The 72089-nt window shown below is 45.0% G+C and overlaps 1 long non-coding RNA gene and 4 other non-coding genes across 7 annotated transcripts; all 5 read left to right on the top strand.

Annotated features, from left to right (window-relative positions):
* Window positions 1–27725: 27725 nt before the first annotated feature.
* LOC138265418 (uncharacterized) lies at window positions 27726–33237 on the top strand. Of its 3 annotated transcripts, none has more exons than XR_011199361.1 (8): window positions 27726–27833; window positions 28937–29072; window positions 29583–29682; window positions 29893–29954; window positions 30543–30610; window positions 30939–31000; window positions 32231–32263; window positions 32729–33237. It is a non-coding gene; the product is annotated as an uncharacterized lncRNA (long non-coding RNA). The 3 variants fall into 3 exon arrangements; XR_011199360.1 differs by having other exon boundaries at window positions 27762–27841; XR_011199362.1 differs by lacking the exon at window positions 28937–29072 and having other exon boundaries at window positions 27780–27833.
* LOC138266784 (small nucleolar RNA SNORD2) lies at window positions 29746–29818 on the top strand. Its single transcript, XR_011199703.1, has one exon. It is a non-coding gene; the product is annotated as a small nucleolar RNA SNORD2 (small nucleolar RNA).
* LOC138266789 (small nucleolar RNA SNORD2) lies at window positions 30225–30296 on the top strand. The gene has a single exon (XR_011199707.1). It is a non-coding gene; the product is annotated as a small nucleolar RNA SNORD2 (small nucleolar RNA).
* Window positions 31530–31656, top strand: LOC138266763 (small nucleolar RNA SNORA63). The gene has a single exon (XR_011199689.1). It is a non-coding gene; the product is annotated as a small nucleolar RNA SNORA63 (small nucleolar RNA).
* LOC138266759 (small nucleolar RNA SNORA63) lies at window positions 32392–32518 on the top strand. The gene has a single exon (XR_011199685.1). It is a non-coding gene; the product is annotated as a small nucleolar RNA SNORA63 (small nucleolar RNA).
* Window positions 33238–72089: the final 38852 nt, after the last annotated feature.

Raw genomic sequence — 72089 nt, forward strand, 5'->3', positions numbered from 1 at the left:
ACAACAGATAATTGAAGTAGCCCATGAGGGACATTGTGGAATTTTGTGCCACAAAATGAGCTTTTCAAAACAGAGTCTGGGTTCCTTATCTGTTAAAGCAGAGTTGAAGCCCAGTCATCTATGCAACGTCCTGCCACCGAAAACCACTCAACACATGTTAGGCGTGTCAGAGTTGCCAACGCATGTATGGGAAAGAATTGCTGCTGACTTTTTCGGTCCTCTTGACAATGGACAATGGATTGTTGATGAATACTCCTGTTTTTGATTGATAGAAGATCTCTCATCTATCACTCAATAGAGAGCCATTGAGAGATTAGACGGCATCTTTGCGACATCGGGTATTCCTCAGATCTTGAAATCTGACAATGGCCCACCTTTCAACAGTCGAGAATTCAGAGACTTTCTCAATCATCTTATTGTGAAGCATCAGAAGAGCACAACTCTTTGTGCACAGGCCAGTTGCATGTTGAACATTTCATGAGTACATTGAAGAAGGCTGTCCAAAGTGCTGAAATGGACAAGCTTGACCTTAAAACTGTCTGGCATTCTACCCTACAATCATACTGTTTGACCCCTCACTTGACCACAAGTGAAAGCCCTGCAACCTTGATGTTCAGGAGAGCCATGATGAACAAGTTAACTCAATGGACCAACAGAAGATCAAGTACAGAGGAAAATTCTGTACCAAAGATTTGTACCGTAAAAGAAAGACAAGCAATGACATGTAGAGGACATTGTTCTCACTAGAAGAGATCGAGTGCTTGTCTGTCAGTTGAGAAAACGTGAGTCTGATGCTCCATTCGATGCTGAGCCAATCCATGTCGTAACCAGCAAAGGACAATTGGTTACTGCCCAACATCCTAGGAAGTCCATCACGCAAGATTCCTTCCATTTCAAACAAGTAGTTCACTACTCGTCAGTATTGATGTCAACATATAGACTAGTTCTGAAACAAATATTGAAAACCCCCTGACTGCTGTTCCTCTTACATCGCCAATGTAGATCACTGACACTTTTATTGCTGGTTCCCAGTTTCTGAAGACACAATCGGGATAAGTAATTAGAGCCCCACAAAGGCTCATCGAAGGCCAATGACGTAATGGTTCCGTCCTTTGCTGAGCCTCACCTCAGCGCCCCCACTGCAGGGATGGAAGGGGAATCGCTTCCCCTGCCGCCCCCACCCTCTGCCTCCGTGGCGTCTGATCACGTCAGCCTCCAGCGCAGATCGGAAGAGAAATGCTGATGGGTCCGAGAAAGTTATGAAAGGAGAGAAAAGGCTTTTCCTCTCCTATCATGCCTCTCTCAGCATTTCTGCTGCCCGATTACGATGCTATAATTAGGCCTATATGCCCCCAGGGGGGGGGGGGGCAGAAAGAACCTAGACACCAGGGATAAAATGTTTTTTCTTTATTTTAATTTTTATATGTGGGGACCGACCTCGGGGGTAAGGGTCGCGCCCTGTGGGGCAAAATACATTTTAGGCCATTTCTGCCCCCATTAGGGGCAGAGCGGCCTATTTTTATTAGGCCAATCTGTCCCCAAGGGGGGCAGAAACCACTAGACACCAGGGATTTTTTTTTTGCAGTTAACATGAGGGGAGCGGCCCCTTGGGCAAGGGCCACTCCTAGAGGGCCAAATTATTTTAGGCCATTTCTATAATTAGGCTGATCTGCCCAGTGGAGGGGGGGGGCAGAAACCCCCTAGACACCAGGGATAATTTGTTTTTTGTTTATTTATTTTGTAATATGTGGGGAGCGATTCCTTAGGCAGGGGTCGCTCCCGGGGGGCAAAAATACTTTTATGCCACTTCTGCCCCTCTTGGGGGCAGATCGGCCATTTTTTTATTAGGCCAGTCTGACCCCAAGGGGTGGCAGAAACCACTAGACACCAGGGATATATTTTTGTTTATGTTTACTTTTGTTTTTTATATATGGGGAGTGACCCCTTAGGCAAGGGTCGCTCCCCTGCGGGGCAAATTGTATTTAGGCCATTTTTGTTAGGCCGATCTGTCCCCAAGGGGGCAGAAACCACTAGACACCAGGGACTTTTTTTTGCATCAATTTCACCCAAGGGGAGAAACCCCTTGGGCAAGGGTAGTTCTCCTCGGGGCAAATGTATTTTAGGCCATTTCTGCCCCTCTTGGGGTCAAGTTGGCCTATTTTAATAGGCCGATCTGCCCCCAAGGGAGGAGGAAACCACTAGGCCCGGGGATTTTTTTTTGTGCCAATTTCACACAAGGGGAGCGACCCTCTAGGCAAGGCTCTCTCCCGTGGGGGGGGGGAATTTCTTTGAGGCCATTTCTGCTCCCCTTGGTGGCAGAAACTGCTTAGGCACCAGGGATTGGTGTGTGTGTATGTGTGTGTTTTGTTTGGGGGGGCAGCCCCTTGGGCAAGGGTCGCTCCCCATGGGGGCAAATTACTGTTGGCCATATGTGCCCCCCTTGAGGGCTGATCGGCCTATTTTTGGAAGGCCCATCTGCCCCCAAGGGGGGCAGAAAGCCCACCAGAGACCAGGGAAGATTTTTTTCTCCAAATAATAGGGTGGGGGTATGGCCATGCCCCCACCCCAATAAAATGGGGCCAAAGTTGTTCTGCCCCCCAGTGGGCAGATGGGGCAATTACCCCCGAGCCACACCCCAGGGGGGCAGAAAGTGTACTAGATGCCAGGGAATAAAATAAAAAGAAATAGTGGGATGGTGGCTAACAACCAGTATGGGCCAGGTCATGACCCCCACCCTAACTGAAGGGGGTAACAGTCTTTCAGCGCTCCCCCGCACACTGAAACATATTATCCCACGGCAAGCAAGAGGACATTTGATTATTTTGGGTTTTGGTTTTACATTTGGGCCATGAGAGCTTGGCTAACTCTCAAAATCGTCCCTCTTGGAATGGTGAGGACTTCACTTTTTGGACTTTGGAACGCTGCCATGTAGAAAAATCCACAAGACTGAAAACTAAACATCTGGTTGAGTCCAGGGTGGTGTGCTTCACATGCACCTGCACCATTTTCTTACCCACAATGCCCTGCAAACCTCTAACTTTGCTGGAAATCACATATTTTTCACACATTTTTGTGATGGAACCTTCCGGAATCTGCAGGAATCCACAAAATTCCTACCACCCAGCATTGTCTCATCTATACCAATCAAAAGTCTGCTGCACTTGTCAGTCTAAAAATTTTTTTTTTCAAACTGCCCTTTTGGACCCGCTTTGGTTCCCCCTCAATTTTGACATGTTTTTGGCTCTTCTCTGTCACAGGCACTTAGCCCACTTACACAAGTGAGGTATCATTTTTACCTGGAGACTGAGGGGAACGTTGGGTGGTAGGAAATTTGTCCCGGTGTGGTGATCCCACACAGGAATGTGGGAACATTTTTTTTTTTTTTTAGCTAAATTTGAGGTTTCCTGAGGATTCTGGGTAAGAAAAAATTGGGGATCCACGCAAGTCACACCTCCCTGGACTCCCTCAGGTGTCAAGATGTGTCCAGATAGTGTATTGGGGAATTTCCTGTCACGAGCACTAGGCCTACCCACACTAGTGAGGTACCATTTTTATCGGCAGACTTGAGGGAACGCTGGGTGCAAGGAAATTTGTAGCTCCTCTCAGATTCCAGAACTTTCTGTCACCGAAATGTGAGGAAAAAGTGTTTTTTTGGGCCAAATTTTGAGGTTTGCAGAGATGCTGGGTAACAGAACCTGATGAGAGCCCCACAAGTCACCCCATCTTAGATTCCCCTAGGCGTCTAGTTTTCCAAAATGCGCAGGTTTGGTAGGTTTCCCTAGGTGCCGGCTGAGGTGGAGGCCAAAATCCACTGCTAGTCACTTTGCAAAAAACAGCTCTGTTTTCTTTGGGAAAATGTGATGTGTCCACGTTGTGTTTTGGGGCATTTCCTGTCACGGGCATTAGGCCTACCCACACAAGTGAGGTACCATTTTTATCTGCAGACTTTGGGGAACGCTGGGTGCAAGGAAATTTGTGGCTCCTCTCAGATTCTAGAACTTTCTGTCATCGAAATGTGAGGAAAAAGTGTTTTTTGGCCAAATTTTGAGGTTTGCCGAGGATTCTGGGTAACAGAACCTGATGAGAGCCCAACAAGTCACCCCATCTTGGATTCCCCTAGGTGTCTAGTTTTCCAAAATGTGTAAGTTTGGTAGGTTTCCCTAGGTGCTTTCTGAGCCAGAGGCCAAAATCTACAGCTAAGCACTTTGCAAAAAAACACGTCAGATTTCAATGGAAAAATGTGATGTGTCCATGGTGCGTTTCCTGTCGCGAGCATTAGGCCTACCCACGCAAGTGAGGTACCATTTTTATCGGGACACAGAATAGCAAAACAAGTGTCTTTCTCTAAATGTAAGACAGTGTGTAAAAAAGAGAAATGCCCTGTAATTCACATGCAAGTATGGGCACCCCGCAATATCAGAGATGTGCAAATACCCACTGCTTCTCAACACCTTATCTTGTGCCTATTTTGGAAATACAAAGGTTTTCTTGATACCTATTTTTCAGTCTTTATATTTCAGCAAATGAATTGCTGTATACCCAGTATAGAATGAAAACCCATTGCAAGGTGCAGCTCATTTATTGGCTCTGGGTACCCCGCAACCAGAAGAGTCCAGCAGACGTAACAACATATTGCTTCCAAAAATCTGACATTGCGGGAAAAAGTTACAGAGTAAAAAAGAATGGATGTTTTTTTCACCTCAATTTCAATATTTTCTTATTGCAGCTGTTATTTTCTGTAGAAAACCCTTATAGGATCTACACAATTTACCTCTTGCTGAATTCAGAATGTTGTCTACTTTTCAGAAATGTTTAGCTTTCTGGGGTCCAGCATTGGTTTCACACCTATTTCTGTCACTAACTGGAAGGAGGCTGAAAGCACAAAAAATAGTAAAAATGGGGTACGTCCCAGTAAAATGCCAAAATTGTGTTGAAAAATGTAGTTTTCTGATTCAAGTCTATCTGTTCCTGAGAGCTGGGAAGATGGTGATTTCAGCACCGCAAACCCTTTGTTGATGCCATTTTCAGGGGAAAAAACACAAGTCTTCTTCTGCAGCCCTTTTTCCCATTTAAAAAAAAAATGACCGCTGTCTTTTGGCTAATTCCTTGTTCTCCTTCAGGGGAACCCACAAAGTCTGGGTACCTCTAGAATCCCTAGGATGTTGGAAAAAAGGACGCACATTTGGCATGGGTAGCTTATGTGGACAAAAATTTATGAGGGCCTAAGTGCAAACTGCCCCAAACAGCCAAAAAAAGGCTTGGCACCTGAGGGGGAAAAGGCCTGGAAGTGAAGGGATTAACAGAGGGGGAGATGTAGAGTCATGTGAGTTTTGAATGTTAGAAACCTTTTGGCTGCTGATGGACTCAGTGGATCTGTGACGTAAGTGTTAGAGTGTGGTGAAGTGAATGCAGGTTTAGAATGTTGGATTTGAGGTTACACGCAGACAAATAAAGACTTGTAATACCCAGTTCCATGTGTGGCGTAGTCATTGGTTGGTACCCAGGCTGGGGAAGGCGCCACACCAAGCACATTCTAACTGACTGGGACCATGATGGAGGTCATTTTCATTCTTGGTTTTAATCGTTCAGGAGTCCTCATCACATTCTAACTGTCTGTTCATTGGTAGTTCCCTCTACCCTTTAAAATCTTAATGTTGCATTTTCCTCTGAAAGTGTTTCCTCTGTTAGCTCACACAAGTGATATGATCCAACCGTGTTCAGGATTGCCTATGTAGAGTGGATTTCTGTGTAGCTTCTTCACTGAACTGAGCTTTGCTGGTTACCATTGTCGTCACATCACAGGTGAGCATGTACCTGAGCATCATACACTATGAATGCTGAGCAATTGTGCCACCCAGAGTGCCTCAGTGTCTCAGAGCTTGCGGTCAACTGGAGGGGTGTTCTGCATGTTCCTTGGGGCACCAGACATGAAAGGCTATGGAAGGATCATGGAATCTAGCATGGAACACAGGAACTCTGGCTTCTTTGCCAGATGGTATTGGAGTCTTTTCCTGTGATGTAATTTCCTATTTAATCATGTATAAGGAGTACAGTAACAAGAAAATGATGCACCACAACACATTTGTTCTCTGATTTTTGCGTTGTGAACTTCGTCCCCTTGCAACTATTTTTATCCCAGATTTTTGCTTCCAGTGAAGTGATTTTTCATTTAATTGCTTGAACTGGACCCTTGCTTGCCTCTTTTTTCTTCCTGTTATCACGAGGAGGTTAGTGCCTTGCTTCAGTGTTTTTCTTCAATGACGCGTAATAAGGTTGCAAAGGCATTTTTCCCCTTTAATGGGTTTTACCTCCACTGTTGGACCCTTCAGACAAGACAATGGACACCTTTCACCAGTGGGGTAGTGAACGCCTGTCTTTAGCAACTTAAGCAGTGGTGCCACTGGGTCACCGGGGCTGGTAAACTGATTCCCTCTGCAACATTAATTATTGATGGACCTCATTTGTCTGTAGGTTTGCAGACCGATGCTCATTAAACTCTTAAGGATTACTGTGAGAGGGTGATGTGTTATTGGGCTGCACAGTGAAGACAACAAAAAGAGAAATTATGAAATTAAGGAAACCTGAGAGAGAGAGTGGAAAATGGAGAGAGTAAGTGAGAGAGATGAAAAAGAATGTACAATTAGGGCTGAGGAGAAAAAAGTTGAGGAGATGCAAAGTGGAAATAAAGTAAAGGAGGATAGAGGAAGGGTAAAAAAAAAGTAAAAATGTCAAAGGAAAGAATGAAGAAATGTTGAAGGGTAGGATGGAAGGGTAGGATAAAAGTGTGAAAGGAAACAAATGTGAATGAATGGATGGCAGGGTGAAAGGATGGACAGAATGCAGGGGGGAAAGGATAGAAAAGTTAAAGGATGAATAAAGCAAAGGTGAATGGTTGGACTGACGTGTGAAAGGATTGATAAATGAATGTCTGAGTAGTTGGAAGAATTATCAGATAGGTGAAAAGATGGAGGAATGAAGAGATAAATGATTGGTGGGTGGAAAAGTGGATAGATACTTTGCTTTATTGGTAGGTAAAAGAACTGATGTTTATATGAGCCAGTGAAAGGATAGATGGATTGAAGAATGTATAGTTGGATGGGTGAGTGGAAGGAAAGGTGAAGGGAAAAACGGATGGATTGATAGATGGAAGAGTGAGAGCATGGATGAATAAATGGTTGGAAGGAGGAAGAAAGTGTGAAGGGGCCTCTTCTAAAGAGCGTTGGGCTTGCTGGCTTTGCATGCTTGGTGTAACCAGAGGTTTGGTTCAAGGCGGGAGTTATTTTAGTTTTCTGGCTACTCCCTTACCTTCCACAAATGAAAGGGGGCACTGCGGCTACTGGGGGAAGCCGCCCTTTCCTATGACAATGAAGCAGTGTCCGCTCCTCTGCTATTGCAGAGGAGCGTCGCCCCCGGGAGCAGCAGCTGCAATTCTTTAACAAAGAAACAATAATGAACTGTGTTTATTATTGTTTAGTTGTTAAAAGGGGCAGGGCCATGGGGGATGATGGGGACGAGGGGGAGTGCTCTGTGCACTCCCCTTAGTGTGCATGTGTGTTTGGCTGGCCGTCTCAGGCCGGCCAAACACACATGCGCACTGTGCTCTCTCCAACCTGGGACTGTGTTGCTGGGCTGGAGAGAGCAGACACAGGCCCCCAGTCTGCCTGGGAATGCCCTGGCTAAGTGCTCCGGCCAATCCTAATGCTGCTTTCATGCAACGTTAGGATTGGCCGCAGGGTAGGCTGGGAGCCTGTGCCTGCCTGCAGTGACCAGGAAAGAGGAGAGGCGGCGGCAGAGCAAGTACGTTTTAAATTAAAAAAAAAAATGTAAAAAAAAATTTGTTTCCCCCGCCCTGCCCCTTTACCGCACAGCGAGCCACGACTGTAGTCAGGAAGGTACCGCAACAGCCCTCATCGCCGAGGCTTTGACAACAAAATTAATTGATCAATCTATAGGCATGTTTACAGTATGCCTAACCACTTTCATTCACCATTTTTTTATTCCTTAATTTTGCTTAAACATGCAATGCCTTTCCCTGTTATCAACATATTAAATCAGTTTTTCCTACTCTTCTACTGAGACAAAATTCAGTCAGACTTTTATTGCATTCATTCTGGTTTGGGACAACTGAGACCTTCAGCGCATACGGGAACATCATGTTACATGTATGAATGCTCCATCATACTCGTACACAAGACTTTGGGGTTCTCTCAGACTTATGACGACTACATGATTTTTAAATGTTGGATTGCATTTCATTCAAGTTTGCACCAACTAGTCCTTAATTTGTCTAAATAAAAAACATAAGTGCCCAGCCCATTTTTTTTTCTTAGGAGCCGGTTTCTGACGTCGTGGAATTCTAGGTTTGACAAATACCTAGGCTGCCTATTATTGATTCTACCTCATGTTTTGACTATCCTACACTTCATGTCTCTTTATCTCATTCTTGCACATAGTTTCTCATGTCAGAGTCCTTCTTTTGTGACTGTTTTACCATTTTTCCCTACCGCCTTCTTTCTCCCGTTTAGGCCTGTTTCATGCTCTGGGTTAAAGTCTGATGATGAAAAATAAATCCTGGTCCCCAGAACTGAATGCTAGTGTCATCATCGGCAATAACCGCCACAAATTAAGCAACGGCAGCAACAAATGCTTTAAAATCAATGGGCCAGATGCATCAAGCTTTTTTGCATTCGCAAACGTTGCGAATTGCAAAAATCGCCTGTTTGCGAATGCAAAAATGGTCCCTGTGATGTATGGAAGGTATTCACAGTGTGAAAATACGGAATCGCAAAAATTGCGAATTTTTGCGATTATGACCTGGTTTTGCGTGTCGCCATCAGTGTATCGCAAATAGCGATATGAAATACCGAATCGCTATTTGCGAGACGCAAAATGCGATACAGTTTAGTGAATCTCAGATAACGTTCTGCAAAATCATGGTGCAATTTGCGATATGCTGAGTGCGACACGCAAAACCATGTCGCAATGGGAAGCATCAAAAATTCACAAATTGCGAAAATTTGCAGAATGGCCTTTGGCACATGCATTTTACCACAAATTGAAATGAGGTGGAAACCAGGTGCAACCTTTATAAAGAGGCCCAGAATGCCTCAGCCGCTCTTCCACAATGGCTGAACTCCACATGATAGCAAGGAGGATCTTGGCAGGTTTGAGGAGAGGGAAGGGGAGACAGGAGCGCATTTTCAGAGAGCGCATAACCCTTTTTGACCAGACAGAGGAGGAAATCTATGAGAAGTACAGGTTAAGCTCAGCCATGATACTTGACGTGATAGCAGATCTACACCCCCTACTGCAGCGCAACACACACAAGACCAATAGCATACCCACCATGTGCAGGTATTATGCTCCCTGCGTCTATTAGCCTCAGGGAGCTATCAAGGGGTCATAGCAGCAGCAGGAGGTGTCTCACAGAGTGTTTTCTCACGATTCTTCAAAGCATTTCTAAATGCTGTGCTGAGCAAAATACAAGAGCACACAAGATTCCCCAACACCCCACAGGAAATACAAAAAATGAAAATCAGTTTTTATCAGATTGCACAATTCCCTCATGTCATAGGTGCCATCGATGGGACACATGTAGCTATCTGTCCACCATCGGCCACCGAGTATGTTTATCCAAACCGTAAAAACCATCATGACATGAACATACAGGTGATTTACAATGCCTCTAACATCATCACCGATCTTGTGGCCAGATACCCAGGTAGCACACATGACTCTTACATCTTTCACCACAGTGGGATTCATACAAGACTGCTAGCTGGGGAGTTTGGCGAAGGATACCTACTGGGTAAAGGAATAGATGACTATTTGGCACTGAAGTAATAGTGACTTTAGATTCCAACAGTACTCATTTTACCCTCTGTTCATTCCAGGAGACAGTACCTATGCAGTGCGCACCTACATTCTGATACCTTACCTGAACCCTGCAACCCCTGGAGAGAGGAGGTATAATGCTGCACACAGGGCAACCCGCAGTGTGGTGGAGCGGACTTTCGGTCTCCTGAAGAGCCGATTCAGGTGCATGCAGAAGAGTGGAGGGGCACTACAGTACAGCTCAGAGACGACATGTAAAATAGTGGCTACATGTGCAATGTTGCACAACATAGCAACGAGGAGGGACATACCTGTTGAACCAATGAAGCAGGACTCAGAATAAGATGGTGATCCCTTACCTCCCCATCATCCAGTAGACAGGACCAGTGCAGCAGAGGGCAGGCAAAGACGTACTGACATCACGCGCAACCATTTCTAATGTAAATAATGATAACACCACTGCAATTTTATGTTTTTCTGTAGTTAGCAACTTTATTACCTTGACTTCAGGTAACGTATGTGTCAATAGGACATAGCCATGAAGCATAGGCTACCATGTGCAAATAACAGTGTAACACTATTAGCATCATAGTATAACTGTACAGCTACATGTTACAGTAGTCCCCTGTAGGCTTTAACATTACTTCCTACGTCCACGCACTCCACTTGAGTGCTCAGTGGCCTCACTGACACCTCTTGTAGCGAGTTCACTGGCAGTACTGTGTCTGGTACTGCGACACCTAGGATCCATCGCAGGGGCTGTAAGACTGCTGAGGCTAGAGAACTCCTCACTATCTCCATCACCCAGTTCTCTGTTTGTAGCACTGCGTGCTGTCTGCATTGCATCCAGGACATTGGTTATTTGCACCAATCCCTGTGCAAAGTCCAAACTCCACTGTGCCATCTCCACCTGTATGCCCACAGCATGTCGTGACATCATGGCAGCTGAGCTAGCAAGCCGATTGACCGATCTACAGAACCCATCAAACCTTCTCATAAATTGGTGATGGTGCCTACGGTGGCTGACACGCTCCTGCTGAATCTCAGTGCAGAGGTCCCTAATGGCATTTGTCATGTCCTTTGTGTTTCTGGCTGCTGTCCCTCATGCAGTGAGTACAAATGCTTGTTCATTGCGCCCATGTTCTGATTGAATGACACCAACTGCCTGTGCATTGACCTCATGTGTTTTCATTGCAGGCGCTGCACTTTCAGCATGGAATCTTCAAGTCCGCCAAAGATTTTTGGGCCCTCTCTTTCCTCTGTCCTGCATCGTGACACCTCTTGAGGGGAGTTGACTGATGCTGGAGGAGGGACTGCTGTCTTCCTGTGGATCTATTCTCTGGGGTGGTGTGAGGAGTTCATCCAGCATCTCATCTGAGTCCAGGTTGTACTCTGGGAGAGGTAACACCCTTGCCCTGCGTCTGGTTGGTGCAATACTGAGAGACTGTTGGAGTCGTACTGTGCCTGTGTTTCATCATCCCCCACATTTCCACTTTCTGCTGCGGCAGGGCCCGGGACATCTGCAACGACAATGTGCAGCATGTCATTTCTTTATATCTCACATTAAGTAGCACAATAGTAAATTTTCTACTCTGACATCATATCACTGTGACGTGTGTGTTGTTTCTCTATGAGGCTTCACACCAAGTTGTTTTAATGTGGTTTATTGACCTTAGGATTGTGGCCTATCACTCCCATAAGGCATTGTTGTGTTGTATGTAAGATGTGGCATGGACTACTTATCACGATGCATCAAGCTTATAGCTATTTCTAGGGGGCATTTGTACATGCACATATGGGGATACGCATCATTGCTGGCCTTGCCTTTGCTGGTGCTGGGTGTCACTGAGGTGTCAATGTCAGTGACACCACTGACAGCTTCCGGAGGCAGTGTGGACTCCACCATGTCTTCCATTGGTGTGGACGGTGTCTGAATGGGTCTTCCTCCTCCTGTGCTCCTTGCCTCCTTTAGCCTGGTGGCTACCCTTTGTTTGGTACGGGAATGCAGGTCATACCATCTCTTGCAAATTTCCTCCACAGAGCACTGCGCAACACCCACTGCACAGATTTTTGTCTGGATTTCCAACCAGAGTTTCCTTTTCTCACTTTCAGGGACCTGTAGTGAGTTCTCCCCAAAGAGTGTGTCATGGTTCCTGACAACCTCCTCAATGAGCATCTCCAATTCCTTCTCACTGAATTTGAGCTTGCGCTTCCTGTCTCCCTTGTCCTTCACCTTCCCATCAGTGGCCATGTTGCAATTTTGTCCTAGCTGGTTCACAAAGCTGGCTCCCTGGTGCTGGGCTGTGTCTCCGTGTCTGCTCCTGTGGGTGTGGCTCCTGGAAACAGCATGGGCTGACTCACTTCCTGGTTGAGATGTCATCAGGCTGTTCCGGGTTGCCGTTTTCGCAATTTGCGAGTTTCAGATACTGAATCGCAAATGATTTGCAATTTGGTATTTGCTAATCGCAAATTGCGAAATCACAAATACCGACTTGCAATTTTGATGCATCCCATTTTGCATTTCTAAGAAAAGCGATTTCTTAAAAATTCACTATTTAAGAAATGCAAACCGGGAGGTTGATACATCTGGCCCAATGTTCCTTGCAGATGCAAACATTGAGATGCACCAACTATACAGATTACAATGAGTTGCCTCGCACTGCTGATCCCTGAAATAATCAGCCATACTTTTTGTTCAGTCAGACCCTGTTTCCCTGGAAACCTTGTGCTTGAAGGAGAAATAACTCAGACTATCTTCACCCCTCAACCCCTCCTGCCGTTGTCTGGGTTATTCATAGAGTTGTGTTGAGATTTGGGCTCAATAAGAAGGCATAATTAACTTCAAGCACTCGAATTTGCAGTTGTCTCTGTTTTCATGCTCAACTTTAATCGCAAACATATTCTCTTTCTTCTGGCATGTTTGGCTTGTTTTCATGGAAGAATTGCCAGCAACACGTCTACATGTACAAAATATAATTCTTAAATATCAGTCTAAATAAAAAATAAGAACATGGTTCATGACCTTTTCATGGTACTGTACTGGTATTTTTCTAAGCTGCTTTGCCAAAGTCCTAACGTGTTTTCTCGATGTCTGAGTATGTAGCTATTTCATGTAGAAGATTTATAAACTTTTCGTTGTCCTCACGACACATGGGAATCTTCTGATTAGTCATTGCTTTAAGTGTATATATCTGGTATTTTTTATAGTACATACTTAAGCCGAAAGGCAGCGGAGTGCTGTACCTGGGCAAACACCAGTGCTTAATTTGAGCTGATGGCTTGCGTCGCTCGGCAGCAGCACTTAATTGTCAACACCTGCACTTACAACAGGCTGTTGCATGGCAGATTTATATTTTTAATTTAGGGATGAGCATGACAACAGTCGTTTATTGATTGAATATCCATTCACATTTTTAAAGCCTACTGCCCAAGCAATTCTTATGGCTTTGGGGGCCTGGAATAGTCTTGTGTCACTCTTATAAGACTATGATGGTTCGTAGTTGTGTTGGTACTGGCATCAACAGCACTGGCAGGGGCAACAGGTGGTGGAAGCTGCGGTGGCCCGACAGGACTGAAAGGGAGGACGGACTCCGCTTGCGGAGGGAGGAGGACGAGCACGAGCAGAACGCCGAGAACGCAGAAAGGAGGGAGACGGACGACGGCAGAAGGCACGGGAAGGGCGTGGCTCCCCCAGAAATAACCGGCCAGCTGGGGAAGGAGAAGAACGGTGACACACGTGCATTCCGCCACACCCCAGGAGGGACGTGGCTGACGAAGGTACGGTCCTTTTTAAAGGACAGTATATATACAAAAGGGGAGAGCGACGGCAGGAGGGGAGAGGGGAGGGACAGTACGGGGAGAGGGGAGGGAAGAACTGGGAGGAGGCAGAGAGGAGACAAGCAGGAATAAGGAAAGGGGAGTTAAACTAAAGACTTCCTTCCCTTAGAAACCCTAAAGAGCACTTGAGACAAAAGACCTATTTCGGGAAAGAGCACAACGAGGTGACTGTTCACACACTCGCTTATTGTATAACTCTTTATACACCCGGGAACCAACTAACACACACACACACACACACACACACACTCTTTCTCTCACTCTCTCTCACTCTCTCTCACTCTCTCTCACTCTCTCTCACTCTCTCTTACTCTCTCTTACTCTCTCTCTTACTATCTCCCTTGCTCTTACTCTACTCTTACAACGAACTGCTAACCCTGTACAACCCCGACTTACCTTCATTTTCGTTCCTCTTTCCGGTGTTTCTGGGAGTGCGACAGAACATCTTCGCCGGTCAAGAGGGGACCTGGGAAAAGAGAGAAGAGACATTCTATGGGAAGGAGCACACCACCCCTATACTGTTGACAAAAGCAAAGGACTTTAAAAAAAAAAAAGTATAAATAAATTCACTGTTTCACACCCACCCAAGCATCCGAGTCCTTATTATCACCTGGCCCACTGCCACAATGGTGTCAGAAGTGGGATTTTGAAAGGTGATAAAAGGATAAACTTAAACAGGAAACCATGGGAGACAAACCCACTCTGGAGGACATGATACAACAGCTAGCTGAAGGACAACGACACCTTCAGCTAGTATGGGAGGCACATCAGAGGGATGCGAAGGAGGACCGTGAGGCACTGCAGAGTGCACTAAAGAGCCAAGCCACCATCATGGCCAATAACCAATTAGTGCATGAGACGGCCCTCCAAAAGCTCACGGATACCATAGCAGCTAGTAAGGTCCACCCCAATGTACCTAGCTCAGTGCTTCAGAAGTTCCAAGACGGTGAGGATCCTGACGCTTTCTTCACTAATTTTGAAAGAGTGGCCTCCTCTGTCCAATGGCCAGAAGACCGTTGGGGACAGTATATCGCACCGCTATTAACCGGTATCCTCCAAACGGCGTATCAGGCTGATAACCCGGGTGGTACCACACCCTACAAAGACATTAAAAGAAGTATATTGGAGCGAGTAGGCCATGATTCTGAATATTACCGTCTACGCTTCCAGAAGATCAAGTGGGGACAGGCAGAGGATCCTCTGACCTTTTATTTTAAAGTCAAAGACCTGGGCTTGAAATGGTTGGGACCTCTAGGGACTGAGAGGGAGGATATCATAAAGGCAGTAATATTGGAACAATATTTGGAATCTCTTCCCTCATCCACTCGGAGTTGGATAAGGCAGCACCCAAATGTTAATACCGATATGGCCGTGGACTTAGCTTGTGCCTACCATCGGTCGGTCGACTTCAAGAACCTAAGCCCTAAGATATCACCAAAACTGACCGTTGTACCTTTCAGGAACTTTTCTCGGAAACCCCCAGAAGAGGCAGGACCTCCCAGAATTGGAGAAAACCCACCTATGCAGCAACCACAGAGTTATAGCTGTGGCGAGTGGGGCCACATAGCGAGATTGTGCCCTAGAAAAGGGGGAAAAACGGAACACATGGAAATCTGGGTTACTAGAGGAAGAGTCTTGTGTACCGGTGGAGGTAATCCCACATACAAACAAGCAAATAAAGTAAATGGGAAGGTACTCCTGGCTCTTATAGACTCAGGATGTAGCCAATCTGTGGTGCGAGCAGATGTGCTGAACCCTTCAGAACAAAATACCAATCAATGGGTATCAATCTGCTGCATACATGGGGACAAAACCAACTACCCCCTGTCACTCGTACACATAGAATGGGAAGAGAATCAGGATTTACTGCCTGTTGGGGTTATGGACCGCTTAGTGGAGGAGTGTATACTGGAAACGGACTATATACGGTTCCCTGAGCTTTTAAACAGGGTAAAATCGCGGACCATGTCCGAAGACTGGTGGGCAGAAGCGCCATTTCATGATAGTCACATAGAAAACAAACCATGCCGTATAAGACTTACTAGACGAGAAAAGAGACAAGTAAAACAGACATATCAGGCCACGGGAAAGAGAAGGAACGTAGAGAGAGTAGTGGCCAACGTTACAGTCCCTCCTCCGTTATTCCGAGTCAGTCAGCGAGAAGACCCAACATTATGTCATGCTTGGAGGACAGCGAAATCCGAGTCTACTAATGAGGTGGGCCCCTACTTTATTGTCCACAAAAATCTCCTTTATAGGGTCGTAAAATATAACAACATCGAAAAAAGACAACTAGTTGTAACAGAACCTTATCGCTTACAGGTCCTCTTTTTGGCACACAACCAACCAGGAGTGGGACACTATGGTAGAGAAAAGACCGAAGAATACCTATTGAGGAGATTTTATTGGCCCGGGGTGTATGCTCAACTCAGACAATACAGTGCCCACGGTGTCAACTAATAGATCCGGGACCCCAAAGAAAAGCGCCACTTCAACCCCTTCCTATCATTAAGGTTCCCTTCTCCCGGATCGGTATGGACTTGGTAGGTCCCCTTTTACCCTCCACAAAGGGATACACATATATTTTAGTGTTAGTAGATTATGCTGCGAGGTATCCAGAGGCTATACCCCTTTCTAGCATGACATCTAAAACAGTGGCCCAAGCTATGATCACTTTCTTTTCTAGGGTCGGATTTCCCCAGGAAATCCTGACTGATCAGGGAACGCCCTTATGTCCTCACTAATGAATATTATATGTAAGATCCTTGCGATCAAGCAACCAAAAACCTCGGTTTATCACCCCCAGACGGATGGGTTGGTTGAGCGCTATAACCGTACTATAAAAACACTACTACGGAAAACAGTCTCTGAATCTGGACGTGATTGGGATCAAAAGCTCCCTTTAGTCCTATATGCCATAAGAACACACGAACAGGCTTCAACAGTACACAGCCCCTTTGAACTGGTCTTCGGGAGACAACCCCGCAGCCTATTAGACATGGCAGCGGAATTATGGGAAGAAGAGGGCGAGGAGGAAAAACCTCTGTTAGAATATATACATAAATTGAAAACTCACCTACGGTCCATATGGGAAGACGTTCGTGAACATCTAGAAAAGTCCCAAAATAACCAAAAGAGGTATTATGATCAAGGAACGGAAACCCGGTCTTTCCAACCAAATGACAAAGTCCTGATATTAAGACCCTGCTCCGATAATAAACTATTAGCTAGGTGGCAGGGTCCGTACACCATCTTAAAAGTCATATCCCCGGTTACTTACCTAATAGAACTATCCCAACACCCCAAAACAACACAGATTTACCATGTTAACCTGTTAAAACAATGGGAAGAACCTACCGGAACCCCCACACAATCGGCTACAGGTTTCTTAGTTACCCCTGAAGAACTACTAGACATAGAGTTATATCCCGCAAACACGGTGGAAACAGTTAAGACTCCTCATATCAATACCAATCTTACAGAGGGTCAGAAGACCCAACTAGAGGACTTGTTAAAAAATCATCAACAGTTCTTCTCGGGAAGTCCTGGAAAAACCGACTTAATCCAACATCGTATAAGAACCCCTGAGGGAAAAGTAATAAGATTATAACCCTACCGTATTTCCGAAGCCCGCAGACACTTAATTGAAGAAGAAGTACAAAATATGCTAAAACTGAAGGTAATAGAACCATCAACGAGCCCTTGGTGCTCCCCAGTGGTCATAGTGCCAAAACCTGACGGGTCAATACGTTTTTGTATTGACTTCCGCCGACTGAATGAAATATCACTATTTAACACATATCCCATACCCAGAGTTGATGACTTACTAGAAAAATTGGGGAAAGCCCGTTATATGTCAACCCTAGACTTAACAAAGGGATACAGGCAAATACCACTTGCATCAGCTGATAAGGAAAAAACAGCTTTCTCCACAGTCAGGGCTGTACCACTTTACAGTACTCCCTTTCGGTCTACACGGGGCCCCAGCCACCTTCCAAAGACTAATGGACCAACTTTTCAGACCATTCCAAACTTTCGCTGCCACGTATTCAGACGATATTGTAGTATTCAGCAACACATGCAATGACCATATTAAGCACCTCCATGAAATATTCTGCACATTGCATAAGGCCAGTCTCACAGCCAATCCAAAGAAATGCAATCTAGGATACAATCACATTGCATACCTGGGATATTTCATAGGGAAAGGCCAGCTACGGTTACAGAAAAGCAAGGTCAAGGCCATCCAGCAGGTCCCCATACCCACTACCAAAAGGGGGCTTCGCTCCTTCCTATGGTTAGTGGCTATTATCGTCGCTTTATACCACAATATTCTACCTTAGCCGCCCCCCTCACTGATCTCCTCAAGAAAAACTTCCCGTCAAAATTGCCATCCCTATCAGATAAGCAATTATCTAGTTTCCACCACTTGAAAGCATGCCTTACTACAGAGCCGGTCTTACAGTGTCCCGACTTTTCCAAGATTTTTCATCTCCACACGGATGCTTCGGATGTGGGGTTAGGGGCTGTACTCTCACAACCCGACGAGGAGGGACAGGACCACCCTATTGTTTACATTAGTAGAAAATTGTTTCCCAGGTAATGTAATTATCTGATTATTGAACGAGAGTGCTTAGCTATCAAATGGGCTGTGGACAACCTGAGATATTATTTACTGGGCCGTCCTTTCGTGCTGTTTACAGACCATGCTCCTTTGACTTGGTTAGCTTCTAATAAGGATTCCAACTCCTGAATACTTCGATGGTTTATGGAACTTCAGCCCTTTTCCTTTCAGATCCGGCATATTCCGGGTGCTCTCCAAGGACCCGCGGACTTTCTGTCTCGTTTTCCGGATCCTTCGGCACTGTATCAGTCCCGATCTTGGGATGGGCTGTGTAGCTGGTTATCGGAGAACCCGGCTCCTGACGCCCCAGAGTGGCATTTGCCACTCGCCGTCAGCGGCGAGATCGACGGCTTGCCCAGTTCCCAGGACAACGGAGACGCCGGAACCTTCCTCGGGAACCCAGATATCCGGGTTCCCGACAGGACTGAAAGGGAGGACGGACTCCACTTGTGGAGGGAGGAGGACGAGCAGAACGCCGAGAACGCGGAAAGGAGGGAGACGGATGACGGCAGAAGGCACGGGAACGTCAGCTGGGGAAGGAGAAGAACGGTGACACATGCGCATTCCCCCACACCCCAGGAGGGACGTGGCTGACGAAGGTACGGTCCTTTTTAAAGGACAGTATATTTACAAAAGGGGAGAGTGATGGCAGGAGGGGAGAGGGGAGGGAAGATCTGGGAGGAGGCAGAGAGGAGACGAGCAGGAATAAGGAAAGGGGAGTTAAACTAAAGACTTCCTTCCCTTAGAAACCCTAAAGAGCACTTGAGACAAAAGTCCTATTCCGGGAAAGAGCACAACGAGGTGACTGTTCACACACTCGCTTATTGTATAACTCTTTATACACCCGGGAACTAACTCTCTCCCTCTCCCTCTCCCTCTCCCCTTCCCTCTCCCCCTCCCTCTCTCCTCTTCTCTACGAACTGCTAACCCTGTACAACCCCGACTTACCTTCATTTTCGTTCCTCTTTCCGGTGCTTCTGGGAGTGCGACAGAACATCTTCGCCGGTCAAGAGGGTACCTGGGAAAAGAGAGGGAAGAGACATTCTATGGGAAGGAGCACACCACCCCTATACTGTTGACAAAAGCAAAGGACTTTAAAAAAAAAGTATAAATAAATTCACTGTTTCACACCCACCCAAGCATCCGAGTCCCTATTATCACTTGGCCCACTGCTACAACGTGGTTCCCTTATTAGAAAAGGAGGAATAAATGACAACATTGGATCTCAAGGATGCGTATTTCCACATACCCATCCATCCTTCTCACACAAAATACTTAAGGTTTGTAATGCACGGCGTACACTATCAATTCAAAGTGCTACCATTCAGAATAATAACAGCACCAAGGGTATTCACAAAATGCCTAGCAGTAGTAGCAGCTCACATAAGGAGACAGCACATGCACGTATTCCCATATTTAGACAACTGGCTAATAAAAACCAACACTCAACAACAGTGTCTTCTTTACATGCAATACGTCATAGAAACTCTACATGGGGTTCTCTATAAATTACCAGAAATCACATCTGCAACCATCCCAAATACAACAATATTTGGGAGCAACACTCAACACACAAAGGGCAATTGCCACTCCAAGTCCACAAAGGGTCCAAACGTTCCAAAATGTAAGCTCAAGCATACAGTCAAACCAACACTACCCAGTAAGGTTTGTAATGAAACTTCTAGGCATGATGTCTTCATGCATAGCCATGGTCCCAAATGCAAGATTACACATGCAGCCCTTACAACAGTGCCTAGCAAAACAATGGACACAAACACAGGGTCAACTTTAAGATCTAGTGTTGATAGACCGCCAAACACATTCCTCGCTTCAATGGTGGAGCCATATAAATTTAAACAAAGGGCGGCCATAACAAGACCCAGTGCCTCAAGCTGTTATCACAACAAATGCTTCCATGATGGGGTGGGGAGCACACCTCAAAAAGCACAGCATACAGGGTCAATGGGACAATCAATAAAAACAACTTCACATAAATTATTTGGAACTGCTAACGGTTTTTCTAGCATTAAAAGCTTTTCAACCAATGGTAACCCACAAATACATCCTTGTCAAAACTGACAACAATGTATTATCTCAACAAACAAGGGGGGGACACACTCGTCACAACTGTGTCTCTTAGCACAAAAGATTTGGCATTGGGCAATTCACAATCACATTTGCCTAATAGCACAATACATACCAGGCATTCAGAATCAGTTAGCCGACAATCTCAGTTGAGATCACCAGTAAACTCACGAATGGGAAATTCATCCAGAGATTCTGTAGGATCACTTCCTCCGCTGGGGAACACCAAACATAGACCTATTCGCAACAAAAGAAAACGCAAAATGCCAAAACTTCGCGTCCAGGTACCCACACCCTCAGTCCAAGGGCAATGCTCTATGGATCAGCTGCTCAGGGATATTTGCTTACGCTTTTCAAACTCTCCCACTCATTCCTTATCTGGTCAACAAACTAAGTCAAAACAAACTCAAACTAATACTCATAGCACCAACGTGGACTCGCCAACCGTGGTACACCACACTGTGGGACTTCTCGGTAGTACCGCACATCAAATTACCAAACATACCAGATCTGTTAACACAACACAAACAACAGATCAGACACCCGAATCCAACATCGCTCAACCTAGCAATCTGGCTCCTGAAATCTTAGAATTCGGATATCTAAACCTCTCAAAAGAGTGTATGGAGGTCATTAAACAAGCAAGAAAACCCACAAGGCATTGTTATGCTAATGAATGGAAAAGGTTTGTTTTCTACTGCCAGGCTAATCAAATTACGCCGCTAAACGCCTCCATACAAAACATTGTGAGTAATTTACTATACTTACAAAAAGCAAATGTTGCTTTTTCTTCCATTAAAATCCATCTCACTGCAATATCTGCTTATTTGCAGATTACACATACAAAATTGCTTTTTAGAATCCCAGTTATCAAAGCCTTTATGGAGGGACTAAAAAGAATCATACCCCCAAGGACACCACCAGTACCTTCGTGGAATCTTAATATTGTACTAACACGACTCATGGGTCCACTATTTGAACCCATGCATTCTTGTGAAATCCAATTCTTGACTTGGAAAGTAGCCTTTCTAATAGCTATCACATCACTTAGAAGAGTAAGTGAAATACAAGCATTTACTATTCAAGAACCCTTTATACAAATACATAAACATAAAGTGGTTCTCCGTACAAATCCACAATTTTTACCAGAAGTCATATCACTGTTCCATCTAAACCAAACTGTGGAACTCCCAGTCTTCTTTCCACAACCAGAATCAGTAGCAGAAAGGACACTGCATACATTAGACATTAAAAGAGCGCTAATGTATTACATTGACAGAACAAAACAATTTCGAAAAACAAAACAATTGTTCGTAGCTTTCCAAAAACCTCATGCAGGTAACCCTAAATACAAACAAGGCATTGCCAGATGGATAGTCAAATGTATTCAGACCTGTTACCTTAAAGCTAAAAGAGAATTACCCATTACTCCAAGGGCACATTCCACTAGGAAAAAAGGCCCCACAATGGCTTTTCTTGGTAATATACCAATGACAGAGATTTGTAATGCAGCCACCTGGTCTACACCCCATACATTCACTAAGCATTTCTGTGTAGATGTGTTAGCAACACAACAAGCCACAGTAGGTCAGGCTGTACTGAGAACATTATTTCAGACAACTTCAACTCCTACAGGCTGACAACCGCTTTTGGGGAACTTACTGCTTTGTAGTCTATGCACAGCATGTGTATCTGCAGCTACACATGCCATTGAACGGAAAATTTCACTTACCCGGTGTACATCTGTTCGTGGCATGTTGCGCTGCAGATTCACATGCGCCTTCCCACCTCCCCGGGAGCCTGTAGCCGTTTTAGTTGCATGTAAATTGTAAATATGTAAATAAATATTCCTTTAACTACATACATTTCTACTCCATTGCATGGGCACCTCTAGTATCCTTACCTTACCAACTCCTACCTCACCCTTTGCGAGGAAAACAATCTAAGATGGAGTCGACGCCCATGAGCAATGGAGCCAAAAGGGAGGAGTCACTCGGTCCCATGACTCGAAAAGACTTCTTCGAAGAAAAACAAACTTGTAACACTCTGAGCCCAACAATAGATGGCAGGATAATGCACAACATGTGAATCTGCAGCGCAACATGCCACGAACAGATGTACACTGGGTAAGTGACATTTTATATATATATATATATATATATATATATACACACACACATACACGCACACATATATACATACATACACACATACATACATACATTAATACACACACATATATATTTACATACAATACATAATTAGGACCATGGGTAAATGTACTTAATCAAACAGGTTTAAAGAGTGTGTGTGTATTTTATTGTTATGACATAGTAGCGATACATATTTTCTAAAGAACTATACATAACGAGAAATAGACACATAATCAGAAAAAATATTTATCAACATAGGCATATGTAGTCCATAGTTGTTTGAATATGGTGGTTATGAAGGAAAGAGCCAACTCTTGAGTAGTTTTCTGAAGACAAGAAAGTTATCTGTGGCTCTTATAGTTGGGGGTAATGAATTCCATAGTTTGGCTGCTTGAACGGAGAAGGATGTACCATCTATAGTCTTTTTCTTATATGGGGTGTTCTAAGGCGGGGTGCCAATCTTGAGCGGAGATTTCTTTGTTGGATATATTTGGTTATTTTGTTCCTAATAAAAAGTGGTCTTGTTCCATGTATAGCTTTGTGAGTGATACAAAGCAGCTTGAAAGTGCATCTTCTGGCAACAGGTAACCAGTGTAGTGCTCTCAAGGCAGGGGAGATGTGGGCTTGCGGCTTTACATGTAATAGTAGCCTGGCAGCGGAATTCTGGATATGTTGTAGTTTTTTCATAATAGATAGAGATGATCCATGGTAGAGGCCATTGGCATAATCCAGTTTGGATAGTACAAGCGAGATAGTAGCTTGCACCTTGTGTGGAAATCCGAGGTGGGGGAAGATGCGTCGTAGAGTCTTCAAGGTGATGAAGCTTGTTTGTGCTAATTTGTCCACTTGGGCATTCATAGTGAACTTGAAATCCATGGTGATTCCAAGGTTTTTAACTTCCTTGGATAATTGAGGAGGACTGCCTGGACCCCAGGGGGGGCAGAAACCTGTCTGAGGGGTTGGCAGCAGCTGCAGTGGAGACCCCGGAAATGCAGTTTGGCAGTACCCAGGTTCTGTGCTAGAGTTATGGGGGATCATGGAATTGTCCCCCCAATGCCAGAATGGCATTGGGGGGACAATTCCATGATCTTAGACATGTTACATGGCCATGTTCGGAGTTACCATTGTGGCGCTGTGCATAGGTAGTGAGCTATGTACAGTGCACGCGTGTAATGGTGTCCCTGCACTCACAAAGACCGGGGAATTGGCCCTGAACGATGTGGAGGCACCTTGGCTAGTGCCAGGGTGCCCACACACTAAGTAACTTTGCACCCAACCTTCACCAGGTGAAGGTTAGACATATAGGTGACTTATAAGTTACTTAAGTGTAGTGGTAAATTGCTGTGAAATAACGTGGATGTTATTTCACGCAGGCTGCAGTGGCAGGCCTGTGTAAGAATTGTCAGAGCTCCCTATGGGTGGCAAAAGGAATGCTGCAGCCCATAGGGATCTCCTGGAACCCCAATACCCTGGGCACCTCAGTACCATATACTAGGGAATTATATGGGTGTACCAGTATGCCAATGTGAATTGGTAAATTTAGTCACTAACCTGTTAGTGATAAATTTGTAAAGCAGAGAGAGCATAACCACTGAGGTTCTGGTTAGCAGAGCCTCAGTGAGACAGGCATCACACAGGGAACACATATAGGCCACAAACTTATGAGCACTGGGGTCCTGGCTAGCAGGGTCCCAGTGACACATAACAAACATACTGACAACATAGGGTTTTCACTATGGGCACTGGGCCTTGGCTAGCAGGATCCCAGTGAGACAGTGAAAACACCCTGACATATACTCATAAACAGGCCAAAAGTGGGAGTAACAAGGCTAGAAAGAGGCTACTTTCTCACAGTAGATGTTTGTGAAGAGTGAGAAAGTAGGAGTAAAGATAGGACGGGACTTGTATTCTTTGTGTAGTCCTGAGGATCAGAGTGGGTGTGACGATAAGTGTAATGAAAGTTTGTGTTGATTTGATGTGCTGATGTGTGTGGTCTGTATTGTTTTTGTGGAATGGTGAGAGGGGATATTGATGTAGTTTTTGGTGAGGGATTTGTATGTGAGATAGTGCTGGTGAGTGGAATTAGAGTGTTAGATGGGGTATTGAAGTGTTTTGGAGATGAATGTGCAAGGTGTGTAAGAGGCGATGGATGTGTGTCAGGGAAGTTAGTGTTAGTGTTAGTTGTGATGACTGGAAGAGGTAATATGTGTGGTGGAGTGAAGTGTGGGGATTGTATGGTTGTGTGTAATTGGTGAAGGGAGGGAAAGGGTGTTTGTAGATGGTGTGTTGGAAGGCTGGGTTTAGGAATTGTTATGATGAAAGGTGGTCTTTGTGGAGCAAACAGAGGATAGTGTTGTTGGTTAGTATTAACAGGGAGTGTGTATCTGGAAGGCTGAGACTGAGAGAAATGTATAGTGTGGTTTTGTGTTGTGTGGGTGATGGCAGGTTGTGTTAGCGGGAGTGGACAGAGTAGTGTTTGCTGTGAGAATGGAGGTGTTTGTTGTAGTTGTGGAGGATATGTGTATATGTGTTGTATAATGGGTATTGTGTTGGATGAAGGGACATTACAATCTGTCTGCGGTCAGTTTGTAATGCATGAGTTGGATGTCTTTGCAGACAATGTGTTTGAATGTTGATGTATGTGTAGGGACTTAACCCCTTCTGTGCCGCGGACGTAATGGTTACGTCCTGCGGCACAGTGCTGCTGTGCCCAGGACGTAACCATTATGTCCTGGGCACACAGCCCAGAGGGAGCGCTTTGCATTTCTCTTCCGATCACGTGGGGGAGGCAGAGAGAGGCTTCAAAGGGAAGGAAATGTATTTCCTTCCCTTTGAAGTCTCTCTCTGCGTTTTGGCAGCCGGATTGAAAGCAATCCGGCTGTCAAAACGCCCACTAGACACCAGGGATGTCTTTTTAGAAAGGAAATTGGTATAAGGAAGCGACCCCTTGGGCAAGGGTCGCTCCCAGGGGGGGCTTTTTTTTTTTTTAAGGCCTTTTCTGCCCCCAGGGGGGGCAGAAACCTCTAGGCACCAGAGATAAAAAAAAAAAATGTTTTTGTTTTGTTTTCGTTTAGTTTTTTGTTTTAGGTGTGGGGAGCGACCCCTTAGGCAAGGGTCGCTCCCATAGGGGGCAAATTATATTTAGGCCAAGGGAGTTTTTTTTTTTGTTCGTGAATTTCACGTAAGGGGAGCAGCCCCTTAGGCAAGGGTCGTTCCCCTGGGGGGCAAATTTTTTTTAGGCCATTTCTGCCCCCCAAGGGGGAAGATCAGCCTATTTTAATTAGGCCGATCTGCCCCCAAGGGGGGCAGAAACCACTAGGCACCGGGGATTTTTTTTGTTATTGTTGTTTTACAGATGGGGAGCGAACCCTTAGGCAAGGGTCGCTCCCCTGGAGGGGCAAATTGTATTTAGGCCATTTCTGCCCGCTTTGGGGGCAGATCGTCCGATTTTAGGTCAATCTGCCCCCAAGGGGGGCAGAAACCACTAGGCACCAGGGATCTTTTTTTGGGGCGCCGTCAGGCAAGGGTCGCTCCCTGGGTGGGGCACATATATTTTAGGCCATTTCTGCTCCCCCTGGGGGCAGAAACCACTAGGCACCAGGGATCTTTTTTTTTTGCGCCGTCACTTAAGGGGAGCGACCCCGTAGGCAAGGGTTGCTCCCCAGGGGGGGGGGGGAAGCAAATTTATTTTAGGCCATTTCTGCCCCCCCTGGGGGAAGATCGGCCTATTGTTATTAGAAAGCAGAAACCTCTAGGCCCCAGGGCTAATTTTTTTTGTGTTTTGTTTTTGTTTGTTTGTTTTTTTAGAGATGGGGAGCGACCCCTTAGGCAATGGTTGGTCCCCTGGAGGGGCAAATTGTATTTAGACCATTTCTGCCCCCCTTGGGGGCAAATCGACCGATTTTAGGTGAATCTGCCCCCAAGGGGGGCAGAAACCACTAGGCTCTGGGGATCTTTTTTTTTTTTGCACCGTCACGCAAGGAGAGCGACCCCGTAGGCAAGGGTCGCTCCCCGGGGCGGGGGTGGCAAATTTATTTTAGGCCATTTCTGCCCCCCCTGGGGCCATTGCTGAGCTAGAGGCCAAAATCCACAGGTAGGCACTTTGCAAAAAACAACTCTGTTTTCTGTGAAAAAATGTGATGTGTCCACGTTGTGTTTTGGGCCATTTCCTTTCGTGGGCGCTAGGCCTACCCACACAAGTGGGGTACCATTTTTATCGGGAGACTTGGGGAACGCTGGGTGGAAGGACATTTGTGGCTCCGCTCAGATTCCAGAACTTTCTGTCACCGAAATGAGAGGAAAAGGTGTTATTTTAGCCAAATTTTGAGGCTTGCAAAGGATTCTGGGTAACAGAACCTGGTCAGAGCCCCACAGGTCACCCCATCTTGGATTCCCCTAGGTCTCTAGTTTTCAAAAATGCACAGGTTTGGTAGGTTTCACTAGGTGCCGGCTGAGCTAGGGGCCAAAATCTACAGGTAGGCACTTTGCAAAAAACAAAAAACTTCTGATTGAAGTCTGCCTGTTCCTGAAATCTGGGAAGCAGGTGACTTTAGCACTACAAACCCTTTGTTGATGCCATTTTCAAGGGAAAAAACAGAAGCCTTCTTCTGCAGCCCCTTTGTCCCATTTTTTTTTTTTTTTAACGAATTTTTCACTGTATTTTGGCTAATTTCTTGGCCTCCTTCTGGGGAACCCACAAAGTCTGGGTACCTCTAGAATCCCTAAGATGTTGGAAAAAAAAGGACGCAAATTTGGCGTGGGTAGTTTATGTGAACAAAAAGTTATGAGGGCCTAAGCGCGAACTGCCCCAAATAGCCAAAAAAAGTCTCTGCACAGGAGGGGGGAAAAGGCCTGGCAGTGAAGGGGTTAAATCATTCCTGGTCAATTGAGAAATGGGCAGCATTTCTGGCGCTAGTCCCTCCCTGTCCCGAACACGCACAAACAGGCAACTGTCGTTGTCCTCTTCACCGTTTGCCTCAACGCCTGTTGTGTTTTATCTTATTGGCCATACGTCTCCTTCCGCCAGTGGTCACGTAGGTGAAGAAAAAGTTCCAATTTGATTCCTTATTTGTAATATTTCTTTACGTTTTATTGCTCCGTACAAAAGAGAAGAAAGCGTGATCCGTATATACGTGACTCACCGACCGTGGGTTATGGCTTCGGGCTGTGAAAGAGTCCGAAATTAAGGTCCCGCCCAGCGCTGAAGTAGTTCCGGGAGCATAAATTCAGAGTCCGCGTTCTCAGACCGTCTATCGATTTCCGGTGGTGGTCGTGGGAGCAAGTGTCATCGGCACGAGCAGGTAAAATGGTAGGTCATGTGGTGGTTAGTCTTTATTCGTCTTGCACCTCAGAGGCACGTATTCGGTGCCCAACTGCTCTGCGTGTATTTCTTGCTTAAACTGGTATGTTGGTGGAATTTTTCTTCATCCCTGCTCGAGTGACGAGGAAGAATCGCAGTGTTTTTGAATAGGTCCATTTTTTTCAGTTAACTAGTGAGCCTTTCAGTTAATTTAAATGCAATAGTTGATAGTGTTGAAAATAAAATATTTAGCTTGAGTCCCTAGTGCATCTTGGTGACTACGGATAATGAAAGTTGGGGTTAAGATTTCATAACATAATCATGGTCTTTATGCAGATCGCACCCAACTGAATACTGAGTATATTTTATCTTTCTTTAGTGTGGGATTATATTCTCTCACAAGTAAAGTTTTGTATTTTAGCCACAGATTTAGTAGTTGCACCGGTGAATTTAAACTTGATGACAGAGGAAAAACAAGTGATATGCAATTTATAACGCTTCTGGCTTGTCTTTCTCTCTCTCTCTCTCCACCCCCCCCCCCCCCCCCCACCGATCGATCATGAAACTGCATTTTTGTGGTAGTTTTCAGACTTTACCAAAAGCGAGGCTGTAGTTTCCCTGAGCAAGTTACTAAGCACGCGACTAGGTGTGTTTCTGTGCAGTGGCAGGCCCTTCGTAAAGATTAACTTGCCACCTTATTTTTGAGTGGTTCTAAAACTGCCATATGTGCCCAGATAGTGTGTGACACTAATAAAAAAGCCTGCCGTACGTTTCAAAGGCCCTGGTTATGTGCGGCCAAACCTAGATATGTATCAGAAGAGCGCTTTTGTTAAGTATCCTTGGCAGTTTAACAGCCCTAGTCACTTTGGCAAACTGCCAGTTTGTGTAGTCTTAGCTCGATTGATATGTGCAGGATGGGTTACAGCCCAGCAGGCAGTGCTAGGCTGTCGTTCGCCCTGCAAGGGGGCTTTATTCCTAACATCCTTGCGTGATTTGGTGCAACGGCAGGAAGGAACGCATGGTCTCAAACACTCTTTGCTCCTTAAGATACGGCGTTAATTGTGACCTCCGGCTTATATATATATATATTTTTTTTTTCTGTAGCAGTACGTTGACATGTCTGCCAAAGAAAGCAGACCCGGACCAGAAGCTGCCATTCCTCACAGCTGCATGCAATATTGCACAGAACATGAAACTCTTCCCGATCTGCTGGGTAACGAGACTCCCGCTGATTGTCGAGGTACACGATTTGTACTTAAAAGGGGACGTTTGATGGTCTACGCGGGTCGTGACACGTGCAATTGTGGGGCTTGCCTAGTGGCCATTTTGTTTTGGTTGGGCACGAAGGCCATTTTACACCTTGATCCTTAGATATTTTTTTTTAAACTGAGTAAGCGTACCTCCCGAATGCTGGATTTGTGTGGTCTGTGATTGGCCCTCTTCAGAATGGCTGCCATTTTCCCTAGAGACTTTTAAGTGCTGTAAAGTTCCTCGTACTTTCCAGTCTGTTCTTAAGGGGTAGATCAAGGACCACTCTCCACAGTGGATTACACGGTTGTAGTCCATCACTATATTGTGGCCGACACTTACAGAAACGTAATTAAGAGTTGAAATGTTGCTGCTGCTGTAATCCAAATGTCCGTCTACTTTTTAACAAGTAGCTTAGCTGGTGCTTGGACGGTGCTTCACTGTCTATATTGTAACATGCGGTTTATAGCTAATTGCACATTTCCATTTTTGATTTCTGAAGGGTCCGTCGCAGAGGATCTTGTCTGGAGCCTGGAACACGAAGGCTAAGCAGTGCTGCTTTTTGTATGCAGTGGCTTGAATACAGTCCTCAATTACTGCAGGTAAACACTGCGCCCTTTTTACGGGGTGGCACGAGAAATGCTGCCATACACCACTGGAGGACAAAGTGACATGATGTATTTTAACATCTTTCGGGACTGATATCGAGATGATGATAAAACTTACAGCTGATCATTTAAAACTGGCTCATATTGCCCGTGTCTTTGTTGAAACGCGGTTTTAATTGTGTCCCTTTTTTTTCCCTCCCAAAGGCATACATTTTCGGGCGAAATTGAACACGGTCATTCGATGAGTGAAAGCTGTGAAAAAGCAGGTCATTCTTACTTATTTGTGAAAGTTTGGGGGTTGTTTGCCATGAACCAACGTATGTAGTTTGGTGCCCAGTTATGAATCGTAAACCACTAACTTTCTATAGTGCACGGAGTGATCAGTGGCAGTGACATTGCCAAATTTGAAGACTAGTTCAAGTTTGTCTTCACACCCAAATATTTGGAATGGGGGCATTTGTGGCACGCTTAACTATAGTGTGCAAATCTTGTGCTTGATTGAAGGCCATAATTTGGTCTTTCACGGAAGCAGGGCAAAGTGAAATGATGGCTTTAACATCTTTCGGGACTGACAACCAGATGATGACTAAACTGAACGCTGATCTCTTTGGACTGCTTTCTCCCCTTCTCGGTAACCACCATACCGTGCGTGTCCTAACTAGGAGTGGTAATGAAGTGGGTACTTTATAGGGCATCTTCACATGTGACGTGAATAATACCTTGGGTGTAGCTTTATCCTCCCCAATGTGCACTGTTGTAGTGTCTAGCCTTTCCCCGACAGATGGGGTCTTTTCTCCACCGAAATTCGTTTGAATTGAGCATTTCACCAATTTACTAATTGGGTTTTTCTACAGGATTGCGATGAAGTCGAAAGAATGAGCCGCTCGTTCTGCGGGAGAACTTGGTCAGAGCAGAATTGCAGGTAAATATCAAACCACCTCGACTTCCCCCTTAAAGATGACGTACTGTAAAGTTACTTATACTTTGCAGACACTCTTAAGGGGTAGAGTAAAGACCACGCTCCACGGTGACGACACAGTTGTCGTTCATCACTATTTTGTGGCCAACACTGTTCAGTGAAGTTTCCAGTGATTAAGACTGCCATGCTTGGTTAGGTCACTTCTCTGGCGTCGTGCTAGTCCGCGGGGGGGGGTGGCGCGCTATCGGTTTACTTTTCCTTGCAGCTTTTAACTCGTATATGTTGTAACGCCTGCCTGTTTGTGCTCATGGATGTTTCTTTTCCTCTGAAGGGTGCACTTTGAGACGCGTTTTGCGAATGCGAGGTTTGCTGTGGACTTGCGGACTCCAGTCGGTGAGTACTTGTAGTGCCTTCAAACTTATGTAAGCGGTGGTCACCCCTAATAAAGTAGTGTGGTTGTGCACTTTTGACCGGTCACTGCAGGCGTGAAAGTGCCGGCCTTGAATGCCACAGTGGAAAGGACTCTAGCCACCAATGTGCATTCCAAAGCTGAATGTCTCCAGAAGCTGTGGTTTGTTCCTCTGCCGCACGAGGGTAGATGAGATGCTGTGGGCTGCTCACTTTAATGGATAATAAACATGATGGCGATACAATAAAACTGTAGACTAGCAGTTTACGGTGGCTTATTTCCCACCTCGCAAGCCTGTAAAATAATGCCGCTATTCTGGTGGCTTAATATTCGTTCTTGTATGCCGAAGAGATACCTGCAGTGAACTATTCTAGGAGGCTGCATTTCTATTCTAGTTTCACCTGTCATGTATCTGCCTTCTGGGTAACTACCGAGCAGTTTTTTTGTTGGAAATTGCGCTGTAATTTTTGTTGCTTCCATGGTGTATTTATCAATTTGTACATCGAATGACCCATGCAGGATAAGTTACAGCCCAGCTGGAAGTGCTGTGTTGTCGTTTCCCCCTGCACAAAGCAATTGTTTCCTACTATCCCTGCCTGTTGTAATGCACCGGCATGCAGGGACGCTTGGTCTCAAACACGTGTTTGCATTCAACAACGTACGTCTCGGGTAGGAGCTGTATTCAGTTAGGACTTAAAAAAAAAAAAAAAAAAAAACATGGGTGGTTTAGATCTGAGTCTGACCAAGCCACTTGCTGATAAATTAGCTTGATTGTACTCCACGCTATGTGTATAAATTATGTGGTTTCTTATGAAGGATCATTATTGTATCAGTTAAACGGGCGAATCTTTGAGCAGTGTTCTGCAATTACATACCTGGGATGTTTTGCCAGCACAGTTAGTGAACTCGTTTCCTAAAGTCTGGTAGATGCTTGGGACAGTGGGTGGACTTAATATGGAAGGGCTCTATAATCATTCATGTAACTTAGCTCATTCAACTAGATTGTGTTTGCATAGAGAACTCGTGAGTCAACCAGAATTCGGATGGCCTGGTTGTCCAAGGTCGTTGGGGGGGGGTCGTTCAGATCACGAGCACCTCAAATATCCTTCATTGGGTGAAGCCCATAAGCACACACCACTCGTGTTTTCTGAAGAAGCTATTGTGCTGTAGAACCATTCAGCCTGATTGCTGTTAATCGCCTCATTTTCTTATAGGGTATGGCAACATTTGGACGTTCGCAGACCTTGGTAAGAGTCGCAGCTCATTTTACATATTACTTATAGAATATCCTACTGGCTTAACTTTCGCGTGTCCTTGGGTCTACCTTGGCACTACTGCGTTGGCCCTCATTTAAGTGTCCTTTCTCCCGTTTGAGGTGCAGGATAAGTTACAATGTAGCTCCAAGTGCTACATTGTCGTTCCCCCTGCAAACATTAAATCGATTCATACTATCCCTGTCTGCTACGACTCCACAGCAGGCAGGGACGCTTGGTCTCGTACATGACTTAAGTTTAAATAGATGGCCTTCACTTTAGAACTTACTGTAAACAAGTTGACCTTACTGAAATTGTGCATGATTTAAAATAGCAGCAAATGTCTATTTGTGTGGGGTATAACCAAATGCCCCAATGTTTGCCCCCAAGTAAATGAGTGCCATGCTATTAGCTGTTAGGAGTTTGCAATGCAATTTGAACTTTTGGTTTCTCTTGCAGAAAGTGGTCTGGCACCCATCAACTGGAAGCACACTTCTGATAAACTGGATCTGCATATCCCCGCTGAAGGTGTCCCTTGATACAAGTTTCTGCATTGCTGTACTTATGCGGGGGGACTTTCTGAATTCGACGCTGAGTGGTGAGGGATGGAGGCCAGTAGAACGGACTGGTTGTGCTAGTGTTTTAAAGTCTTGAATGACCATACATAGACGTTGCAGTTGGCAAAACCAACTGGTAAAAAACAAAAGTTGATTTTCTATGAAAAGACTTGCGCGCCAAAACAAAGTAGTAACTTCTCTTGAGGGTTAGAGGCGGCATTAATAAGTGTGTATTTCCACATACACTATCTGGAGTAATTTCTTCGACTTTAGCTGTGTTTCTGTAACATTGCCTGGTCATTAGAACATCCCACATCTTTCTAAAAGACTCGGTTCTAAAATGTTAATATCTGTACATGTCGAGCATTGACGTGCTCAGTTTAAATGTTCAATAAATCATTTTCAAGTGTACTTGTGTGAAATGTGATTTTCAGTGTTAATTGTTTCTGGTAATGAGTAGATTTTTTGGAAGTCGTAAATCTTGCTTCTAGCTAAACAAAGTAGCTTGGGGATAGCGGAAGTATTATTTTCTCCCACCCCCTTGTTAAAGCTGCAATAGTCTGCCATAGCACATACAAAATCACATAGGGAAGTCGGAGAAAACAATACATTGTTTTGCGGAGAACTGGTTGTTTAAGGGTGTCTCACTGATTGTTGCTGGGTGTCTGCCCCATGATTGACATCTTTGCTAAGTGCCGCCCCTTCCCTCACCCCACAGTATGAAGCTCTATGTAGGAACCTTGTATCCTCCGACTCCACGACCTACTAAAAACAGCAAATGGGAACCCGAGATTGGCTCTTCTGCCAAACTGCAGCTGCACTTATCAATGTCCTGATCCTGTCTGTGCTGGGGGTTGCGAGTCAGCCCTCTGGCTATTGTGGAAACCCTATGTACTCTAAAGGTCATTACCCACATGTTCAGTGCACTGTTTACAACGCTTCAGATATTGCAAACGTGTAAGTTCCTTAAACACATTAAGATGAGAGCAAAATAATCGGATACTCGAAATATTCTGCAACTTGAAAATTAATTTGAACTACTGGGTAGTTAATAGCATTCCATGAGAAACTCAGAATATGGAAGAAAGTTAATGTCACAATACATCTTAAAATCAGACCTTAACAAACTAAACAGGAAACAAGGTTTTGATGAACACGTAGGTTAAAAGCAAAACTACTTCAAGGGTGTGCGATCCAGGTTATAATATAGTTTATTGTATTCAAAACACAAACCTGGTTCCGGACTGAGCCAGCATAAGGTTGGGATACCAACTCGCCCAAGAATTTGCATTGCAAGGGCAGTATGCAATTCTGTAAGTATCAGGGCCTGGGTACCAGCATTCCAAAGGTTGTGTATCGCACATAGGTCAGAACTTCCGGTATATTCACACAACAGGATTATTCTTGCTTCAAGTTGGAGGTATCAGTACTCTGGATTAAACTCTTTATGTTGACAGATTTACGAACAATATTGGTAACATTTGAGACACAAGGTTGCATCGCTGAAACTTCCAAGGTTGTGTAAGGGACGTGGAGTGAGAAACTCAAGTTTACGGGCACTCTAAAGATATACTAGGAGTATGGAAAAATCAGTTCTAGATTGTGGGTCGTTGACTCCCAAAGTATGCCAGAGAAGACACACTTTACAAATTGGAGGTACAGGCGACAGTCTCTAGTCCCTGGGCAACAGTTCAGGAAACCAAGATGAAGTGAAGTCTTCACAGAAGCAAGTGGTAACAGGCGTGCAAAACTATTCGAGATTAGTGTCAACTAACCTGGAATTTGCTTCTTACGCCGAGAAGCACGGTTTAGGAATTTGAAGCAGTGGTTGTTGCTGGAAGCTTTTGGGGGGGGGGGGGGTGGTTGTGCATGGAGGAGCGTCCTTGAGGGTTCTCAGTGTTCAGAATCATGGAGGCATCAGAAAGGACCTGGCAAGGATGTTGGTTGGTTTCTGGGAGGTGCAGAAAGTGCACTGAACAGGAATACAGAAGATCTAGGTGAGTGCAGGGGTGTTGCTTGCATTGGACTTGTGCAGGTCCAGTTACTGGTACGAGGCCAAGCCCCAATGCATGTTCTGAGGGGCTATTTATACAGGAAGCCAAGAGTGTTCCATAAGAGTATGGGGAAGTGTCCAAGGGAACCTGGGAAGAATTGCATGTTGCATACAAATGGGCATGTCTTAATGTGCAAATAAAAATGGAATCCCAAGTGCATGATGGTACATCCTTATGGTTAGGATAATAAGTGAAAATGGGCCAATCCCAACAGGGCACATGACATTTGAAGGTGCAAACGAGATGGAACTTGCATAGTAGCACAATAGGAAGTTCAGCCCTAAAGAGGATAAGGGGTGTCATGGAGCTTCAGAGACAAAAAGGCACCACAGAAGTAATGATAGGTTGGCCTATAATAGCTGCTGAGCATAGGGCACAGGATTGAGTTGTAGCATTTTTGGACCACACCATGGCTCAATTATGATACTCATGCAGTAGTATTTCATACTTTGAAGACTGGTGCCACCATTAAAATCAAACTTTCTAACTAATGTCACACTACCTGGTGGCATCTACCGCCACTCAACTTGCTAACTTGAGAAAGGGGGGGTGACTGATTTTGCTCGGGAAATCCATGACTGACAAACCCTTCCTTGTTTCTGGGGTTACTCTCTTGTTGCCTACTTCACCCCATTGATTTGGTAGACCTGCGGGTTCGGCTAGATGGTGTCGAAAACCGTTCACGCAGGTCTAATTTGAGATTCACTCAGATCCCTGAAGGACGCAAAAATGGGCAGACTTAGATTTAATTACTGACCTTGTTTTAAATCATGTTCTCTCAGAACCGAAGGATAAACATTTAGATCTCACTATTATGCGGGTCCATCAGTACAGCCACCCAATGCAAAATATCCTCTAACTGTACTCGTCAATTTCAGCAACTCGCATCAAGGGACAGGTTCTACAGCAAGCAATTAAAAATAAAACTCACCAGATTCCCGGCGACTATGCTTTAAAAAAATTCTTGGATATGTCGGTGGCTGCTGCGTATCGGAGGAGAGAATTGAAGGGGATGATCCCCCCCGCATTTCTGAAAGCCAGGGCCCCGGCCTGGCCAGTCCAATAATCTAAATTACACGGGTTTTTTTCAGGGTCACTCCAACTTGGTCCACACAGTGGATGTCACTAAGACTCTTGCACTCGATTCAGAACTCTGATGGATCAGGGCAAAGGGGACGGGGAGTTCGGGGGAAACTTCAAATGAGAATGGAACGTTGAGAATTTTTGGAAGGGTAGATGTTGTAGAGCATAGCACATCATTAGGACATTTACGTTCCAGTCCCATTTGCAGTTTATGGCATTTAGGGTGCCATGCCAAGGCACCTGACTAGGGAAGAAGGGGGGGTCATGGGTGGCTCTGGAGTGACCAGACAGGAGGGCCCCAGGTGCTGGCCAACCAAGGGGTGGGTTAGGGGGATGGGTTGGGGATGGGGTAAGTGGTACAAGACCCTTCTTTACCATACTAACATATAGCTATGCACAATGTGGAATGATTAACTACACTCCGGATGACACCATTCAATACAGGCCAAGGTTTACGCTCTCTGATGGGTCTGATTACTTAATATTCAGGCAATTCTTTAAAAGAATTCAATGGTAAAGTTAAATTCCTCACTAAAAATAGTTTCTTGGAATGTTAACAGGTTAAATATTCAGAGAAAAAGGTCTGCAATTGAGGAGAGGGTAAATGCTCTAAACCCTTCAGTCATCTTGTTACAAGAAACTCATCCCTGCTAAAAAAAAAAAAAGTAGCGGGCCTCAATATATTTAAAATCTCTGTTGCTTTTAAGGTTGTTGACGCAGCTCCAGTCGCTCACAGAGGTGTGTAGCTAAGAATCTTGGTGCTCGGGCACTTGATTATTTTTAGTGACCCCAAGGGCGATAGTGCTGGGTACACTGCCTAATTGCTAAAGAGAGACTTATTTTGTCAGTTTTTATGCACCTTTGACAGATGATCCGGCCCCTTATGTGGAACTGTTTTAATCCCTTTTGCAGCTTCCAGGCAAATTCATTATTGGCGGGGTTTTTAACTTTCTCCAGGATCCATTTTTGGATACCATTGTTAAGGGTAAAAAGCAGCACAAACCTAAAGTTGCTAAGATTTTTAAAGACTACATTAAAGTGTTGATGCTCTGCGATCCTTGGAGAATAAGTGCCCGAATGAGAGAGAATATACGTGCATTTCCAGACTGTGTAAAAGCGCCTCCCGCATCGTTTTTTTCTTCTCCTCCCCCCCCCTTGATATCCAAAATGCCGCACTTTAAGAATCAATCTGTGAGGCTCTCTGGTCTATCCGATCACGCCACCCTAGTGTTGGAAGTACTTTCTTTCCCAGAATACTCTATGCCTCAACCTAGAAGGTGGGTGTTCAACCAGCAACTCCTCCATACGGTGAGAAGGGTACAGGCCTCTAAAGTCTAAATAAATGAATTTTTCAAATGTAATCAGGGAGATATATTAAAACTGTGCAACAAAAGCCACACAAATCTTTAATGAATGGACTTAAAGTTGATTGCTTGAGATGAGAACTTGGATAGTAGCTATCCCAGATATATATATATATATATTTTATATCTTTTTATTAGTTTTATAGGTAACACGACAGGTACAGACATGAACAACAATTGGTCCTATCTTCCCCTCCCTTGGCCCTCTGCTCCAACTCCCACTCAGCGGATGATCGCTCTGTTTCTAACATTGTCTATCCTGTCAGCAAATCTGAGCAAAGTTCAGGTCTAGGGGAGCCTCTTTAAGTTCTATTTCAGCAGTGGTTGAATGAAGGATGCATTTATTTGGGGAGGGGGGAGAATCTGCAGCGTTCAACAAAATTCCAGAAGACAGTTTTGCCAAGTCTTCCTGTGAGGAAATGGGGTGTATTATGCGGTTTGCGTCCTCACCAAATTATAGTTACAATTATATTTTTATACACCCCAACAAAAGACCCATGGGAGGGTTTCATAGATAGAGAATTTACCGGGTGCAGTAAATATAATTTTTTACATAGCAGCCAAGCATTGGCTAATTCAACACTTAAAAACTTTTTAAAGAAAAACCTAGGTAAGTGTCAATGTGGTTACTTTAGTTGACCAACTCCAGCAGGGAACCAGCAAGGTCAGGAGAAAGAAGCACTATTCAGTACGTTCATGGCACTATATCCCTTTTGTTGTAGGTGGCTATGGAAGTGGACCTGATACAAGGGATACAGGATGCTGGAGATACTGTAGATGTGATATGGTCGATGGTAGCCTTCCTGCAGAGTTTAACTGGTCTGCAAACTTTGTGAGGTGGTCCTGGCCACAGGGAAAGATGTCTCTCAAAGTTCTCTCGATCCTGGCAGTAGTGCATTCAACAGGCATTGTGACCACAAAGGAATCCTTCCTTGAACAATAACTTTTTTGTGTGACCAAACTGCACTTACACAACTTTCCCGGGTGCAGAAGAGACTGGTGCATCTTTGTATTGTAATAGTATGTTCGATGGCATCTGTCGCTGTAGATACACATGGTATGCATGAGCTCGCCATCTGGTGTTGGGTCGGAGTGTTACAAGTTGTTTTTCTTCGAAGAAGTGTTTTCGAGTCACGGGACCGAGTGACTCCTCCTTCTGTGCTCATTGCGCATGGGCGTCGACTCCATCTTCGATTGTTTTCTTTCCGCCATCGGGTTCGGACGTGTTCCTGTCGCTCCGAGTTTCGGAACGGAAAGATAGCTGAAAACTGAAGATTTTCGACGGTATCGTTGCGATCCGGTTAGAGATAGACACATACGACGACGCGTTGAACATCGAAGCGCTTCGGTGCCCTTCGGGGTAGATTTCGGCACCCCGTCGGGGCCTAGTCGGCCCGACCGCGTGGAGAACAACGCCGATGGAACGGACCCCGTTTCGATTCTGCCCCGAATGCCACAACAAATATCCTTATACGGACCTACACTCGGTCTGTAATCTGTGCCTGTCACCCGAGCACAGCGAAGAATCCTGTGAGGCCTGTCGGGCGTTCCGGTCCCGAAAAACTCTGCGCGACCGTCGAGCGAGAAGACTGCAGATGGCGTCCACGCCAAAAGAGCGTCGACAGTTCGAGACAGAAGAGGAACAGGAGGAATCCTTTTCCATCCAGGATTCAGACTCCGACGAGCTAGACTCTACAAGAACTGTGAGTAAGACGTCGAGATCAGACCTTAAAAAAGGAAAGAAGGCCCAGGGGACGCCACTGCCAACCGGCCATGGCTCCACCCAAATTCTCGGTGACCAACAATCGGCACCGAAAAAGGCCCATTCAGTGTCGAGATCGTCCGACTTCGGTCGAGACACCGGCACGCAGCCTCCTCGGGACCGAGAGAGTGCTAAACAGAAGCATCGACACCGAGAGTTCGGTGTCGACACGGATCAACGCCGAGACAGTGGCGCCGAAGACCATAGAGGCCAAGAATTTTCGGCACAGAAAAAGAGGAAGGTTACCTCGGAGCCGAAAAAACAAACAACAGGGTTTTCGGAGCCGAAAAAAGCGACATCAGACCCTGTTTCTGGCTCCTATACTGAAGAGCATTCTATGTCTTCTCAAATGAAGAAACATAGATTTGAACAAGAACTGCAATCCACTGACGTGGATCATACGCAAAAGCGTATCTTTATTCAGCAGGGGACTGGGAAGATCAGTACCCTTCCACCTGTCAAACGAAAGAGAACGCTTCAGTTTACTTCTCAGCAACAAACAGCACAAAAGGTAACACCTCCTCCCTCACCTCCACCTGTAACTCCGGCTTCGCCAACTTACACCCCGTCACACTCGCCAGCTCACACCGCCATGAGCCACGATGACCAAGATCAGGATGCGTGGGACTTGTACGACGCACCAGTGTCTGATAACAGCCCAGACACATACCCAACTAGGCCATCACCACCGGAAGACAGCACAGCCTACTCACAAGTGGTGGCTAGAGCAGCACTATTCCATAATGTGGAACTCCACTCGGAACAAGTAGAGGATGATTTTTTATTTAACACCCTCTCTTCAACCCACAGCTCCTACCAAAGCCTGCCGATGCTCCCAGGCATGCTACGCCATGCAAAGGACATTTTCAAGGAGCCAGTTAAAAGTAGGGCAGTGACGCCTAGGGTGGACAAAAAGTATAAGGCGCCTCCTACGGACCCTGTATTCATCACCTCTCAGCTGCCACCAGATTCTGTGGTGGTAGGGGCTGCCAGAAAACGGGCAAATTCACACACTTCTGGGGATGCACCTCCCCCAGATAAAGAAAGTAGGAAGTTCGATGCAGCCGGGAAAAGGGTTGCTGTCCAAGCAGCAAACCAGTGGCGCATCGCAAATTCACAAGCGCTGCTAGCGCGATACGACAGAGCCCACTGGGATGAGATGCAGCATCTCATTGAACATCTCCCAAAAGATCTGCAAAAAAGAGCAAAACAGGTTGTTGAGGAGGGTCAAAACATTTCCAACAATCAAATACGCTCCTCCATGGATGCAGCAGACACGGCCGCAAGGACCATTAATACGTCGGTTACCATCCGTAGGCACGCATGGCTCAGAACGTCTGGATTCAAGCCAGAAATTCAGCAGGCAGTGCTTAACATGCCAGTAAACGAAAAACTTCTGTTCGGTCCGGAGGTCGACACAGCCATAGAAAAGCTCAAGAAGGACACTGACACTGCCAAGGCCATGGGCGCACTCTACTCCCCGCAGAGCAGAGGATCTTATAACACCTTCCGCAAAACACCTTTTAGAGGAGGGTTTCGGGGTCAGGCCACACAAGCTAGCACCTCACAGTCCGCACCGCCCACCTACCAGGGACAGTACAGGGGAGGTTTTCGGGGCCAGTATAGAGGGGGGCAATTCCCTAGGAATAGGGGAAGATTTCAAAGCCCCAAAACCACTACCAACAAGCAGTGACTCACATGTCACACACCCCTCCCACACAACACCAGTGGGGGGGAGGATACGTCAATATTACGAAGCATGGGACAAAATAACTACAGACACATGGGTCCTAGCAATTATCCAGCATGGTTATTGCATAGAATTCCTGCAATTCCCTCCAGACATACCACCAAAATCACAAAATTTATCAAAATACCATTCACAGCTTCTAGAGATAGAAGTTCAAGCACTACTGCAAAAAAATGCAATAGAATTAGTACCAAGCACACAAATAAACACAGGAGTTTATTCACTGTACTTCTTGATACCAAAAAAGGACGAAACACAGACCAATTCTAGACCTCAGAGTAGTAAACACATTCATCAAATCAGACCACTTTCACATGGTCACACTACAAGAAGTGTTACCATTGCTCAAAAAACACAACTACATGACAACCCTAGACCTCAAGGACGCATATTTCCATATACCAATACATCAATCACACAGGAAATATCTAAGGTTTGTATTCAAAGGAATACATTACCAATTCAAAGTATTGCCTTTTGGTTTAACAACCGCTCCAAGAGTATTCACAAAATGCCTAGCAGTAGTCGCTGCACACATCAGAAGGCAGCAAATACATGTGTTCCTGTATCTAGACGACTGGCTAATCAAAACCAGTTCGCTCACACAATGCTCAAACCACACAAATCAAGTCATACAAACCCTCTACAAACTAGGGTTCACCGTCAACTTTGCAAAATCAAACATTCTGCCAAGCAAAGTACAGCAATATCTAGGAGCCATAATAGACACAACAAAAGGAGTAGCAACGCCAACTCCACAAAGGATCCACAATTTCAACAGGGTCATTCAACACATGTCTCCAAACCAAACAATACAAGCAAGAACAATACTACAGCTCCTAGGCATGATGTCCTCATGCATAGCCATTGTCCCAAACGCAAGACTGCACATGAGGCCCTTACAACAGTGCCTAGCCTCACAGTGGTCTCAAGCACAGGGTCACCTTCTAGATCTGGTGTTGCTAGACCGCCAAACTTACCTCTCGCTTCTATGGTGGAACAGTATAAATTTAAACATAGGGCGGCCTTTCCAAGACCCAGTGCCAGAGTACGTAATAACAACAGATGCTTCCATGACAGGGTGGGGAGCACATCTCAATCAACACAACATAAGAGGACAATGGAACATACATCAAACAAAACTGCATATAAATCATCTAGAATTATTAGCAGTTTTTCAAGCACTAAAAGCTTTCCAACCAATCATAACCCACAAATACATCCTTGTCAAAACAGACAACATGACAACGATGTATTATCTAAACAAACAAGGAGGAACACATTCAACGCAGTTAAGCTTGTTAGCTCAAAAAATATGGAAGTGGGCAATCCACCATCAGATTGGTCTAATAGCACAGTTTATTCCGGGGATCCAGAATCAGCTGGCAGACAATCTCTCTCGAGATCACCAGCAAGTCCACGAATGGGAAATCCACCCACAGATTCTGAACACCTACTTCACACTCTGGGGAACACCACAAATAGACTTATTTGCAACAAAAGAGAACGCAAAATGCCAAAACTTCGCGTCCAGATACCCACACAAGCAATCCCAAGGCAATGCCCTATGGATGAACTGGTCAGGAATATTTGCTTACGCTTTTCCTCCTCTCCCTCTCCTTCCTTACCTAGTAAACAAATTGAGTCAAAACAAACTCAAACTCATTTTAATAGCACCAACTTGGGCAAGACAACCCTGGTACACAACACTGCTAGATCTGTCTGTAGTACCACACATCAAACTGCCCAACAAACCAGATCTGTTAACGCAACACAACCAACAGATCAGACACCCGGACCCAGCATCGCTGAATCTAGCAATCTGGCTCCTGAAATCCTAGAATTCGGACACTTACAACTTAGCCAAGAGTGTATGGAAGTCATAAAGCAGGCCAGAAGGCCATCCACTAGACACTGCTACGCAAGTAAGTGGAAAAGATTTGTTTGGTACTGCCATCATAATCAGATACAACCGCTAGATGCAACTCCAAAACATATAGTAAATTACTTGCTCCATTTACAAAAAGCAAAGCTAGCCTTCTCTTCTATTAAAATACACCTTGCAGCAATATCTGCATACCTGCAAACTACCTATTCAACTTCCTTGTATAGGATACCAGTTATCAAAGCATTTATAGAAGGGCTTAAAAGAATTATACCACCAAGAACACCACCTGTTCCTTCATGGAACCTAAACGTGGTTCTAACAAAACTCATAGGCCCACCTTTCGAACCCATGCACTCTTGCGGAATACAATTCCTAACCTGGAAAGTTGCCTTTCTCATCGCCATTACATCTCTAAGAAGAGTAAGTGAAATTCAAGCGTTCACAACACAAGAGCCTTTTATACAAATACATAAAAATAAGGTCGTCCTACGACCTAATCCAAAATTTTTACCCAAAGTTATTTCACCATTCCATCTAAATCAAACGGTAGAACTACCGGTATTTTTCCCACAGCCAGATTCTGTGGCTGAAAGAGCACTACATACATTAGATGTCAAAAGAGCATTAATGTACTACATTGACAGAACAAAGAACATCAGAAAAACTAAACAGCTATTTATTGCATTCCAAAAACCTCATGCAGGTAACCCAATATCAAAACAAGGTATAGCCAGATGGATAGTTAAATGCATCCAAATCTGCTACCTTAAAGCAAAAAGACAACTGCCCATTACTCCCAGGGCACATTCAACAAGGAAAAAAGGTGCTTCAATGGCCTTTTTAGGAAACATCCCAATGCAGGAAATATGTAAGGCAGCCACTTGGTCTACGCCTCACACATTCACCAAACACTACTGTATAGATGTGCTATCCGCACAACAAGCTACAGTAGGTCAAGCTGTATTAAGAACTCTATTTCAGACAACTTCTACTCCTACAGGCTAAACCACCGCTTATGGGGAACTAACTGCTTACTAGTCTATGCATACCATGTGTATCTACAGCGACAGATGCCATCGAACTGAAAATGTCACTTACCCAGTGTACATCTGTTCGTGGCATCAGTCGCTGAGATTCACATGGACCCACCCACCTCCCCGGAAGCCTGTAGCAGTTCAGAAGTTACCTTCAATTTTGTACATTTGTATATATATTACTTAATCCTTTAATAGGTACATACTTACATTTTTCATTGCGCGGGCACTATTACTATAGTACAACTCCTACCTCCCCCTCTGCGGGGAAAACAATCGAAGATGGAGTCGACGCCCATGCGCAATGAGCACAGAAGGAGGAGTCACTCGGTCCCGTGACTCGAAAACACTTCTTCGAAGAAAAACAACTTGTAACACTCCGACCCAACACCAGATGGCGAGCTCATGCATACCATGTGAATCTCAGCGACTGATGCCACGAACAGATGTACACTGGGTAAGTGACATTTTCATTATATAGCGCTTAATACTCCTGACGAGGCGTCAAATCGTTTTTTGGCGAGTAGCACGCTACTCTGGAACCCAACACGAATTAGTGATGGATTAGTTTCTGAAAAATATGAGTACTGTTTTAGTATAATTATGAGTTCATTTGAGCCGCGGATATGAGAATTTGTTAGTTAGATTGACTGGAGTAATGGAGGGGTGGAGGAGGAAAGAAATCCAGAAGTGTTAATTGGAAGTATATCCCTCTTTTACTCATCCCAAAGGCTTGGGATGAGTAAAGGGGGATAGAGGAGGGAAGATTCTGTGGAAGGGTTAGGGAGATCATAGTAGCAGGGTGAGATAAATGAGGGAGGATTTAGTAGGGTTGTTTGGGAGGTCGTGGTAGTAGAGTGAGGTTTGGTGAGTTAGATGTGGAAGCGGAGGGAAGAGTTTAGGCAGAGTTATTTAGGAGATGAAAGTAGTAGAATGGATTTGGGGGAGTCAGTGGGAATGGAGTATAGATTGATAGAGACATGACATATGATGCTGGGTAGATAAGTGTGACCGCATCTCTGATTGACAACCTCTCCAACCTCTGCCTCAGACAACTGGTCAACACCCCCACCCACATCGCCGGCCACACGCTTGACCCGATCTTCTCCGCAAGCAACCACGTCACCTTTAACCACACCACAGAACACCACTGGACCGACCACCACTGCATCCACTTCACTTTCAAAAAGCACATCGAGCACCACCGTACCCAAGAACCACCACACCGTCGCTGGAGCAAAGTCACCGTCGACCAGCTGACCAGCACCCTTTCCCAGAACTCACCCACCAACTCCACCGACCCAGACACCGCCGCACTCAACCTACGACGGTGGATCAACGACTGCGCCAACACCTCGCACCACTCAAGAAGGTCCACAGAAAACCAAGAAAGAAAAAAAGCCGCCTGGTTCACTGACGAACTCCTTACTTCCAAACGCGTCTGCCAGAAACTAAAGAAGAAATGGCTCCTCAAACACACATCCGACAGCCTGTCAGCCCACAAGGAGGCCACCCGCAAGCACCACCAGCTAATCAGACTCGCCAAACGATCCCACTTCACAGAACGCCTGAACAACAACGCACACATCAGCAAATAACTCTTCTGCATTGTGAAAGAGCTCTCCCACCCTAGAGCCAATGTCAACGACATCCCATCGTCCCAAGAACTCTGCAACGCCCTGTCCACCGTCTTCTATCAAAAGATCACCGACATCCACGACAGCCTGAACACCACGCCTCCATCAACTGGATTGTGCCAATAGCCTCTACCATGGATCATCTCTATCTGTTATGAAAAAACTACACCGTATCCAGAATTCCACAGCCAGGCTACTACTACATATAAAGCCGCAAGCCCACATCTCCCCTGCCTTGAGAGCACTACACTGGTTACCCGTTGCCAGAAGATGCACTTTCAAGCTGCTTTGTATCACCCACAAAGCTATACATGGAACAGGACCGCTTTTTATCAGAAAGAAAATGACCAAATACATCCAACAAAGAACCCTCCACTCAAGACTGGCACCCCGCCTTAGAACACCACCATACAAGAAAAAGACTATAGGTGGTACATCCTTCTCCGTCCAAGCAGTCAAACTATGGAATTCATTACCCCCAACTATAAGAGCCACAGATAACTTTCTTGTCTTCAGAAAACTACTCAAGAGTTGACTCTTTCCTTCATAACCACCTTTTTCAAACAACTATGAACTGCATATGCCTATGTGGATAAATATTTTTTCAGATTATATGTATATTTCTATTTATTTATAGCTTCTTTGGAAAATAGGTATTGCTACTATGTCATAACAATAAAATACACACACACTCTTTAAACCTGTCTGACTAAGTATTTTTTTACCCATGTTTCTAATTATGTATTGTATGTGCATATATGTGTGTGTGTGTGTGTGTATATATATATATATATATATATATATATATATTTATGTGTATATGTTGTTTCTGTGCTTGGCATGTTCGTGGATCATTGCATGGCTCCTGTTTTTTTTTTTTTTTTTTTTTGGGTTGTTATATTAGATATCTATGAATTCCTGCTCTCATCTTATCACACTTATCTACTCATCGCTCTTATGTCATGTCTCTATCAAACTATCCTCCATTCTCACTCTGAATCATCCCAAATCTCTTCTACCACTTTCATCTCCTAAATATCTCTGCCTAAGCTCTTCCCTCCACATCTAACTCACCAAACCTCACTCTACCTCTGTGACCTCCCACACAACCCTACTAAATTCTCCTGCATTCATCTCACCCTGCTACTATGCTCTCCCTAACCCTTCCACATACTCTTCCCCCTCCACCCCCCTTTACTCATCCCAAGCCTTTGGGTTGAGTAAATGAAGGATATACTCCCAATTAACACCTGGATTTATTTCCTCCTCCACCCCTCCATTACTCCAGTCTAACTAACAAACTCTCATATCCGTGGCTCAAATTAACTCATAATAATGCTAAAACTGTACTCATTATTTAACGATACTAATCCATCACTAATTCTTGTTGGGTTCCGGAGTAGCGTGCTACTCATCGAAAATCGCTTCGACGCCTCGTCAGGGGTAGTAAGCGCTATATAAATACGATTACAATTACAATTACAATCAGACCCCACCCCCGGAAATCCCACCTGCACCAACCGCCTGGACCTACGTAGACGACACTGAAACACGCAAGATCGTGAACTCCATCCACTCTGGATCCCCTTCTGACCCTTGCCCCCACCACGTCTACAACAAAGCCGACTCTACCATCGCCCCCCAACTTCGAAAGGTCATCAACCTATCCTTCGAAACTGCCACTTTCCCGGAAAGCTGGAAGCACGCCAAAATCCACGCCCTCCTTAAGAAGCCCAATGCAGATCCCAACGACCTCAAAAACTTCCGACTGATCTCCCTGCTCCCTTTCCCGGCGAAGGACACTGAGAAGATCGTCAACGCTCAGCTTACCCGCCACCTAGAGGACAACTCCATCCTGGACCCCTCCCAGTCCGGTTTCAGACGCAATCACAGCACCGAGACAGCTCTCATCGCCGCCACAGATGACATCAGACAGCAAATGGACAGCGGCGAAACATCAGCCCTCATCCTCAAAGACCTTTCCGCAGCCTTCGACACGGTCTGCCATCCCACCCTGTTAACACGCCTCCACAAAGCCGGAATACAAGAAAAAGCCCTCAACTGGATATCCTCATTCCTCTCCGGCAGAACCCAGAGAGTCCGCTTCCCACCCTTCCACTCCGAAGCCACCAACATCATCTGTGGCGTACCCCCAGGCTCCTCACTGAGCCCGACGCTGCTCAACATCTACATGGCCCCCCTCGCACAACTGGCCCGTCAGCACAACCTCCACATTCTCTCTTACGCCGACGACACCCAGCTCATCCTCTCCCTCACCAAAGATCCACACACCGCCAAAGCCACCCTCCACGAGGGATTGAAGGCCATCGCAGAGTGGATGAGATACAGCCGCCTGAAGTTGAACTCCGACAAGACGGAGGTCCTCATCCTCGGACGCACCCCCTCTGCCTGGGACGACTCCTGGTGGCCCACCACGCTGGGAGCCCCGCCAACGCCAGCCAACCACGCACGCAACCTGGGTTTCGTCCTCGACCCCGCCCTCACCATGTCAAAGCAGGTCAACGCAGTTTCCTCCTCCTGCTACAACACCCTCCGCATGCTCCGTAGAATCTACAAATGGATCCCGACGGAAACCAGAAGAACGGCGACCCAGGCCCTCGTCAGCAGCAGACTAGACTACGGCAACGCACTCTACACCGGCATCCCAGCAAAAGACATCCAACGCCTCCAACGCCTCCACCCGACTGGTCCTCAACGTGCCCCACCGCTGCCACATCTCCCACCACCTGAGAGACCTCCACTGGCTCTCCGTGGACAAGAGGATCACCTTCAAACTCCTCACCCACGCTCACAAGGCACTCCACAACAACGGACCAGCCTACCTGAACAACAGACTCAACTTCTACGCCCCCACCCGCCAACTCCGCTCCACCAACCTCGCCCTTGCCGTCATTCCCCGCATCCAGCGCAAGACCTCCGGTGGCAGATCCTTCTCCTACCTCGCCACCAAGACCTGGAACACCCTCCTGGCCTCCCTACGACAGCCTCAGGACCTTCTCACCTTCAGGAGACTTCTTAAGACCTGGCTCTTTGACCAGTAGCAGCACCTCCCCCCCCAGCTGAAACCCTAACGGGTACTGAGTGCGCTCTACAAATGTTGTGATTGATTGATTGATTGATTGATAAGATGAGAGCAAGGATTCCTAGATATCTAGTATACCAACCCACCCAGGAGCCATGCAATGACCCACGAACATGCCAAGCACAGAACAACATATATATATATATATATGTTCGATTGCATGTGTCGCTGCAGATACACATGCTGTGCACATCCCGCCATCTAGTGTTGGGCTCGGAGTGTTACAAGTTGTTTTTCTTCGAAGAAGTCTTTTCGAGTCACGAGATCGAGGGACTCCTCCCCTTTCGGCACCATTGCGCATGGGCGTCGACTCCATCTTAGATTGTTTTCTTTCCGCCATCGGGTTCGGACGTGTTCCTCTTCGCTCCGTGTTTCGGTTCGGAAAGTTAGTTAAATCTCGGAAAACTCAACAGCATTGTTTGCGTTCGGGATCGGGTTAGTTAAAACAGATCAACACTGAATTTTGAAGAGCTCCGGTGGCCCTTCGGGGTTTCGATTCCCCAGCGGGGCCTGGTCGGCCCAACCTCGTGCGTCTTCAAGGCTAATGGAACGGACCCCATTCCGCTTCTGCCCCGAATGCCACAACAAATATCCTTACACAGATCAGCATCTGGTCTGTAATTTGTGTTTGTCTCCTGAACACAAAGAGGATACCTGCGAGGCCTGTTGAGCGTTTCGGTCGAGGAAAACGCTAAGAGACTGGAGAGCAAGAAGACTTCAAATGGCATCGGCGCCGGCAGGACACCAAAACTTGGAAGAGGAGGAAACCTTCTCCATCGCGGATTCGGACTCGGACGAGTCCGAAACCGAACAGATGCCGAAAACCATGAGTAGAACACCCCTGGCCAAAAGTAACGGAAAATACATGAAAGCCCAGGGGACGCCACTGCCAGAAGGCCATGGCTTAACCCAAAAATTAGGAGACTGGCCATCGGCACTGAAAAAGGGCACGCACGTGTCGAAGTCTTCCGACTCCAGTCGAGATACCAGCACAGAACAGGCTCAACCCTGAGACACCGGGTCAGAGCAATCTCGACATCGAGAAACTGGCACCGAGAAATCGGAACACCGAAAGCCAAAAAAGTGTCTTCGGAACCGAAAAAAAAGGGTTGAAAAAGTTTTGATACCGAAACCAAGTTCCTACACTGAGGAGCAGGGACTGTCCTCACGATTGCAAGGACACAAATTTGGCCAAGAGTTAGAAGCTGGGGAGCCAGATTACATGCAAAGAAGGCTCCACATTCAAAAAGAAACAGGGAGAATAAGAACACTCCCTCCAATCCGAATGAAAAGGAAACTTGCTTTCCAAGAGAAAGACAAACAGCCGCAAGCAAAGGTGGCAAGACAAGTAACTCCGCCACCACATCGCTCACCATCACCAATGGCCACTCCACCAATGATGCAGTCCCCAACGCATACAGGGATGAGCCAAGATGACTCTGACGCATGGGATCTTTATGATGCGCCCGTATCAGATAACAGTCCCGACTGCTACCCAGCGAGGCCATCACCACCTGAGGACAGTACTGCTTACACACAGGTGGTGTCCAGAGCAGCCGCATTTCACAATGTCACCCTGCACGCAGAACCAATTGAAGATGAGTTTTTGTTTAATACTCGGTCGTCCACACATAGTCAGTACCAGAGTCTCCCTATGTTACCGGGAATGTTGAAACACTCCAAACAAGTCTTTCAAGAGCCTGTGAAAGACAGGGCCATCACTCCGAGGGTGGAAAAAAAGTACAAACCACCACCGACAGACCCTGTGTACATCACGCAGCAATTAACACCGGACTCAGTGGTAGTAGGTGCAGCTCGCAAAAGGGCAAACTCACACACATCAGGGGATGCACCACCACCCGACAAGGAAAGTCGCAAGTTCGACCCAGCGGGGAAAAGAGTTGCGGCACAGGCAGCCAACCAATGACGCATTGCCAATTCACAGGCCTTGCTATGAAGATACAATAGAGCTCATTGGGACGAAATGCAACACTTCATCAAGCATTTACCCAAAGAGTTCCAAAAGCGTGCGCAACAAGTGGTGGAAGAAGGCCAGAGTATCTCTAATAACCAGATACGGTCGGCAATGGAAGCAGCAGACACAGCGGCAAGAACTGTAAATACAGCGGTCACCATACGAAGACACGCATGGCTACGCACCTCAGGATTCAAGCCAGAAATTCAACTGGCGGTGCTGAACATGCCTTTTAACGGACAGCAGTTGTTTGGGCCGGAAGTAGACACTGCTATTGAGAAACTTAAAAAGGACACAGATACGGCCAAGGCCATGGGCGCACTCTGCTCCCCACAGAGCAGAGGCACATTTCGCAAAACACAGTTTAGAGGGGGGTTTCGAGGACAGAGCACAGAACCCTCAACCTCACAAACAAGGCCCACATACCAGAGCCAGTATCAGAGGGGAAGTTTTCGGGGACAATACAGAGGGGGACAGTTCCCTAAAACTAGAGGGAAGTTCCAAAGTCCCAAGACACCGCAAAATAAACAGTGACTCCAGTGTCACAAATCCCCAACACATAACACCAGTGGGGGGGAGACTAACACATTTTTACCAAAACTGGGAGGAAATAACAACAGACACGTGGGTCCTAGCCATTATCCAACATGGTTATTGCATAGAATTCCTACAATTCCCTCCAAATGTCCCACCGAAAACACACAACATGTCCAAACACATGGATCTATTACAACTGGAAGTCCAAGCGTTGTTGCAAAAAGACGCAATAGAACTAGTACCAATTCATCAGAAAGGAACGGGTGTTTACTCCCTGTACTTTCTCATACCCAAAAAAGACAAAACTCTAAGACCCATCCTGGATCTCAGAACATTAAACATTTACATCAAATCAGATCATTCTCATATGGTGACACTGCAAGACGTGATCCCATTGCTCAAACAACAAGACTACATGACAACACTAGACCTCAAGGATGCGTATTTCCATATACCCATACATCCTTCCCACAGAAAGTACTTAATGTTTGTAATACAAGGAGTACATTACCAGTTCAAAGTGTTGCCGTTCGGAATAACAACAGCGCCAAGAGTTTTTACAAAATGCCTTGCCGTAGTGGCAGCCCATATCAGAAGACAGCAAATACATGTGTTCCCATATCTAGACGATTGGTTAATCAAAACCAATACGCAAGAACGGTGTTCACAACACACAAAGTACGTTATAGAAACCCTTCACAAGCTAGGGTTCTCACTCAACTACAACAAATCACACCTACAGCCATGTCAAATACAACAGTACTTAGGAGCAACAATCAACACAAAAAAAGGGATTGCCACTCCAAGTCCACAAAGCGTACAAGCATTCCAAAACGTAATACAGACCATGCACCCAAACCAAAGGTGCCAGGTAAAATTTGTAATGAAACTACTAGGCATGATGTCCTCATGCATAGCCATTGTCCCAAACGCAAGATTACACATGCGACCCTTACAACAGAGCCTAGCATCACAATGGTCACAAGCACAGGGTCAACTTCAAGATCTAGTGTTGATAGACTGCCTAACATACACCTCGCTTCAATGGTGGAATACTATAAATTTAAACAAAGGGCAGCCTTTCCAAGACCCAGTGCCTCAATACGAAATCACAACGGATGCTTCCATGGTAGGGTGGGGAGCACACCTCAACCAACACAGCATACAAGGACAATGGAACACTCGGCAGAAACAGCTTCATATAAATCACTTAGAACTACTAGCAGTATTTCTAGTGTTGAAAGCATTTCAACCTCTAATAACCCACAAACACATTCTTATCAAAACAGACAACATGACAACAATGTATTATCTGAACAAACAGGGAGGGACACACTCGACACAATTGTGTCTCTTAGCTTAAAAGATATGGCATTGGGCAATTCACAACCACATTCGCCTAATAGCGCAGTTCATACCAGGAATTCAAAATCAGTTAACCGACAATCTCTCTCGGGATCACCAACAGATCCACGAATGGGAAATTCATCCCCAAATACTAAAAACTTACTTCCATGGGGGACACCGCAAATAGACCTATTTGCAACAAAAGAAGACGCAAAATGCCAAAACTTCGCATCCAGGTACCCACAGGCTCACTCTAAGGCAATGCGTTGTGGATGAGTTGGTCAGGGATATTTGCATACGCTTTTCCCCCCCTCTCCCACTCCTTCCGTATCTAGTAAATAAATTGAGTCAAAACAAACTCAAACTCATACTGATAGCATCAACTTGGGCACGACAACCTTGGTACACAACACTACTAGACCTGTCAGTAGTGCCTCATATCAAACTGCCAAACAGACCAGATCTGTTAACTCAACACAAACAGCAGATCAGACACCCGAATCCAGCATTGCTCAGTCTAGCAATTTGGCTCCTGAAATCTTAGAATTCGGACACCTAGACCTTACACAAGAATGCATGGAGGTCATAAAACAAGCTAGGAAACCAACCACAAGACATTGCTACGCAAATAAGTGGAAAAGATTTGTTTATTACTGCCATAATAATCAAATTCAACCATTACACGCATCTGCTAAAAACATCGTAAGCTAGCTACTAAACTTACAAAAGTCCAAGTTAGCTTTTTCATCCATTAAAATACATCTGACTGCAATTTCTGCTTATCTGCAAATTACGCATTCAACTTCATTATTCAGAATCCCAGTCATAAAAGCATTTATGGAGGGTCTGAAAAGGATTATCCCACCAAGAACACCACCAGTTCCTTCGTGGAACCTCAACATCGTATTAACACGACTCATGGATCCACCATTTGAACCCATGCACTCATGTGAAATACAGTACTTAACATGGAAAGTAGCCTTTCTAATAGCTATCACATCTCTCAGAAGAGTGAGTGAAATACAGGCATTTACCATACAAGAACCCTTTATACAAATACACAAACATAAAGTTGTTCTACGCACAGATCCAAAATTCTTACCTAAAGTCATTTCGCCGTTCCACTTAAATCAAACAGTGGAACTCCCAGTGTTCTTTCCAGAACCAGTTTCTGTTGCTGAAAGAGCATTACATACATTAGACATCAAAAGGGCACTAATGTACTACATTGATAGAACCAAACAAATTCGCAAAACAAAACAATTGTTTGTTGCTTTCCAAAAACCTCATACAGGGAATCCAATATCCAAACAAGGCATTGCCAGATGGATAGTTAAATGTATTCAAACCTGTAATATCAAAGCAAAAAGAGAACTGCCTATTACACCAAAGGCACACTCCACTAGAAAGAAAGGTGCCACCATGGCTTTTCTAGGAAACATACCAATGACAGAAATCTGTAATGCAGCCACATGGTCTACGCCTCATACATTTACCAAGCATTACTGCGTGGATGTGTTAACAACACAACAAGCCACATTAGGACAAGCAGTATTAAGAACATTATTTCAAACAACTTCAACCCCTACAGGCTAATCCACCGCTTTTTGGGAGATAACTGCTTACTAATCTATGCACAGCATGTGTATCTGCAGCTACACATGCCATCGAACGGAGAGTGTCACTTACCCAGTGTACATCTGTTCGTGGCATGAGACGCTGCAGATTCACATGCGCTCTCCCACTTCCCCGGGAGCCTGTTGCCATTAGAAGTTGACAAAAAATTAAACTTGTACATTTGTAAATCTGTAAATATATCACTTTTAGTCACATTATGTACATACATACTTACTCCATTGCAGGGGCACTATTACTATATACACAACTCCTACCTCACCCTCTGCGGGGAAAACAATCTAAGATGGAGTCGACGCCCATGTGCAATGGAGCCGAAAGGGGAGGAGTCCCTCGATCTCGTGACTCGAAAAGACTTCTTCGAAGAAAAACAACTTGTAACACTCCGAGCCCAACACTAGATGGCGGGATGTGCACAGCATGTGAATCTGCAGCGTCTCATGCCACGAACAGATGTACACTGGGTAAGTGACACTCTCCATATATATATATATATATATATATATATATATATATATATATATATACACACACATACACATGCACACATATATGTACATACAATACATAATTAGAACCATGGGTAAATATACTTAGTCAAACAGGTTTAAAGAGTGTGTTTGTATTTTATTGTTATGACATAGTAGCAATACATATTGTCTAAAGAACTATACATAACTAGAAATAGACACATAATCAGAAAAAATATTTATCAACATAGGCATATGTTGTCAGTCCATAGTTGTTTGAATAAGGTGGTTATGAAGGAAAGAGCCAACTCTTGAGTAGTTTTCTGAAGACAAGAAAGTTATCTGTGGCTCTTATAGTTGGGGGTAATGAATTCCATAGTTTGGCTGCTTGAACGGAGAAGGATGTACCACCTATAGTCTTTTTCTTGTATGGTGGTGTTCTAAGGCGGGGTGGTAATCTTGAGCGGAGGTTTCTTTGTTGGATGTATTTGGTTATTTTTTTTCTGATAAAAAGCGGTCCTGTTCCATGTATAGCTTTGTGGGTGATACAAAGCAGCTTGAAAGTGCATCTTCTGGCAACGGGTAACCAGTGTAGTGCTCTCAAGGTAGGGGAGATGTGGGCTTGCGGCTTTACATGTAATAGTAGCCTCGCTGCGGAGTTCTGAATACGTTGTAGTTTTTTCATAATAGATAGAGATGATGCATGGTAGAGGCCATTGGCATATCCAGTTTGGATAGTACAAGCAAGATAGTAGCTTGCACCTTGTGTGGAAATCCGAGGTGGGGGTAGATGCGCCGTAGAGTCTTCCAGGTGATGAAGCTTGTTCGTGCTAATTTGTCCACTTGGGCATTCATAGTTAATTTGGAATCCATGGTGATTCCAAGGTTTTTAACTTCCTTGGATAATTGAGGAGGTGGTCCAAGATCGTCAGGCCAGACGCACAAAGGGTCATAACTTTTCCAGTCACCACATATGAGTATTTCTGTTTTCGAGGTATTGAGTTTGAGATGGCTCCAGGTCATCCACTGATCAACGGCTCTGAGGCAACTGAGGATTTCTGAGTTTTCAATGTTTTTGGCGCATTCTAATTTAAGTAGTATTTGTGTGTCATCTGCATAGTTGTAGCATGTGAGATGGAAATCATTGATCAGTTCTGGTAATGATATCATGTAGATGTTGAAAAGCAAAGGTGAGATGATTGATCCTTGGGGGACCCCTGCTTTTGTGAGGTAGGGTTTGGACGAGGAGGAGGCCGAGTAGATGATATTAGATCTTTTTTGAAGATAGGAAGTAATCCAGTCGAGAGCAGTCCCTTGTATGCCGGCTTCGTGGAGTCTTTGAATTAGGGTGTCGTGGTCAACCGTATCAAAGGCAGCCGAGAGGTCCAAGAGAAGTAGTGCAGCAACTCCATTGCGGTCAACTTTGTTTTTAAGATCATCCCAGATTGCTATGAGTGCAGATTCAGTGCCTCTTCTTGGGCAGAATCCAGTTTGGAAGTCTTAAAGTATAGAATTGTCCTCAATGAATTGTGACATCTGGGCGAATGCTGCTCTTTCTATCAATTTGCCCAGGAAAGGTCCATTTGTGATTGGTCTGTAGTTGTTGGGGTCTTGCGGTTCTAGATTTTTTTTCTTTAATAACGGTCGTATGTATGCCTTTTTCAGGTCTACAGGAAAGGTTCCTGTAGTCAAAGAGTTGTTGATGATTCTTCTTACAGGTGTGGCAGCAGAAGTAGATAGAAGAATGTTCTTGAAGATTTGTGGTGGGCAAGGGTCAGAAGGGCAACCGGAAGGCCTGCTTGCTTTGACCAAATCCATAAATTCACCTTGGGATATTTGTTGGAAGGACTGTAGAGGCTGGGTTGGTTTATTCTTAGAGGGTATTTTAGGAAAGGGGTTGATGCTGATGGTTTTCTTCTATTTTAAATAGGAGTCCAATGTGTCTGCCTTGGTTGTGTAGTGAGTTGCCAATTTGTTTGTGAAATCTTGAGTAGTGGGATGACTTACTTTCGTGCATGTAGGTTTTCGAAATTCATTGAGAATTTTATAAAATTCCTTGGTTGTAGATTTAGCATTTTGAATTCTGTCTGAGTAGTACCTTTTTTTAGCTTTTTTGATAGATGATTTGTATATTCTGTTAAGTTTGTGTAGCTGCAGTTTGTCTTGAATGTTGTTTGTTTTGAGCCAAGTCCGCTGCAACTTTCTGATTTGTTGCTTTATCTTTCTAAGGGCCATATGTACGAACACTTTTTCCCATAGACACAGAATGGGTAAAAACCTTTGCTACATCTGGCCCTAAGTTCTGTGTTTCTCCAAGGTGTTGGTTTTCTTTTGTCCTGTTTAGTTTTTTCTGAGTGGTATTAGGATATCAAAAGCTTCCTGTAGCCACTCATAAAGTTTTGGCACAGAATTAATTGTATCTAGATCTGTGTTGGCTGATAGTTGTGTTTCTAAGTCATCCAAATTGAGTTTGCTCCATGGTCGATAGGTGCATGTATATAAGTAGTTGTGGGGTGTGTTAATTTGTGGAGTTTTATGTCGGAAAGTTATCAAATGGTGGTCTGACCAATTGATTGGCGTGATGCTATGAAGGGTAACTAGTTCAGGCTTAGCAAAAATGACATCTAGGATGTGCCCAGCGATATGGGTGGGATTGTGTACAATCTGATGTAGGTTCAATGCGACTAGGCCAGTGGTGATAGCTTTTGAATGGGGCATATTGGGTTTGTCAAACCAAATGTTTAGATCCCCAAGAATGCATAGGTTGGAGTATAGTGTAATAAGGTTTGAGACTGTATCTAGAAAAGCATCTGGGAATGTGGAGTTGTTAGGTGGAGGTCTGTAAAGGAGGAGAAAGTTACAGGAGGAAGTTGGAGTAGGGTGGCATCTGGTGAGGAGGGCTTCACAACCTTGTATGGAAATGTCTGTTTTTCTGAGGTTTATTGCTTGTTTGAATATAATAGCTAGTCCACCTCCTCTCTTGCCTATACGGTTTTGTGTGATAAGGATTCCGTTATGAATAGTAAGTCAAGTTGCGTGTCTGTAAGCAGGTCGTAGATGTGGTGCTTGTGTTTTTGAGAGTGATCGAGCATTTATGAACTGGCAGTTTAGAAAAGGTGCGTTAGTGGTAGTGTTGTTTTGTTTAGGAGAAGGGTAAGTAGTATAATATGAGCTTGAAGCAGGAGTGTTGTTAGTTGTGATATCTGTGTGAGGCTCAACATAGTCTTGCTTTTCAATATAGTGTTCCTCTTCCAGAAGGTTAAGGAGGCATTTTGTTGGGTCTGTGTGTGTGGGTGGTGGACTTGGAGGCAGAGAGAGTCATGAAAAGTGTACTGTTTTTTTGTAGGTAGTCTTATTATGTAATAGACAAGGGGATGCGAGGTTGTTCAGAGTGGCTTGTTGTTTATTTTGTTTGCGTCTGTTTAGTGTGGATGGAGTATGGGTTAGGGGTGGTTGAGGAGCATGTGGACCATGATGTAAGGCTCTAAATTGTGCAATGGAGGAGAGTCGAGTGAATGAAAGTTGCTGGGTTGGGGTGCTTGTGGTAGGTGTTTGTGAAGAGTGAGAAAGATGGGGTAAAGATAGGACGGGGCTTGTATTCTTTGTGTAGTCCTGAGGGTGGGAGTGGGTGTGACGATAAGTGTAATGAAAGTTTGTGTTGATTTGATGTGCTGATTTGTGTGGTCTGTATTGTTTTTGTGGAATGGTGAGAGAGGATATTGATGTTGTAATTTTTGGTGAGGGATTTGTAAGTGAGATAGTGCTGGTGAGTGGAATTAGAGTGTTAGATGGGGTGTTGATGTGTTTTGGAGATGAATGTGCGAGGTGTGTAAGAGGCGATGGATGTGTGTCAGGGAAGTTAGTGTTAGTTGTGATGACTGGAAGAGGTAATATGTGTGGTGGAGTGAAGTGTGGGGATTGTATGGTTATGTGTAATCAGTGAAGGGAGGGAAAGGGTGTTTGTAGATGGTGTGTTGGAAGGCTAGGTTTGGGCATTGTTATGATGAAAGGTGATCTGTGTGGAGCAAACAGAGGATAGTGTTGTTGGTTAGTATGAACAGGGAGTGTGTATCTGGAAGGCTGAGACTGAGAGAAATGTATAGTGTGGTTTTGTGTTGTGTGGGTGATGGCAGGTTGTGTTAGTGGGAGTGGACAGAGTAGTGTTTGCTGTGAGAATGAAGGTGTTTGACTGTTGTAGTTGGGGAGGATACATGTATATGTGTTGTATAATGGGTATTGTGTTGGATGAAGGGACATTGCAATCTGTCTGCGGTCAGTTTGGAATGCACGAGTTGGATGTCTTGGCAGACAATGTGTTTGCATGTTGATGTATGTGTAGGGACTGAAATCATTCCTGGTCAATTGAGAAATGGGCAGCATTTCTGGACGTAGTCCCTAGTCTCAACCTGTCCCGAACAGGCACAAACAGGCAACTGCCCTTGTCCTCTTAGGCCCAAACAGGCAACTGCCCTTGTCCTCTCCACCCTTTGCCTCAACGCCCGGGCTAAGACGCCCTGAGTCCTAGGCTTAAATAACCCTACTGGCCATTCTTTGAGCATAGGGCCCTGGTCACTGTTGCTGCTCACATATGAGAAGCATCAGCTTGAAGATTTGGGATACCAACTCGTCCAGCAGGCTTCTTTGGCTGTTGTGTCCCTGTGCGGTGAACATGAGGTAAGCCAACTGTCCCTTGGAGTCTTACTTCAGCTGGGCTTTGGAGATGACTTCTTCCCAAGCAGACACACCTTCTCCTTTGCTAGCCAGCAGGTGCAGTCCATGCCGGTCCAACCTCTTTGCTGGTTCCTCGGTGCAGGAGGGCAGTTAATCGAGATCTGAGTTCTGGTTGCCACGAGTACCCTTTTGATGCTCCCAGAATAAACTGTCGGAGGCTAATGAGCTACTAGGTTCCCTCCCTCCTGATGACCACTTCCTGTGAAGTGTGGTATTTGGCTATTCCAGGATGCACCATTCTACCCACTCGATGATGGGTCCCCTCTCTTGATGTCCCGAGCTCCTTAGCCTAACCCAGTGGTGTGACTACCAAGGGGGTAACATTTCCCTGGACAATAACAGCTTAGCAGCTGCTCTTCTCTTTCCTGTACCTAGTGCCAGCCTCTCTACTTCAACAATGGAGCAGCCCCTCTTGCAAGTGTTTCCCATTTGCCCTTCAAAGGTGGCTTCTCCTTTGAAGATAGCCTTTTGGGCCAACACCCCGTGGCTTCCTGTGAGAGAGGGAGGGTAAACACCTCTCTCCCATGCAGGCTTCTCTTAACTTTCATGGGAGTATTTCACATGTCTCCCCAGTAGGGCAGAAAGCTGCCTGCAGGGTGGACCCCCAAGGACAACAGTAAAGAGGGACTGGGAATCTTGGGCAAATAAAGTGGCAGCTCCTAAAGTTGCACTTTGCTCACCAGTGACATTAAATTCGGTTTCACCATGAAATCCGATTTGATGAGTTGAGATTTTTTTTGTGTCGATACTTTACAGTACCAACTTTAGTAATCCCATTCAGAAGTTAGCAGGGCTGAGATGTCAGGCTATAACTCTGTACTTGACAGTGGGGCTACTAGCCTCTCCAAAGTAAAACAGACAATTTATGGTTTTTAGTGTAGGAACATGAAAGGTACATGTTACACTTTGTAACATACAGCACCATGCCTGAGAGCTAGAATTAGGAGTTACTTACATATATTAATACACATTGGCAAACCCAAACAGTCTTTCCTATGCAAGATTCATTGGTCTTGTCAATATTTTTTTAAAGCTATGTTGTATTGTATGGCCTGTCAGGGATGGCCCTCTTCCCCCGCCTTCTGCCCCTTTCCTGCTCTCTGGGTACCAGAGGATATCACACGCCTGTGTGAGTTCTTTTGTTGGAAGAGCAAACTTGCTGGTTTCAGAGGTGTACATTGTTATAACTTTATCAGTCCTTCCTCTGCTCCCCCCCTTGTCACAACCTCCCCACCCAGGCTTCCACTTGCTCTTTCAACCTGGAGCAAAACCAGAGAAGAAGAGTAACTAAAGAAAGCCCTACGTCGCATGCTGCGCTCCCTATGCCGAGGTAGGAGCCTCAGACAATTTAGGCTTGGAGTCTGGGAATGAGTTTAAGCTGCATCTATCTCCTGATATTTTGCCCCATCAACACCCATCTTAGTTAATGGATTCGTTGGGACTATCATACACATCACACTATGGAGTCCCGTTTAACACTTCTACTGCAATGGTTCTCAACCTTTTAACTTCTGTGGACCCCCACTGAATCATTTTTGATGTCCGGAAACCCTCACTTTATCATTACTGGAAGCCAAGGTATCCCCGCCTAAGCGTTTTCAATGATTTCAACCACAAAACAATGCACAAAATATAGACAAACATTCATCAAACAATTACATAAATGGTTAGATATTGTATTTGATTCAAGAGCAAATATAAAACAATCACATTTTTTAATTTTAATAGGAAGGTTGTAGCTTTTCTAAATTGTAGCCATTTGATTATTTTTGATGCTTCCACAAATCAGTCTGAGGATACTAGCTTCATTTTTAGCTTCTAATTTCAGTTTCCTTCACACTTACAGAAAGTTTTAAAATGTTCAATTGTACTTTTTGCTTCTTCTTTTATATATACTTTATCTGTTAATAAGGGCTCTTAGACCACAGAGTAAGAACTAGTGCTATACTGCTTTCATAGGGTATGTGGTGCGTATTTGAACCTTCATTAGGTGACAAACTTATCTGTGAACTGGAACTTCTTAGACTACAAACAATCCCCCCAACACCCCTCTCTTTGAAAAGGAAGACATACTAACTTCTTTAATAAAAACACTCCCTTTGAAGTGTATGCCATGAAATTATTGTACGAAATCCATTTGTAACAATCCTTTGGAAGTTATGAATTTTTTGAAGTTCAAAACTTATAATAAATTGGTGTCAGTGTACATTGCAGTGTAAGGAATGTTTATAATATATATACAATTCAAGTGTAATACATATACTTGATGTACTTAGTACATTTTTGTAGGAAGCTGGCCTGGTGTGTGGTGGGTACCTAAGGTACTTACACCAGGTCCAGGTACCCCCTATTAGTGTAGTGTATGCAGTGTCTAGAAGCCAGGCTCTCTAGGGGTGGCTGTGGATGAGAAGCCAAGGCTTATCTAGGAGACATGCAAAGCTCATGCAATACCACCACAGTCACACAGCACTTGCACACATGAACGAAAACACTCAGTATTATGAAAATTAAAGTGTCTTTATTAAAGTAACACAGTACCAAAACACTAGATAATCAGCCCTCCAATAGGAGGTAAGTAAACACACTAAATATGTACACTAGTAATCAGTAATAGGTATAAAAAATGATAGAAAACAGTGCATATGCAAATAGACAATAGTGACCCAAGGGGGAGCCCAAACCATATACTAAAAAAATAGAATGCAAGTACAGGACCCCCACCTAGGTAAGAGGAGTGTGTAGAGGGGATCTGGGGGTACTAGGAAACCCCAAAGGTAAGTACTACAGTGCCCCCTATCGACCAGGAAGAAAGGAGTAAGTTACTGGATTTTCCCCAAACCACCCAAAAGGAAGGAAAAGAAGAAAATGCAACACCCAGCTAAGACTGCAAGAAACCAGCAGTGGAATCCTGAAGAGGAAGGTATGTGGAAGAAAGGGACCAAGTCCAGACGTCACAGAAGAGTCCAGCGGCTAACAGGAGTTACTACCCACCAAGCTGTGGTTGCAGGAGATGGTCGACAGGGTAGGATGAAGACAGTCAGGAGCAGGTGAAGAGTTCTTGGAGGATGCAGTCGACGTCACACGCCGGATGGATGATTGCAGTCAGTCAGTGGTGTGGAAGAGGCACCAACAAGTCTTGGAAAAGGTAGAAATCACAGTGAAGCAAAAATGGAGCTGCTGGGGACCAGCAAGGTCCAGAAGTACTCAAGCCACGGCAGGAGACCTAAGAGGACCCTCCGCAAGGCAGAGAGTCCAAAGAAGAAGAGGCAGCCCCCAAAGGAGACCCACCAGACAAGGAACCAGGAGTCGCAGAGGAGCCCATGCAGCATGACTGGAGAGGAGCCCCATGTCACAGGAGATGCATGCAGAGGGTTGTGCATTGCAGGACGGAGGGCTGAGGCTACACGGAGCCTGAAGATCCCTTGGAAGAGATGCCAACAGGCCTTGGTAACTGCAAGAGATGCGGTGCACTGGGGGTACTGTCCTATGTGGGAAGGAAAAGGATTATCTCCACCAAAGTTGGACACCTGGCAGAGCGGACTAAGAGGACTACTGCAGACCACCACCCGTGATGTAGGATACATGCAGCTCAGGATGAGAAGAGATCCACGCAGCCAGTCGTCATTGCAGTTTGTGCCAGCAGATTCAGGGGAGTGACTCCTTCACTCCAAGGGAGATTCCTTCTTCCTTCTCTTGCAGGCTGAAGACTTTCCACTCTCAGAGAATGCACAGCCGGGCAAATGTTGCAGAAGCTGGAAGGAACCCTGGAAACAAGGACAAGCACAGTCTTGGTCTTGGATGCAGATTGTCGGTTCCTGGACGGTTCAGTCGCAGTTCCAGTGGCTAGAAGTAGAGGTTGTAGAGGGGTCCTGCTGGTATCTTGCAAGCCGAATCTGCGGACACACCCAAGAGAGAGACCCTAAGTATCCCTGAAAGGGGGATTAGTCACCTATCCAGGTAATCTATCAGGAGGGGACTTTGATGCCACTTGCCTGGCCTGGCCACTCAGATGCTCCCAGGGATCCCTGCCAACCTTTGATTCAAGATGGCAGAACCCAAGGACCCCCTGAAGGAACTCTGAGCACCACCCCTGGGGTGGTGATGGACAGGGGAGTGGTCACTCCCTTTTCCATTGTCCATTTCTCGCCAGAGCAGGGACTGGAGGTCCTTGAACTGGTGTAGATTGGTTTATGCATGGAGGGCGCCAAATGTGCCCTTCAAAGCATACCAGTGGCTTTGGGAGGATACCACTCCCAAACCATGTAACACCTATTTCCAAAGGAAGAGGGTGTTGCCCCTTCTCCCATAGGAAATTCTTTGTCCCGCCTTCCTTTGCTTGAGCTGTTTAAGTAGCAGGAGGGCAAAAACCTGTCTAAGGGGTGGCAGCAGGTTGGGCTGCATGGAAAACCCCAGAAGGCTGGTAGGAGCAATGCAGAGGTTCCTCTAAGGAGGCCCCAGAGTCCATGGTATCATACTTCCAATACTGGCAACAGGGGTATGATTTCGAAATGCTTGATACCAAACCTGCCTAGGTTCAGAGTTACCATTATGTAGCTGGACATAGATAGTGACCTATGTCCAGTACACGCATAAAATGGCACTCACGAAGTCCATGAAAATTGCAGTAGAGTTTGTGTGGGCACCTCTGCTAGTGCAGGGGTGCCCTCACACACAGATACTTGCACCCTGCCGTCTGGGCTAGGAGGGTCTGCCCTGGGGTGACTTACAGTTACCTTGTGCAGTGAAAGCGTTTAGATTTGGTGTGATTGATAAGGAGTCCCAATATTTTCCCAAATTCGCTCATTGCCCTCAGTATTATGGGTACTGAGTATTTGGGATGGCACAAATAGACAAGGGTGTCATCAGAGTAGAGTCATATCACATGCTGCATCTCCCTTACAGTGAACCCCCAGGACCTGAGCACCCGACTGAGCATACGAGGCATGGGCTTAATTGCCAAAGCAAAGAGTAATAATGATAGCGGGCATCCCTGTCGCATATCTCTATTGAGAACCTCTCTAATACCATCCTGCCTGTCTGTACTCTTGCCGCGGGGTCTATATAAAGGAGTTTTACACACTGTATGTACCGCACACCGGCACCCGCTTATTAGATTAATCCTCAGATAGGTACCAGAATCACTTCAATTTCCACATATCCTCCTTTAAAACAGCAGCATCTTGTGGCAAAATCTGTGTAACTCCATGGTAAAGAATCTTATTTATATATAGTCTTCTATACTGAATACAAAAAACTGCAAAGCAAGTCTGCAATGATTCCCCCACCTCTAGAAGAGAGGAGTGATTTATTTGCTCCATCCTCTTTTTTGGGCTCTTAAAACTCTAAGGACATTTTGGGAAATCTATGATCGGAAGGTGCAAATCAGTTAATTTGTAGAAATCCGTTCAGGATGGACACACCACTAATGCCATAAGTTGATTTGTGACATTTATTGACATTCAATATGCTTCCTTTGATGTTCACCATCTGTATCTTAGGATTGTGAATCGGGACAAATATCAGTTTCAAATACTTCCCTTAGGGATCAATTGGGTTTCTTGATTCTGTATGAAGGCGCTGTCCCCTTTGGTCGCATTTCTTCATCAAGATACGTTATTATTTAGATGATTGGTTAACTCATGCTCCCACTTTTTAACAGATGTTGCAAGACACACTTCATGATTGCCCTCTGAAAAAAATCTCATTAATGCATTTCAACCAAAGGAAAAACTCTGCTATTATCAAGTCAGCTAATAAAATTTGTGGTTGGCTTTGTCTTGCACTCAAAAGGTTTCCCTTCCTAAAGCTTCAAACCTGCTTAAAGTTTCTGTCACCCTGGTTGTGTATTCAAGCTCATTTGTGATTACAGAGTGACATGGTTGCATTAGTATGTGCACTCTACCTTCCATTAAGTCTAGTTCAATATCTCCTATTCCATTGGAGGCCTTGATTTCTGGATCTGCACTTATTAATACCAACACTCACATGCTCTCTATGATGGTGGTCTTGAGTCTAGAATCTGTCCAGGGTAAAAGAGTTGGATCCTCCCAAACCCAATTGTAGCTGCAGATGCTTGTTCAAAGGGCTGGGGAGTGATCCTGGATCAAGCCCCATGCCAGGGCCCATGGACATTAATAGTGTCAATTTTTTTAACTTTTAAGTAGAAATAGCACCAAGAAGCACAAAGTACCAATGATAGTGTATAATTATGGTTGTGTAAGAAAGAATTTAGAATAGGGAGTAGAAATCCATTCTCGGATATCCTGGAAGTGGACTAAGGAGAAAGCTGGAAAGCTGTGAGCTGGAGGTGTCTTATTGGACTCAATAAACTACTGATGTTCGACTCAGGATATGCATTGTGGATCTTTACACAACTGGTGACAAGGTGATTTCTGTGCAGGGGACAGCTACAGTCAAGACCTTTACCCCTGGATTAATTAACCTAAGGACTACATATGTGAGTAGAAACCTATTTAATGTAGATACCATTCAATCAATAAAAGAGAGCTCAATTACTGCTTGTGATTGAATTAACAATTTATGGGCTTAAATTGGAATATAATGGGTCTTCTCATGACTTCAAAATGTTTAACTGGCTATAACATTATACTTCAGTATTGCTTCAGATTCAAATAATGATGTTTAACTGGCAGAGATGAGAGGTCTGGAGCTGTTCCAGCATTATTGAAAGTCTTGAAGCATTATTGCATTGAAGCATTGACACCTTGAAGCATCATTGAAAGACTTGTTGTTAATTAACTTTCCTAGAGATGTTAGTTCAGACGTAAAATGCAGCTTACATTAAGCAATTCTGCAATAACGTGTATAACAATATATAAATACCAGCAGTAGTAATTTACTGACTCAGCGAGGAAAACAAGTATTGCCAAAGTATGAATGTGTATTTTTATTTAAAAAAGAACGGAATGTGGATGTAACGATGAGTAAAAGGCATCACTCGGCGACTAGTGCCTTCTTCAAATGTTATACACACATAGTGCAAGTTCTCTTAACCCCTACAGTGAGGGCATCAGCCACTGTATCCCCCCAACCCCCCACCCGCCCCTTTGTGACGACCGCGTGCTGACGGCTTGTTTTCTCCAAAAAACCTATATCTATAGGTCACTTTTGTCAATGTATGTGTGGTTTCCCTGGGGTTGCGATCGGCCCCCAGGAAAACCGGACCCACATATAAAAGCGATCTATATATATATACAGGGAGTGCAGAATTATTAGGCAAGTTGTATTTTTGAGGATTAATTTTATTATTGAACAACAACCATGTTCTCAATGAACCCAAAAAACTCATTAATATCAAAGCTGAATATTTTTGGAAGTAGTTTTTAGTTTGTTTTTAGTTTTAGCTATGTTAGGGGGATATCTGTGTGTGCAGGTGACTATTACTGTGCATAATTATTAGGCAACTTAACAAACAAAAAAATATATACCCATTTCAATTATTTATTATTACCAGTGAAACCAATATAACATCTCAACATTCACAAATATACATTTCTGACATTCAAAAACAAAACAAAAACAAATCAGTGACCAATATAGCCACCTTTCTTTGCAAGGACACTCAAAAGCCTGCCATCCATGGATGCTGTCAGTTTTTTGATCTGTTCACCATCAACATTGCGTGCAGCAGCAACCACAGCCTCCCAGACACTGTTCAGAGAGGTGTACTGTTTTCCCTCCTTGTAAATCTCACATTTGATGATGGACCACAGGTTCTCAATGGGGTTCAGATCAGGTGAACAAGGAGGCCATGTCATTAGATTTCCTTCTTTTATACCCTTTCTTGCCAGCCACGCTGTGGAGTACTTGGACGCGTGTGATGGAGCATTGTCCTGCATGAAAATCATGTTTTTCTTGAAGGATGCAGACTTCTTCCTGTACCACTGCTTGAAGAAGGTGTCTTCCAGGAACTGGCAGTAGGACTGGGAGTTGAGCTTGACTCCATCCTCAACCCGAAAAGGCCCCACAAGCTCATCTTTGATGATACCAGCCCAAACCAGTACTCCACCTCCACCTTGCTGGCGTCTGAGTCGGACTGGAGCTCTCTGCCCTTTACCAATCCAGCCACGGGCCCATCCATCTGGCCCATCAAGACTCACTCTCATTTCATCAGTCCATAAAACCTTAGAAAAATCAGTCTTGAGATATTTCTTGGCCCAGTCTTGACGTTTCAGCTTGTGTGTCTTGTTCAGTGGTGGTCGTCTTTCAGCCTTTCTTACCTTGGCCATGTCTCTGAGTATTGCACACCTTGTGCTTTTGGGCACTCCAGTGATGTTGCAGCTCTGAAATATGGCCAAACTGGTGGCAAGTGGCATCGTGGCAGCTGCACGCTTGACTTTTCTCAGTTCATGGGCAGTTATTTTGCGCCTTGGTTTTTCCACACGCTTCTTGCGACCCTGTTGACTATTTTGAATGAAACGCTTGATTGTTCGATGATCACGCTTCAGAAGCTTTGCAATTTTAAGAGTGCTGCATCCCTCTGCAAGATATCTCACTATTTTTTACTTTTCTGAGCCTGTCAAGTCCTTCTTTTGACCCATTTTGCCAAAGGAAAGGAAGTTGCCTAATAATTATGCACACCTGATATAGGGTGTTGATGTCATTAGACCACACCCCTTCTCATTACAGAGATGCACATCACCTAATATGCTTAATTGGTAGTAGGCTTTCGAGCCTATACAGCTTGGAGTAAGACAACATGCATAAAGAGGATGATGTGGTCAAAATACTCATTTGCCTAATAATTCTGCACTCCCTGTATATGTGCCACCGATTGTCTTGCAGTTGCAGCTTGCGTCTTCAAAGCAATGCACATACTTCAACAGACGCGTTTCAACTGTAGCTTTTAGCAAGCAATAAAAAAGTCAAGTAAGTCTTGTGATTATATTTCTACTACAAAAGGATCAGACTTTTGTCTAATGGCAGTTTTGATGCCATAAAATAGCACAGAAGGTTTATATGCCTACTGCAAAGAGCAAATCTGTATTTTATGTAAAGATCTGAGTACATTAGTAAAGTCAGCCATTACCTGCGCTATAATACAAATGAAATGTATGTGCGGGGGAAGCGGCTATGGAGAGATGAAGGGCACTTTTGCTGATTGGTTGGAATCCGAGGAAGAGGACATGGGAGTGGGAGCACAAGTGCTTAATTTGTACTTGTTGTTTCCGGTGCTTAGCACCGGCACTTATTTTTGAGGGCCGGCGCTTATTCTTCTGTCTCAAGCATTTACTGTGAGCAAAAGACACATATGGGAAACACGGAGGAAGGGAAAAACGAAAAAGCGTCACAAAGGTAGAAAGCAGAAAGCTGCTAGAGTGAGCTGAATGGGCAGGGAGAGGCTTTAAATGTATTGAAGATGACCGGGATGGCTTCGGGATTACCCTGCCTCAGTATTCAGTGTTCCCACATTTAATTGCAGCAGTCGCATGTTTAAGAGGAGGGCTTTGGGCACCGGCAAGTTTTTATTTACAAATTAAGTACTGGGGAGCACCAATAATGACTGTTGGACTGGGCGCTAGAGGTGCTAAAGACTGCGACGATTGGTATGTGACCATGTGTTTTTTGAGTGTCTTGAGAGAACATGCTGATTGAGGGGAAAAAGCAGAGGTAAGGTGACCTCTACTATTGCACGTATCACATACACACACCAGCAATTTTGTGACTGTCTACGTAGGCTAGTGTTTTAGAGCAACAGTTTAGCCCGTAGCAGAGATGGCATCTTGTTGGATGACTGCTGCTCAAGCCTACACTCGGGCTATAGAGGACAGCACCGACATAGGATCAGAGACTGAAACAGCATCTGGGGGATAGTACAATGGCGCAGACTCTGGGAGTGATTTTTCAGTCCGAGGAGTCCCATTCGATAATTCCTCTTTCAGTAATTATGAGGGAGGTGATAAGGACAGTCCTGCTATCCCTTTGTAAGCACAGCTGTGCAGTGGGACAATAGTGGGTCAGCCGAACCCAGAGAGCAGGTACATGCGGCGGCAAGCACAGAGAGAGAGAGTGCTCTCTTGGAGCTCCCCAATTTAGTTCAGCCCCAAATTCCACCACCCAAATCGTATTGTGGAGACATCAAAATACCTAGCACAAAACAAACTGGTTTTGTAAGGCAGGCACCTGTGTTTTTGGTCCTGGGCTTGGCGGCCATATAGGGAAACATACTAAACCCAGACATTTCTGGAAACTAGACATCCGGGGGAGTCCACAGAGGTGGGACTTGTGTGGATTGCCCAAAGTTTTCTTACCCAGAATACCCTGCAAAACTGAAATGTTGAATAAAAACTATTTTTCTTGCATTTCTGTCACACAAACAACAGGAATATGCTGGGATCCACAACATTCCTACCACCCAGTGTTTCCCCACCTGTCCTGATGAAAACACTACCCTACTTGAGTGCCTGTACCTAGTGCCTGCGTTAGGAATGGATCACCCCAGGGTCAACAGTTGCCCTCATGTAAGGATCTTTATTGACCGTTGTGTGATCTATTCCTGCTGCGGGGACTAAGCCTACCCACACAAGTGAGATACCATTTTTATTGGGAGACTTGGAGGAACGCTGGGTGGAAGGAAATTTGTGGCTCCCTCTCAGATTCCAGAACTTTCTATCACCGACTTTTGAGGAAAATTAATTTTTTTGGGCCACATTTTGAGGTTTGCAAAGGATTCTGGGTAACAGAACCTGGTGAGAGCCCAACAAGTCACCCCATCTTGGATTCCCCTAGGTGTCTAGTTTTCAAAAATGTGCAGGTTTGGTAGGTTTCCCTAGGTGCTGGCTGAGCTAGAGGCCAAATCTACAGCTAGGCACGTTCCAAAAAACAGCTCTGTTTTCTTTGGGAAAATGTGATGTGTCCATGTTGTGTTTTGAGGCACTTCCTTTTGCAGGTGCTAGGCCTACCCACACAAGTGAGGTATAATTTTTATTGGGAGACTTGGAGGAATGCTGGGTGGAAGGAAATTGGTGGCTCCCTCTCAGAATCCAGAACTTTCTATCACCAAATTTTGAGGAAAATGTGTGTTTTTTGGCCAAATATTGAGGTTTGCAAAGGATTCTGGGTAACAGAACCTGGTGAGAGCCCAACAAGTCACCCCATCTTGGATTCGCCTAGGTGTCTAGTTTTCAAAAATGTGCAGGGTTCCCTAGGTGCGGGCTGAGCTAGAGGCCAAAATCTACAGGTAGGCACTTTGCAAAAAAAGACCTCTGTTTTCTTTAAAAAAATGTGATGTGTCCACGTTGCGTTTTGGGGTGTTTCCTGTCGCGGGCGCTAGGCCTACCCACACAAGTGAGGTATCATTTTTATCAGGAGACTTGGGGGAACGCTGGGTGGAAGGAAATTTGTGGCTCCTCTCTGATTCCAGAACTTTCTGTCACCAAAATTTGTGGAAAATGTGTGTTTTTAGCCAAAGTTTGAGGTTTGCAAAGGATTCTGGGTAACAGAACCTGGTCAGAGCCCCACAAGTCACCCCATCTTGGATTCCCCTAGGTGTCTAGTTCTCACAAATGCACAGATCTGGTAGGTTTCCCTAGGTGCGGGCTGAGCTAGAGGCCAAAATCTACAGCTAGACAGAAAACACTTCAGATTTCAGTGTAAAAATATGATATGTCCATGTTGCGTTTCCTGTCACGAGCATTAGGCCTACCCACACAAGTGAGGTACCATTTTTATCGGGAGACTTGGGGTAACACAGAGGAGCAAAACAAGTGTTATTGCCCCTTGTCTTTCTCTACATTTTGTCCTTCCAAATGTAAGACAGTGTGTAAAAAAGACGTCTATTTGAGAAATGGCCTGTAATTCACATGCTAGTGTGGGCAAACCTGGAATTCAAAGATGTGCAAATAACCACTGCTTCTCAACACCTTATCTTATGCCCATTTTGGAAATACAAAGGTTTTCCTGATACCTATTTTTCACTCTTTATATTTCAGCAAATGAATTGCTGTATACCCGGTATAGAATGAAAACCCATTGCAAGGTGCTGCTCATTTATTAGTTCTGGGTACCTAGGGATTTTGATGAACCTACAAGCTCTACATATCCCCACAACCAGAACAGTCCAGCAGACGTAATGGTATATTGCTTTAAAAAATCTGACATTGCAGGAAAAAGTTACAGAGTAAAACGTGGAGAAAAATGGCTGTTTTTTTCAGCTCAATTTCAATATTTTTTATTTCAGCTGTTATTTTCTGTTGGGAAACCTAGGATCTACACAAATGACTCCTTGCTCAATTCAGAATTTTGTCCACTTTTCAGAAATGTTTAGCTTTCCGGGATCCAGCATTGGTCTCACACCCATTCCTGTCACTAACTGGAAGGAGGCTGAAAGCACCAAAAATAGTAAAAATGGGGTATGTCCCAGTAAAATGCCAAAAATTGTGTTGAAAAATTTAGTTTTCTGATTCAAGTCTGCCAGTTTCTGAAAGCTGGGAAGATGGTGATTTTAGCACCAGAAACCCTTTGTTGATGCCATTTTCAGGAAAAGAACCACAAGCCTTTTTCAGAAGCCCTTTTTCCTCATTTTGGCTAATTTATTGGTCTCCTCCAGGGGAACCCACAAACTCTGGGTACCTTTAGAATCCCTAGGATGTTGGAAAAAAAGGATGCAAATTTGGCATGGATAGCTTATGTGGACAAGAAGTTATGAAGGTCTAAGCGCGAACTACCCCAAATAGCCAATAAAGGGCTGAGCACTGTGGAAGGAGGGGGGCAGAGCAGCTAAGGGGTTAAAAGGATTCCATACTAATTGCTGCACCTTTCAAAGAGTAAACATGCACACTGCATGTGCTTGACTGCATTATCTGCACGCCCACTGCATGTGCTTGACTGCATTATCTGCATCCCACCCATGCACGGTGCACGATTTTCTGAAA

This window comes from Pleurodeles waltl, chromosome 11 (genome assembly GCF_031143425.1).
Source record: "Pleurodeles waltl isolate 20211129_DDA chromosome 11, aPleWal1.hap1.20221129, whole genome shotgun sequence".
Classification (NCBI taxonomy): domain Eukaryota; kingdom Metazoa; phylum Chordata; class Amphibia; order Caudata; family Salamandridae; genus Pleurodeles; species Pleurodeles waltl.